Genomic DNA, 72,089 nt, shown 5'->3' on the forward strand with positions numbered 1-72,089 from the left:
ACTGATGGCCAATGACCAGGCAGGAGGTAGGTGGGACAAGGAGAGAGGAGAGTTCTGGGAAGCGGAAGGCTGGGGGAGAGACACTGCAGCCACCGCCAGGAGAAACAGCATGTGAAGACGCCGGGAAGCCACCAGCCACGTGGCAAGGTATAGATTTATAGAAATGGGTTAATTTAAGATAAAAGAACAGTTAGCGAGAAGCCTGCCACGGCCATACAGTTTATAAGTGATATAAGCGTCTGAGTGATTATTTTATAAGTGGATTGTGGGGCTGCGGGGCTTGGGGAACCTGGAGAGAAGCCCTCCAGCTACAAATGGCGCCCAACGGCTCGAGTTTCCACCTTAAACCTGAGAATATTTAATAACCAATTCTGAACAGAGCCAAAACCAGGTTCCTGCTTCTTGTCTCATATGAGCAGCTAGACGCCGCAAAACGCAGGTTTGAACACTGGCGGGTTCCTGGCGGGTGCGTTTGACCGGCAGTATGGCGGAAATGAGGCATCTGCCAGCGGCAAATTAAGCTGTGTGGTAGATTTAGTCTTTACTACTATTTAAAAAAAAAAAAAAAAAAAAAAAAAAAAAAAAGAGGTTTCTGGGCTACATGCTGCTTTGATAAAAGCTTAGACCCACTATTTCTGAGACTTGATGACTCCCAGAGCTGGCGGAAAACGTACCACTGCCATGTTGGAAGCTGAAGTGGGCGGAGCCAGCAGCCACAGCGCCGTTTCAGGCTTACAATGGTACAGTTTAAAGCAATAGGCTCAAGGCTCAAAGTAATATAAAACATAAGCCACGTAACGATGGCTACCACACAGATAATCTGGATTATGTTGTCTTTGATATTCGTAACTGAAGAAAAACATTTGATTACAAAAGCTGTTGAGTTATGCCAAAATGTATATTTTAAAAGTACCTTGACTTCAAAATTTGGATATAAGGATATGTTACTTTGGAAAAGAAGTTCTGCTTTTGTCTCCACAGAAAGCCAGAGGCTGTGGACTTGTTCCAGATTAAGATACATCAGGTTTCACCAGCCAAGACCCCCTGAAAGGTCTCCGATGACACCATGGCCCAGATGATCCAACATCCAGACCAGTTTCAAGGCAACTGGTTCACACAATACAGCCTCACGGACTACCCCATAGGTCTAAAATTTTCTTTGTATCCCCATAAGATACAGCGCCCCCCTCCAGCAGGAAGTAGTAAGAGATGCTACGCCCAAATTCCCAAATATACCAAGCTGGCTTTAGAGGTGGAATTGGCTCACTCCCCCTCTAAACCCAGACATATTGCTTTAAAAAAAAAAATGGTTAAAAGATTCTTGTGTCCCAAATCAGAAGAGCCCTCTGGTGTGGGACAGAGAAAAACCAATATTTTTATTTAAAACAGGTTGATTATAAATGTGATCTCTTTCTAAAAAAGAAAAGGGATATAATATAGATATATAGGAGGATATGGAGATGATAAGATAAAAGGGTAGATTAATGAACCTACTTTTAAAGAACAACTTGTTTAAAATGTTTTACATTGGTATAGATTTTAGTTTATGTTTAAAATGTTTTACATTGGTAAAAATTTTAGTTTATTAATACAAACTTAAAGTTAATTTTGTTATACTGTATATATATATTTCTATTCTTGTTTGAGGTATTATGTTTAACTCATTTAAAATTGTAATGGATGATTAAAAATAGATTAATAATCAGTCATCTATGATAATCATATTTGTAGCCATGTTAGTTAAGTCTTCTAGATATACATAGATATATTTCAGATAGATAGGTAATCTTCAAACACTTCATAGACCTAGAGAATATGGCATTTAAATAACTTAGAATTCTGTTGACGTGAGACACAATTGCTCCTGGCTGCACCAATTGATCCCGAGAGAATGTTGGGCTTCTAGACATTTCCATTTGGAAGTTTGTCTTTTTGGCACAAAATGGCCTACTGGGCAAAGAACTGCCCTTGCCTTGACGGCTGACAGTACAAATGCAATGCTGTCCTTTCTGGACAAGCGGGACACAAGGAAAGCGACCAATGTACTCTGCCAAGACAGGGTAAGATGGTCTCTCAAAATTTCTGCTTCTGAAAATGGTCTGTCAGATACTCTAGGCCTGTAGCCAATTTGAATGCACCAACAAAGCTGAGAAACATCAGGTGACTGTCCAGGCTGCCAGCTGTCTTGGTCTACTCTTGCAAGATTCCCGAAGTTGCTTGCATCCGTCTACCATTTCTCAGGTACCATTATGTTCCTTCTCAGGTCTTTGATGTGGTTGAAGGCTAGATAGTCATATTTTCCTCAGTTATGATAAAAGATAAGTTAGCTATAAAACCTTAAACTCACAAATATAAGATAGATAGGACATCTTCTTTAATATTGTAACTATAATTCTTGCTCGGTAATTGTTTTGTTATATGTAATTTTACCATGTTAAAGTTAAAACCTTCCTTTTTAAAAAAAGAAGAAAGGGGAAGTGCTGTGGATATCACTCTATGTAAATAAAACACTGATGGCCAATGACCAGGCAGGAGGTAGGTGGGACAAGGAGAGAGGAGAGTTCTGGGAAGCGGAAGGCTGGGGGAGAGACACTGCAGCCACCGCCAGGAGAAACAGCATGTGAAGACGCCGGGAAGCCACCAGCCACGTGGCAAGGTATAGATTTATAGAAATGGGTTAATTTAAGATAAAAGAACAGTTAGCGAGAAGCCTGCCACGGCCATACAGTTTATAAGTGATATAAGCGTCTGAGTGATTATTTTATAAGTGGATTGTGGGGCTGCGGGGCTTGGGGAACCTGGAGAGAAGCCCTCCAGCTACAGGGGGGTGCTGTCGATCTTTGAAAAACAAGAGACTGGCTGGCAGAAGCTTATACTCACTTCTCATTGAGGCAGGCTGCTGCCTCCTGTTCTGTACAAGCAGCTCTAGATGCTGAGCCTAGCCCACCATGACGGGCTAGAGCCTCTCCAAACATGACAAAATAAACCTGTCCACTCTGGCTTCTGTCTGGTATTTTGTGATAGTAATACGGGTCCCCTTCTCTCACATTTTTCCTGGGCTTCTCTTGATAACCTTCCAAATGTAGTAAGGCTTGTCTGCACTCACAAATGAAATTTCAGTGGCTTTTCCTTCTTTGGACCCCCACCCTACTCCTGCCCTACTGCCAACATGAGCACTGCCTGCCTCACTGCTGTACTTTTCCTGAGATCTGATAGGAAACCAAGAAATCCAAAAACAATTCCACCTGGGTCTAGCTTGGTGCATCAGGTTAATTAGGATTGCTTGCAGGAGCACAGGCCACTTGCAGAAAGCCATAATACTGAGTTTCTGTCCCCAGCAAGTATTAACTGCTCATGTATCTCCAGGGAGAAGAGGGACCTTGCAGGCTGCCTCATGCACCCCTGGCTTTCACAAGGGGATGTCACCAAGTCTGACTTTGAGAGGGTTCATGCAGACTTCAAGGTAATGGCTATTGTGTGCTCAAGGACAAGTTCTACAATAACATCCACATTCTATGTACTTAGAACAACAGGAAAGGACAGTGGAAAACACAAAAGGGAGGAACAGATGCTGCCAGGCAATGTGTTCTTGAAAATAATGTTTCAATTCACAATAGCAAAAATTAGGAATCAACCTAACTGTCCACCAATGGAGGAAGGGACACTGTCGTAACAAGAGATGAAATGCTACCATCTGACAGTACCAACGCACCTGGAAGGGACTAAGTACAATAGAGCAGGTCTAAATCAATGGAAGGATTTCTTTGGAAATCAAGTGGATCTCACAGAAGTTACCAGGGAGTGGGGTGGGGGCGAGTTACAGAGATTCACCGATGCCACTAGATTGGATGAAGTTTTGGTGTTCTACTACACAGATGGATGTCTAACCATGCTTGAAAATGGCTAGATTTTAAACGGTCTCCCGACAGAAAAGCAGTAAATATGGTGACTATACCAGAATTCTTGATTTTATTACAAAATCCATTCATGTGTAGAAACAGCATCCTCTACCCCATAGCCACCATAGTGTTGTTTTAAACACTCCCAGGCTTCCCCCCCACACCTGTTTAAAGTACCTATTCTATCGAGGACTATAGGGGTCCAACCCCTCGATAGTCCCCTCCCAGGGTCCGGGAAGAATCTACAACCAGCTGATAATTAATCTTTGATGAGATGAAATGAATCTATGTACACAAAACTCCTTAGTCCATATACTTTATTATTCTGTGACAGTTATAAGCTTATATTCTGCTCTCATAATTAGGTCATCTTTAGCCTGATTTCTCTCTACACTTGTTCTGCGATCCCCTCTAGGTTCTATCTTAATTCCTTCATCTAGTTCTGCCCCTTCTAGGTTCTCATCCATCTTGTTCTTTCCTATATCATCTCCTCTCCCGTCTCCTTCTCTCTCATCTGGCTCTTCCTCATCTTCCATCTCGTTCCTCTAGTATTCTGCTGTAGCCCTTCAATCTACTTCTTCCCCATCTCAGTTTGTTCCTCTTACCCATCTAGTTCTTCCATTCTCTTCTCTCTTCTCTGTCTTTTCGTGCCCTGAGAGTTCTGGTATATATACACTTACAAGCAGTATTCCCTTAGCAGTACAAAACCAGGCTTCCAGGGTCAAATGGAGGAGTGATAAGAATCACATAGGGAGGCAATAACCGTTAATTACCATTTGCAACCCCAGAGGGAAGTGACCAATGGGGAAATGGATTAACTAAAGGCTAAATTCAGGTAATATCTAAGAAGAGGGCTCTTATGTGCTCAACTATAATCTTAGAAACTGTTAAGAATCTATAAGTTGCTAGGTCAATGGGAGAAAATAAAACTGTCTTTTTTCCTGTGGCTCCTATCTGTCCAAGCTGTCTGCCGTTTTTCTGCACGTTGGGGGAAAGTGTGCTCAGTCTCTAGGCAACCTGTGTACAGCTAGATGCCTCTGGTGATAGTTAAAGGGAGATCTGAAACTGGAGGTAAGGTTTGGGAAAGGAGGAAGTTAAGCTTAATTAGCACATCCACCAGGCCTTCTCAAACAGGTAGCCTGGATGCTTAAGTCTGATCTTAGAGAGTACAGAGGTATCTCTGATAAGGTACTTTCCTCCATCCGGCAATGGACCTGGCCGGATGCTACCAATAATGATAATTACAGGGAGGCTTGAACTGGGAGTTCTGGCTGAGCATAGCTGTTAGCACAGAAGGTTATCTAAATATTCCTGGAAGTGGTTAGGTAAGTAGTTAGAGGTCTATAAAGTTAATAAGGCTGTAAGAAAGGAGGGGTCTGAGCTAAATTGTGTAAAGCTATTACTTAATGTCTACCTGACTTGGGCGGTGTCCCCTTGTGGAATTTACCTTAAGTCAGGAGACTCGCCTGTGGGTTGTTATCACTGTTAATCCTCGGAAATTGGGTGACCACCTGGGTGATGTCTCCTTTAGTCCTTGGAAGTGGCTAGGGGAGATATCTGATTCCAGAGAAACCCTTTCCTGAGGCTGTTCTCCAAATACCTGGAATGTGTATGTCTAGAGAGTGATCAGTCCACATTGTTAGCCCTTCTTAGGGAAAAGTCAATTGGGAAAACTATGAAGGCACACATGATTTTCATAACAGAATACAGCTGATATATAACAAGCCAAGTAACACCAAAAACTCCTTGGAATTTGGCTTCCTCTGGAGGAATTCCCTGATTCCTCCAGGTAGTGACTTTGCCATAACCAGCTGAGTTCTTATGATATTCCTGCGGCCCGCAGCACTATTCTGTCTTGCTGGTTGGTTGACTATACAGAAGGTGGCTTGTGAAGAGCTAGTCTAGTGTGGCTGTCCCTAGTGAAGCCCTGGGGGCCATCATGTCCAGGGACTGCTTCATAAACGTCAGGAACATGGATTCCAGTTTTTAGAGGAGACCAAGTTTAATAAATTATTCATATAGGACTTTAACAACATTTACTTTTGACATTGTAAGTTGAATGAACAAGAAAAGGAGTAGCGGAATGTAGCTAGTACTTCCCAATGCTTTGTAGGTAGTTATGTCTATTGGCATCCACAAATCCCATAGAGCATGTCTTGCTATAGAAATTTATTGATGAAGAAAAAGGTTTGGAGAGATGATGTTCACCCAGGGCCTGATCAGTGACAGAGCCAGGCTTTAAATCCAGGCCAAGTCTGACATTTCTATCAAGAGCTTTCATATGTTATCCTCAAAAACAAAACAAACTAGTTTCAAGAGACATTTTTTGGAGAAGCCATCACCACCTGGCCCCTTAATGTATTTCTACACAGTGTGAATGGTCAACCTGTCTTTGGGCCAGGACTCTATCCCAGCCAACTAAAGGACCAACCCTGAGAATTCTGAGAGCTTGGGACAGTTCACATATATTTAGCATTACAGTCAAACTGGTGGGAAGATTTCAAAAAGATCTTAAAGCTAACTGCTTCAAGTACTGCCAATTATTTATGTCACTTGTTTTCCGGGGGCTTAAAGAGCATTCAACCAGGAAGCCTGACCTAGTGCGGCACAGGGTGTGGATCAGCACAATCTCCCCTGAGGAATTTACCCTCTGCTGAAATCTGAAAGGTAAGCAGCATTTACTGCTCACATAAGCAGTTCACACTGCAGACAGGGAGGACAATATGCTCAAAGGAGGGATTCCCAGTAGTAACTTGAGTCTTCCCAGTCTCCTTAACCATTACCAGCATCCTGAAGACAGCCTATTTCAAAACATGAGTTCCTTGTTTTAAACATTTTCACATAAGCTATCATTTATTCAATACCTAGTTTAAGAGACTTCACTAGTCTTTATTTCAAGACTTCAAGCCTGAATTTTGTAATTGAGAAAACCAAGAACACAGTAATGCCAAAAGGCACACACAGTAAAGTTTCAAATCCTGGTCCACTTTAACTGCAAGTATCAAGTTTCTCGTTGCCACATTCTCAAATTCAGGCTATGGTGGCATGATGCCAGGGATTACTCTCAATTATTACACTGTAAAAACATCTTTCAGAAGCATCAATATTACTCCCAAGATTGTGCAGCAGACCCACAAGCTTTATAGCTTCTTCTATTTATTCAGTTATCATTGGATAGGAAATGAAAGGCCAGAGGAACACTTTGCAGGGCGCAGGCCCACCTAGCCAGTCTGTTTTCAGGTTCACTGGGTGTGACCAAAGTGGACAGCAAGGTAAAGTGTAACCACAGACAATCTGAACTTCCCAGCTTCTGCTCCACCTTCACAGTTCCAGCTCCATTGGTCTCTTTCTCTACACTTGGACACTCACCGTCTCCAAGAGGCTTATTCGGCCCTCCCTGCTCCAACACTGCAGCCCACCCTACTATTGTGGACCTGTGACTTAAGCGTACCATTACTTGCCTCCCGTCAGGATGTAAACTCTAGGAAGGCAGAGTAATTTGTTGTGTGTGTGGACTCCAAACACCTTGTCTAGGTTTAGAATGACCTTAAGACAGCGCAGCCTTTCAACACAAGTTGTCAGATAATGGTCACTATTATTCATGTGGCTACTGAACTTAAAAAAAAAACTCACCTAATTAGCACAGATTATTCTAGGTAAGGCAAATTAAATATTTGGCCGTGTTAACTTTTTCAGTCAACATTTCTCCACCAACTGAATATACTCCAAAATGTACAGCTTGAAACACAATTTTTATTAGAAAAGTTATACATAACATAGCATCAACTATTTTCAAGAACAATATTAAACCCAATAAGCGACAAAAACCAGACTAATAAAATGTGTAACAAGAAACTAATGACCTTTCTATAATCAAGCATTCGATTATCTACAATGTCTTTTTACAAAGGGGATATCCATGGTTTACAGGCACGTCGTATTGAAAATAAAACTGCAAGAGCAATTTTATACAATTACTCAAGAAACTGAATCATTAAAATAGTAATTACCAGTTCACAAATTTAAAATATTTCACATAATTTTAAATTACTGGGTATACACGGAAGTCGTAGTTTTAAAATTGATTTCCCCCCCATAAAAGTGCCAACACTTAAGCTAGAACTTTCAACATAATTTGCCCTACAAAGTGAAGACATATTTTGATTTTCATATAGTCACATAATTTCTGGTGCTATCTGGATCTGTTAATAATAAAGCCTTTATCTGGATGTTCTTCTCCATTTAAATTATAGGAAACTGATACAGGATTACAGTTGCAAAGCTATTAAAATAAGTTTCAAATACAGGAGTGTGCAGCATTGGAAAGAGATCAGTACTAACATTATAATAAATATCAGAGAAGCCATTAGTTTTTACAGCACTGTTTGCTTAGAGCAAAGTCAATCTGGTGTAGTTTCTCAAGAGTCTGCCCTTCAGCAGGCAGGGGGAGTTTCTCTTTTCATGATCTCATTACTCAAGCAAACATACTCAAGCATCTTTGAGAAAGTGATCAGCAGCTCTGGAGTCACGCCACTGTAGAAGTCTCTCATCTCATCCTTCTGAGCTGCACTAATGTCAGAGTTCCTAAGACTCACACGGAATGATTTCAGAACAGTCCAAGAGGATCAGTCACAACACAATTCACAAATTCTTGCTCATTATGGAATTACTTTAAAACATGATCAAGAAGACAACTGCGATGCTTCATGTGCTATCCCTAGGTACAGTTAACCAGACTGCTGGTGTCACTGATGGGAAGACATTTTCTCTTCCTGTCAAGGGACTCAAACCATAGCTCTTAAAGTGTCAGGCATTTTCCTAGGCAGGTTTTCCTTCCAACACAGTAATGGAAACCTAACATAAAAATGGGGACTTTTGACTGTTACTCCATATTATTACATGCACCAATATTGCACACATCTGTTCTTTGAACTGTTACGAATCTTCTGGGTTCTTGGGGTAATGTTTTCTCCAGGAATACAAACCCAACCCAAATAAGCAGTTTCCCTTAAAAGATGGTGGACAAATTACAAACACTGGGGGGAAAAATGAAGAAAGAAAAGGCAAAGATTTTGTACAAACAGAAATCTAAAAACTTTCTTAAAGGGTTTTGGTGCCCTACACACGGGGGCAATTTGTATGTACTAGTGAGTAAACACTAGCTCTAAGCTTCTAGCTCCTCAGATAATATGGAACCTTGGTCCAGGGGTTGCAATGATGTCACTGTATGGCTCTTCTTGTGTGAGCTCGATGGCTTGCTGCTTTTTAAGAACCAAAAAGCTGTAGAACTTCGCTGCAGCCTGCTTTCTGTTTGTGTTTCGACACAGCTCAAGCAAACTGATAGACTCAGCCCCAGTTTTAGCAAGAGCTCGCTGAAATAAAACAAAGCAAAACAGATGAATTCAAGGAACTCACACAATAAAGGAGCAATTGGATGATACAATTTTTGTTTTAGTAAAAGTAAACTACATTTGGTTGGGGCTGGAACTGGACATTCATACTGAGTTACATACGAGTGATTCTCATGTTATTCAATAAGGTAAAGGGCCATAACATATTACAACATATCTAAAGGCAAAAAAAAAAAAAAATTAAGTTCAAGAAGTAAGCAAAGTTGCTTCAATATAGATGTGAGACAGCAAAAATAAGCACTTAGTGAATTTACAGCGAAAACAGAAAATCAAATCAGTCCCACTTCAACCCCCCAAACTCTAAGTCCCCATTCCTTCAAATCCACTGTAGGGAACCTTCAAAGACTTGCTAGGAATTTCATTTTGCTCAAGCCTCATCTGTGTCTGGCCTGCTAACTGACACTCTATGACTTAGCACACTAACGTGCTCAATGGAAATAAGAAAACACAAATGCACACAGGAGTTCTCTCCATCACCGCATCACAGATCTGCTTTTCAGGATAACTCTGGCTAAGTACCCTAGATGCTTCCTAGGTTTACTCCCGGCTCTACAATTCATGCCTGAACACAGTGCACCCCCCAACGACACTTGCAAAGGTGTGCCTCCTCGAGGCTCCAGCTAGTAGGGCTGCTGCCTGGGAGAGGACTCCCTGACGACTGTGCCGGCATACCTGAAGGCCATGAAGCATCTGCTGAGTCCTTTTGTTCCATCTCCTTTCTTCTTGATCCTGGTCACCCCCTGACGCATCTTCATCCTGAATAAATGAACACCACAAGTTGAAAAAACGGCTCTGCTCAAATGAGAGCAGCATTTCTCTGTACCTGGAAAGCTTTTGGTTAACATTGTCCAACTCATCTACAGAAAACTGTAATCCTGCTGCTTCAAAATCATTTGCCATCTACTACGAACTTCGAAATTTATCTTCCTGATCACAAAGACAAGTACTTGCAAGCAAACATTTGAATATAATGTCTCTGTATTGGTCTACATGGATGTGGTCTACCTAGTACAGGCCATGGTTAAGAACCTTGTGCCAGGACTCAAACCACATTAAGTACAATGTTTCTTTCAATTACACATAGCTCAGGCAAATGAAGTATGTCTGGCTATTTGATTTCTGGGCCACAGGTGGAAGGTTAGACCAGAGGCTGGCTTTAATAGTAGTAAGTAAGAATTGAATATTGACCATAAGATAATGAAAAGCAACCAGAAGCAATTCAGAAGTCTAACAACAATCTGCAAGGGCAGTCCCATCTTTCCTCTTGAGGGGAACGTGGGAATTACAACACAGCATAAAATGTGATGTACTCAGTGATTCACGGCCCTAAGAATTTAGTTCAATTTTGATTCTATCAGTTTTCATCACTCTGATGCCCAACATTAATTAGCTTGGCTTAAACTGGGAATGGAATTTTCTCATTGTAGATCTTTGGTTTTCTTACCTCCTCCTCTTCTTCCTCTTCCTTTTCTTTCTCTTTCTCCTTCTCTTTCTCTGGCAGAAGCTCTAACTCTGGTATCAGCTGACAGATATTTGGAGGCTCTTCTGGAGGAAGTTCTACTGGTGGTATTTCCATCTGCTCTACCCGCTGAGGCTTAAATGATAAAAGGCGGTGATTCAAGATCTAGGTTTTAATGGTAGTCTTTAAAATGCAGGATCAGGTCAACTACTTTACAGTAACTTACTATCCATCCTGTGCTTTCAGAAAGAGCTCTGGACTCAGCAGCAGGTAACATGGAAAAGGGCACCTGTGCTATTTCATTTTGAGGTTAATATAAATATCTGAGAACATTAAAAAAAGTCTTTAAGAAACTATCAGGACAGAAGTCACTGATCTGTGACCTGTTCAAGCTTCTGTGCTCAAGGAGAAAAGGGCTGTTACTGACAAGTCCTTTCCACCACAGGGCACAGAGAAAGTTCTCGAGGCTAGCAACAAGCTGTGCTGTCTGTCAGCAGTTTATGATGAGGGCTGGACCAGGGCAATGTTACTAAAGGCCTGCTTTCCTGATTTGTCCCACAGACTCCAAACGGGGAAGTACTGAATGAAGCAGCCACTTAGCCACTGTTTTTCACTGAAGAATATACCAATTATTTTAAAACTTGCCCAGTATTGGAGAGATGTAGAATTTTCAAATAAACCAGTACAGGTTTAGACCCCACTGACCTCACACTGACTAAGGTTATTTTGAACCATTCTGAAGCAAGACTATTCACAAAGAATCAAGACATCTCTGCTAAGTTCATTAACATCCTTTCCCCCATACGATAAAAATATTGTGCTCCTAAATTCCATTGCTAGTCTTCTGGATCCATTCCTTGCCATTCTTTGCCTAAACCAAGACACTCCTAAATCAAAGACTCCTAAAAATGCCACTTGGAACTAACTGCATGATCATCCCCCAATGTTTCCTTTACTTACAGGTATCACAGGCTCTGGGTCAATCTGTTCAGCTTTTCGCTTAACTCCCTGAGTGGGCGGTGGGGGCATGGCAGATTCATCTAGGTTTGTTCTGCTGGTCTCCATCACTGACTCCTGGAGGCGGCTTGGCTCCTCCAAAATGGGCTCATCTGCAATTATCACAAGAAAAGAATTTGGCTTTCAACAGCATTCAAACAATGTGCTTGGCCGGGCGGTGGTGGCGCACGCCTTTAATCCCAGCACTCGGGAGGCAGAGCCAGGCGAATCTCTGTGAGTTCAAGGCCAGCCTGGGCTACCAAGTGAGATCCAGGAAAAGTGCAAAGCTACACAGAGAAACCCTGTCTCAAAAAACCAAAAACAAACAAACAAAAAAAAAAACAATGTGCTTTTAAAATCCAGTGAGCACTGCACCAGGATTACTCAGTCTGTAACAATGCAAGTCTAACAGCTGGGGAGAAGTCTTAAATGTGGTTCACTTCCCAGTCCTCTGCAGACAACCCCTTTAATTATCAAAGCCCTACAGCTTCCCGAAGCCGAGTTTCTGGAAGGTGAGGAGATACATGCATCTCCATGACCCCAAACAAGCAAACCCCTTCATGCTACACCATGGCTGCTTTGACAGCACAGAGGTGAACTTGACGGCATTTCACGCTTCATCTGGGAAGCCTCTCAGCAGAACTGACCGATGACATCACGCTGCTGCTGCTGCTGCTGTTGCTGCTGCTGCTGCTGTTGCTGCTGTTCCTCTCTAGGAACCTCTGGATTCTCAAACTCCTTGAGGAACTCATCCAAATTATCTGCTTCTCCTCCTTTCCTCCTTTTCCTAAGGTCTTCTGGTACAAGTGGTGTAAGACAGCGTGTGAAGAGCTATCAAAAATAAGCAACATTATCAACTATAAAATCACACTAATTAAAGACTAACTTTTGTATTTTCTATTTTCATTAAGGAATGTTTTAACAGTTTATAACCAGTAATCAATATATGCACATTTTAGTATTTTTACTTACCATTCTCACACTTCATTCCATCTTAAAATTATTTGAAATATAAGTGTTAAAATTATAATTGCAGTCATTTCAGAAAGTTGAAAATAACTGTGTTTATTATTAAGCTTAAAGGTTTTAAATTTACCTTCAGTTATTTTCATTGATAAATTGAATACTCTGTCACAAAACTGCAGTTTTATATTGTGCTTGTCTTCACATAGCTTAACTACTATGGGAAATTTTACAAATTACCACACAATATAGTCTTACTTATTAACAAGCACGTAAAATATGGAACTATTTCATGAAGAGCACCTCACAGTTTAAACAGCAATGTAATAAGCGTATTACACAAAGTTTTTCCTCCAAATTTTAAATTCTTGCCTAGAAATAACAAATCGATTGAATCAAAGACTAATTTTTTTTGAGATTTTTGGTAGCCTACATTCATTATAAGAAAATGGGTTTACTATGGTATTTTAACACATGTACATAATCTAGTCCTTCTATTCCAAGTGTCTTTGAAAGTGAGCCAAGCAGAGTGAGTTTAATCAGGGATGCACATGTGAGCATGGGTGTGGAGCTAGTTACACAAACATGGGTGAATTACTAGTGGCTGTGCGCTGAAGAAATACCTCCTTCCAGAGAGTAAACGTTTTTACAGGCTGCCTTCCTGACAACTGTGTAATAAAGAGCAGCCAGCCCATCATACCCTCGCTGCTTTAGAGTACTGCAGAGAAAAATCAACTGTTTCTCTACATTTCAGCTTTCAAGAGTCAGAGCCTAGCAACACCATTTCAAGCCAACAGACACCACAAAAACTTATTCTGCAGTAGTATGGGTTAATGAACTAAAAACTTCTAATTAGTATGTGTTTGGGTATTTTTTTTTGGGGGGGGCATAGTTTCCACAAAACTAAAGCATGCCGATCTGAAACACAGTGTATACTAAGCACAACTTAGCACAGGGAGCTGAGGAGAATGCATTGTTATTAACAATGGCATTCTGCACCTGGAAGAACCCTTCCCAGAAACACTCGGGCAGGGCCGAACTCAGCACACTGTGATGTAAGGGAAGAAAGAGAAGTATCTGGTCAGAAGGTAAAGTACAGGTTTAGAAGTCAACTGTACACAAGAGAAGCCGCCTCGCCAGAGGCACTACCTTCAGTAGTCTGTTATTCCACAAAGGCTGGGCCGGCAAGGAGAAAAGCTTTTCCACTCCCCCGGTCTCTTTCCACATCATCAGCTTCTTGGTGGGCGGGGCCAGGTCCAATGTTGTCACAATATCCGAATAATCACTAAGTTGGGCTCTAATTGTCTTACTATCCAATTCTTTGACACTGTCAACAATCAGTTTCCTCTTCCTCTTGGCTTTTGTTTCTTTGACTAGAACAAAAGAATGTAAAGTCATTTTCCTGAGAGGCCAGCCTGCCCCATTCTCCCCCTCATCCTGCCTGGTCATTATCTTCTGCCTTTCTAGACACAGATCCTAGGAGCATGTCCTCATGAAGACAGTATGTCTTAACTGATATATCTAAGATTATCTAAAATAATCTAAGAGTCAAAACCTTGAAGCCCATATAACTTTACTCTGAACAGCCCACATACCACACCTGTCCAACGTGAACCGAAGTCCTAAGTTCTAACATTCTTTTCTTTTGAAATCATGCTTATTTTTTAAACAGTCTTTGCTTTCTGAGAATATAATTATACTATTTCCCTCTCCACCCTCCCCATGTGTCCCCCCCTTTCTTTTAAATTCATGACCCCTTTTTAATTGTTACTGAACATACGTGTGCATGTACACACAAATATAGCCTGCTCAGTCCAGATAATGCTACTTGTATGTACGCATGTTTTCAGGGCTGACCATTTGGTATATATATACTGGGCAACTTCTGACATTCTTTTCTTTTTTTTGTTTTGGAGACCAGGTCTCACTATATAGCCTTGACTGGCAGGGAAGCGATATATAGACCAGTCTAGTCTCAAATTCATAGAGATCCACCTACCTGCTTTTGCCTCCCTGGTGCTGGGATTAAAGACATATGTCAGCATGCCTAGTCCTTTTTTTCCCCCTCCAGACTGGGTTTCTGTGCACCCTGGCTGTCCTGGAATCACTCTCTATAGACCAGGCTGGCCTTGAACTCAAGAGATTCGCCTGCCTCTGTCTCCCAAGCGCTAAGATTAAAGGCGTGCGCCACCATCACCCGCTGCTAGGGCTAACATTTTTAAATGTGACTATGAGAAGAAACCTAACTTCAGATTGCTTAATTTTTATTTTGTTTGAAACAGGCCAACTACTTATAACAGCTGTAAAATGTTCAGTGTCTACAGAGTAGTCAGAGGTGCCAAGAAATGGTTTAGTACCTTTTTGGGCTATATTTATTTGGCTTTTATTGTATAAGTTATGATTCAAAAACTGCAGCAATATAGAGCTGACCGACAAAGGGGAAGAAGCCCAAGGCCAGCCAGAGGGCCTGGAAACACCATCATGAGCCCCCTCACCTATTGGTGTCTAGTCCACACCACTTTGGAAAGAAGGCAGTGTATTACCTGCCTCTTCACAGAAACTTCTGGAATGAAATTCGATCTCAGTCACACTTTATTGCCCGTGTTTTATAACAAAGCACTCAAGTTTAGAAAAACATAAAAAGATGCTATATTGTGGGCCTTTCTCCACACCTGTCCTCCACCTAGAGTTGCCTCTATTCCCCCAAAGTGAAATATCATCCTCAATTACTAGATTATTCTCCACAGAAAACCCAGTCATCACATTCTTACTAGAAACACACTTTTTAATAACGGTATTTGGTCTTTTCTTGGTGTGTGTTTGTGTGCAGGAACACAAGACACGTGCAGGTCAGAGGACAATTTGGGGGTGCCGGTTCTCTATTGACCATGTAGGTCACGGGGATTCAATGAACTCAGGTCCTCAGGCCTGGTGGCAAGCCTCTTTACCCAACTGAGCCATCTCAGTGACCCAAAATTACTGATGTTAGTTAGTGTGTGAGAACCCCCAAGGACTAAAATACACAGTAACAAAAAAACCTGTTCTGTAATCTCACACCTTGCAGCTGACCGTACAGGCCTTCCACAAGACATCAAATATACTGGACAGAGTGAAGACTGAGACAGACCAACGTGCAAGATGCAGCAGAGGAAGACAGCACCTAGGACCTTCCGTTCTACACACTGGAATCTCAAGGATTCACTCACCAGTTATATCAATGGGCTCCAATGCAAAAGCCTCTTCCTCATTTGGGACAAGTGTTGTCTGGTCAGTCATAGTTGGCATCGGTTCAACAGGATCCACTGAATCAGGGCTATCAGGCCCGCCCACTGTAAAAGCAACATGGTCATGAAAGCCTTAGGTTTAACATGCACACCCTACAAACGGAAAAGGGAATCCTGTTTAGGAAGTGTAACAAAACCCCATGGGTTTTAAGAAAACCACGTGAATATTTTCCAGGCAGCCCTTGCAGAGCTCAACTCCATGTACAAAGAGGGGACTAGACAGTTACCAACATTGAAAACACAAGAACTAGCCACCAATCCTAACCAAGCCAGTCAAGGGCATTCACAATTCATTAAGAGGAAGACGTGTGCTAGCATCTGCTTTGTGACGTGTCTTTTGTTGCTTCGCCACCACCCCAAGAATCCTGAAACATAAAATGCTCACTGGACACGTTGTCATCTTCATCCATATCATCGTGTGCAGGCTGCTCTGGCAACATGACCCCTGCCTCAGACAAGGCAGGGGGATCGTCAAAGATGCCACCATCATTATTACTTATAAGTTTGTCATCTGAAATAGAATAGAAGAAAAATAGAAAACCGTTAAAATCTGAGAAAGAAATGCTGAAACCACAATAACTAATCCAGGGAAAAAACTACTAGGCTTAAGGGGATTAAATTTAAACTGTATTCAATTCGTATCTGTTTCTCTCAAGATAGTTTATTAAGGCACAAAACACTTAGCATTTGAAAAAATTTCTGTCCACCTTTTTTTTTTTTTTTTTGAGTAGTTTTGGTGCCTACCCTGGATCTTGTTGCTCTGTAGACCAGGCTGGCCTCGAACTCAGAGAGATCTGCCTGGCTCTGCCTCTTGAGTGCTGGGATTAAAGGTGTGTGTGCCACCACCACCCGGCCTGTCCACCACCTTTATTTCTAGTTCATATATCCACAAACTATCTACTTATAAGATATCAAACAACACTTATAAGATATCAAACAATAGCTTGATCAACCAGTGAACTACAGAACTCTGGGGACAAAAACATATATAACAAAGCTAAATATTTTCTGGCTAGTTTTCTAGAAAGCTTTATGAGACAACTGATCCCAGTTCACCCATTTGTCTCTAGATAGCTGCTTAGGACTCAGAGTTGGTGATTATTCTGAAACAGAACCAAAGAAAGAAATCGCAACCCACCTAATATACCACCATCATTTCCTTCTCCAAAATTATCATCTTTGTACTGGTCTTCATATTCTAAATGGTTGATTTTCTCGTTGAGATTGCTGGTGCTCTGCTCGGGCTCCAAGAGGAGGTTAGAAGCACTGGTGCTGACCAGCATGTCGTCATCCTCAAAAGCACTGCCTTCTCTCATTATTTCACGGTCATCCATCCCAAAGTCACCTACACACACCAAATACGCCATTAGTTGAGAAAATCAGAAATGCTGCTGTTAAAAAGCTGATGGTTTATTACAGTTGTGGTGTTACATTGCTTACTGAAGTCTTAGTGGTAAATATTAAAATATCTGGTTTAAACGCTGTACCCCTGGGGAATGTCTATAAAATTCAGACTTGCATCTAAATTTAGGTTATCGGGACTTGTAGAAGGTAAACTGAACATGCACAATTAACACCGACTTCACCTTTGATGTGAAGTGCTGCCATCCAGCAAAGGACGTGACTTCCTGCCAATCTGACCACCTAAGCCTTTGAGTAATGTGCACAGTAATGCATTAACTGTTCCAAAGTGAGCATCACTATAGCGCTTAGACGTTCCACACTTGGAGTACAGGCTCTCTCACTGCATGGGGAGCAAGAGCAGCCAACCCCCAACTCTGCTACATCGATGGACATGGTGCCTCACACGCAGTAGAAAGGCAAGTTGTTGATGGACACGAGTTAGAGACATTAAGTTTTCTGTCCACAGGGAAATAAGTTTAAGCCCACTATCCTTCGTAACTCCTGGCAATGTAACAATATAATTAAAATCGAACTAACGATTAGCAATAGCCTTTACCGAAATCATTTTCCTGTAGGATACTAATGTTGCCAACTTCTTCTCTCATGGTTATCTCTTCCACTCTGCTCTGGTTCAGGCTGAACTGCTGGGCGACATCGATGTCACTTTAAAAAAAGTTCAAATACACATTATCAAGTTTCACAAAGTATCCCAATTTTTTCTATATACCCTATCAACTCTGAGAAGTCTAATGCTTTAGTCAACAAATCTCAATATAATCCAAATATGATTTGAACGTTAATTTGTATTTAAAAATTTAGTCATTAATGATAGGTTAGCAAAATATATTAAAATCACTACCTAAGGCAATGAGGTATTTATTGTAGAGCAAAAACTTAAAAATGATGAATTACGTTAAGTATCAGTGCTGAACCTTAGGGGAACTGTATGAACTCTAAACTCCCTTGTGTTTCTGAAATGTGTTTATCTACTAACAAATAACCACCTCTTGTATAATTTAAAAGTACATGTTAATCATTGATGAGAACATTACGGCAAATTTAGAAAACAAATGATGAATAAATGACAAAGAAAAAAAAATAGATACGAAGCTGGAACCCTAAAGGACCGATGTTTATTAGACATATCTACCAAATGCAGTCTGCAGACTTCATGTAGCCTCAAACCAAAAAGAAAAACATCTACATCTAAAACCTAGAGGGAAGGTGCTGAGACAACGGGGACTTTTCAGTGCTGACTGGATAGATTAAGAATCACGAGTATTTCTTGTACTGGGCATGGTGACACGCGCCTTTAATCCCAGCACTCACGACTGGGAGGCAGAGGCAGGTGGATCTCTGTAAGTTTGAGGCCAACCTGGACTACAGAGCAAGTTCCAGGTAAGGTGCAAACCTACACAGAGAAACCCTGTCTCAAAAAACCAAACCAAACCAAAAACACATAAGCTTTGCCTAAGTCCACCAGGATTCTCAAATTGTAGCTATGTTAGATGTTGATATACACACAATTTTCCCAGAGAACTTTTCCTAAATTGCACATCTTATAATTAAGAACAATACACTCTTAAGTAAGTATATTTGCTTTAAGTGGCTCCTAACTCAGTATTAAACACTAAAGCATCAAATACAACTGGAAGTCAGCAATTCACTAACATTTTAAAAGGTGAGGAATTAGGAAGAGGAGGGGACTTAGGAGGAGACACAGAGAGACATACTCTAAGTCTGGCAGTGGCTGATCAAAATCATGAAATTCTTCAGGTAGAGTAATGGCATTGTAAGCTGCTTCCCGATTTTCCTCAGGTAGATCGACAACACCTGGAAAAGAGATCAAGCTTGAAGGCCTTGCTGAACACAGATTACATGTGGGTCAGAGGGAACAGGACAGTAAGTTCCTGAGGTTATAGTCAAGAAAGCTGGTAGACATGCAAAGTCACGCTTGCTTTTCTGCTGTCTCATTACCACGAGCCACACCACTTGTCCTACAGAAATAGTCCAGGCACTGACACTAAGTTAAGGGCATGTCAACAAACACTGTTAGTTTTCTACTTTTACCATGAAACTTATGAGTGGCAATATGAATGGTTGCAAAGGAGTGTAATAAATATACGTTATCTTAATGTAATCATGTTTTCCTTGTGTGCAGTGTGGAAGCCAGAGGTCTGGGTTAGGGGACTTCTTTCTTGAGGCAGGGTCTCTCATTTATCTTGAAGTTCAGCCTAATGCTGGACCAGATGTAAAGAAGTTCCAGGAATCCCGTTCTTCCCCAAAACTGGAATTTCAGATGCCACTCAACCCTGTGTTTTGTCTTCTTATAACGTGGGTTCTGAACCCATGCCCTTCATGTTTAAAGGGCAAGAAAACTAAGAACTAAGTCATCTCCCTAGCTCAGTAGTTGGTATTTTAGGAAAAATAACACACAATTTTAGCCATGCTCAAAATTTTCCATGATAAAAATATTTAAAAATAAAATGACAAGCTGGGTGGTGGTAGTGTACACCTTTAATCCCATCATTTGGAAGGGAGAGAGAGGCAGGTGGATCTCTGTGAGTTCTAGGCCAGCCATGGGCTACACAGAGAAACCCTGTCTCGAAAAACCAAAAATAAAGTGACAATATCGAGGGAAAAAAAATGACACTATTTAGTATGCTATCTATAATAAGCACACTTTATTAGACAAAAAAAAAAACCTATGTAGTCTACTGTCATGTGTTAAAATAGATGTGTTAGTTGGCTCAGTCTGGGAGGAAGGGACTGGACCTGCCTCGACTGAGTCTACCAGGTTGATCGCAGTCCTCGGGGGAGGATTTGCCCTGGAGGAGGTGGGAATGGGGGGTGGACTGGGGTAAGGGGAGAGGGTGGGAGGGGGAGAACAGGGGAACCCGTGGCTGATATGTAGAACTGAATGATATTGTAAAATAAAATAAAATTAAAAAAAAAATAGATGCGTTAGAATACAGCCTTAATACAAACTGTTATATATAGAGCACCACCCATACATTCAAATTCTTCTTACTTATTACTATTGAGACAGGATCTCTCCCTCCACACACAGCTCACAGGTTTCTGCAAGGCTAGCTGGTCAGAGTCCCAGGGATGACACTCCCCAGTATAGGATTAGAGGCGGGTGCCGCCATCCTCAGCTTTCCCACGGGCACTGGGGAGTGATCTCAGGCCCTCCATGTCTGCTTGCAGGCAAGCTCAGCTATCTCCAGCCCATACTCACTCAGATCATTTTTTAAAGAGTAACATCTCATCAGTCAAAATTATAGACTGTGAATTCAGAAGAATACTCTTCACAGGTACTATTTACTTTGGTTGGTAGAATCCAATTCTAGAACCAAATCTTACCCCAAACAAAACAACAGCAACACCACCACAACAAAGAACATTAAATAAAATGTCTCAGGATTAAAAGTGCATTTGATTTTAATTAAAAGTACATCAAAACTGTTCAGGAAAAAAAACAAACCAAAGCCCACAGTTGCACTTTCTCAGTCATCTTTTAAAATTCATCACTTATCTCCTAGTTTTCAACATCTCAGCTCTGATGACTCTGCTGGTGTATTCCAGTCGCTTTTGCTTCCCTTTGAAGGGTTCCTTATGTCGCTATGAACACAAAAGACCCCTATCTAGAACACGTGTTTAGCAGTTTCCATTCAAGGTCTGGGAAACCCCACCGGTTCAAGAAAGAAAGGCACCCTACCTGGCCGGAAAGCCATCTTTATCTTAATAAATGCTTCGTTACAGTCTGCGAGGAGGTACTTGGCTTTCCTGTGATAGATTCGGACAACTCCCAGGAGGAGGTGTCCTGATGTCCGGAGTGCCATCTTCACCTGAGTGAGATATGAAATTCAACGTTCCTTAAACATTAGAGGTAAGTGTACTTTATTTACAGAGACTTTTCGGTTTTCTTTATACCCTGTATGATTTAAAGTTGGCTAATAAACAGTTGCACCTTACCATTTACTGCCCTAACCTATCAATTCTTTGAGTAGCTCCCTTAACATAGACTAAACAGTAGTAATTCGTGAATTCACTTAGACATAATGGTAGCCATGAAGCAGGAAGCAAATCTTCCCATGGACTTCACCCAGGAGAGTGTGAACTGTGATTTTGTTACAGAAGCAAACGTTCCCAGCTATACAGTGATTATTTCATCGCTGTCTGCTCTGACTTGTTATTGGCCAGGCATGCTTATACACTCCAGTCAACTGAGAAATGAGGGTGAAGTCTGCCAGGGAATTTCTGAGAAAGACTGAGAATAACAGCCTGTCTTTGTCCTTCTCCCTTTCCTGCTGTGAAGAGAGAGGCACGGACAGGAGTCGATGAGCAGGACACTGAGGCTCTGGGATGTCTCTGAGCTCCTGAGCCAATCAGATCTGCCTAGAACCTCCCTTTAATATATTTCCTTTGTTAAGCCACAGTTCATTACTTTCTATTACTAGATTAGAAGACACAATAATGACCCAAATAGACATACTATTAATGACCTAAACACAAGTATTCAAAATTCTCCTGGCTATAAGAAAAAATAATTTAGAGAATATAAATATAAACTCAGAGTTTCCCAGATGGTTTTTCCAAATCATACCATAAACTTAAGCTTCCCAAGTTCTATGGTAAAAATATGTTGTTATCCCATAATTCATGACATCAAAACATTGGCTTTTCCCTTGAGATTCAGGAGGGCCAAAGCAACAGCCTTTGGCTTCTCTTTTTTCCCTCTCCCTCCCAAGGGTTGAAGGAAGGGATCCATCCTCACTGTTCAGAGGCATCCACTCCCTCCCCAAGTCAGGCTGAGAAGGAACCAGCCTGCTCTTCACCCCCTCCTGATTTGTTCCCCCCGCCCATTTATTTTTTGTTTCCCTTCTACCTCCTCCCAATACCTCTGAAGCCATTTTATGAACTGTCATGTGCCACCTGAGCCTCCAATAAAAGCAAAAGCAGGCTTAAAAAAATATGTTGTTAAAACATATGCCTAAAATTGAATTATATGCATTGTGACTTAAAGTATGTAAGTTAGATGTGCACACTGCATTTTTCTAGGACTCTATTTGCAATCTAGTCTCTGTATTTATGGTTATCTTATGTGTTTTAAAACAAAAACAACAAATTTGCCAGTGTAAATTTTTAGACATGTCAAATTGTAACAAATCTTATCAAATTTAGGACACAAAAAGTAATTTCCAATTACTATCCCACCCCTAACTAATGGAAAAACAATCTACGTGTATGTGGTCTAAGAGATTTTCAATTACAGATGGTACCGCTACCTAAGAAAGACGTCACATGATCTCTTCCTTGTCCAGAATGAGCAACTTCCAAAGTGTGTAACTTCCTTGGACAAAGGGCTTTCTTTTTGAACTAGTTTGGTTAGAGTGGGTAAAACGAAGCAAGACATGCTTTCAAGCAACAGGATATAAAAATGATTAAGTATGAAGAGCAGAGACTGTATGTTCACGCAAAGATACCTGGTCTGGCTCTCTTAAAGGAGATTAAGGAATTCATGGAAGCCTGCAGTTCTGGACAGAGCCACAAGTCTGACACAACCTCAGGAAGTAAACCATTTCCTCATACGAAATGCTCAATAAGGCAAACCATGTTCCAGGTCAGCTGACCATGTCAAAATAGCTCCACACCGTACTCTAATATATAGGCAAATAAAAAGCCTACCTAGAATGACTTAACTATCTGAGTGAGTAATCTGTGCTGTCCCACAGTAATCTTTTACTTTACTACCAAACTACCTCCATGTTTGGTAACACACTCACTCACCTATCAGTCTCAGCCTTTCCATGTGTACAAAGCACTCTATCTATATGTACTATAAAAAGCATCCTTGGGCTCGGTGGTGGTGGTGCACGCCTGTAATCCCAGCACTCGGGAGGTAGAGGCAGGTGGATCTCTGTGAGTTCGAGGCCAGCCTAGTCTACAGAGCTAGTCTAGGACAGGCTCCAAAGCTACAGAGAAACCCCGTCTCGAAAAACCGAAAAACCAAAAACCAAAACAAAACAAAACCATCCTTTAAGATGAAGTACTCTCAATTTTATGGATGCTAAAGAAAAGCACACATTCCAGTTTCTACTTATCACAATGAGTACATTAAAAAAAAAAAAAAGAAAGAAAACCAACCACATTCCCATATAACTGGACCAGCTGTGTAAACTAGTACAACTGGAAGCCTACTGCATAATATTGAGAGTTTATTAATTACTCCATCAACTATCTTCCTTAAAGAAAGCTATTGGGGCCCAGCCCCTCAATAGCCTTCACCCAGAGTTCCAGAAGAGTCACTACCGGCAGCAGATTAAGGACAATTTTAGGATATGATCAGGGATTTAACAAGAAATGAACCTGCAGGCTTCCCTGGCTTCGAATATACAGTCGCAGTTGTTCCACAAGCTCCATTTCACACACGAATCAACAAAGTGGATGAAGTCACTAGCATCACACCTACCTTTGGCGAGATGATGCTTTCCACACTGCTCTCTAAGTTGCACTCAAACACATGGGCTTTGGTTAGCTTCTTGTCCCAATGGGCCGCCAGCCATATTTTGGCCAGAGGCCCTCTTTTACTGAGGACAAAGTGTGCGTAGAACATGTTTCTTGTTTGCTATGAAACAGCAAGAAACCTGAGGAGAGAAAAAAGTTATAAAGTTTCATGTGAGGATGAAATATTTATTAAGACGTAAGAAATGAAAACTCTAGTTTCCTACACTGGATGGAGTATGGGCACACAAATCCGGAAAGTACAGTAAACGTTTTATAAAAGAATCCTATATTTTAATTTGAGGGCAAGACGCATCTCCAAGTATGAAGATGTTCAGGGAAAAGGGTCAAATCGCTTTTATGACTTGCTATTGTAAAGACGGTCATCAAAAATCTTATTCTAAATCCAACCGAGTATTAATCCTACTTCTAACCTAATCGCTGATAATAGACACAGTTCTGCTTATTGGCTAGTATCTAGACGTAAAGAAAGAAAAATGTCTAAGCCCAGCATATATGAGGCCTTGGGCTCAATCCCCAGTATCACAAAGGAAAACAACCAACCAACCAAACACAAACGACCAAGTCTAAGCAAGCCGCCTGCACAGGCAGCCACAAGTACCCACTGAGCAGAGCCCTTCAGTCCTTCTAAGCAAAACCGAGGAAGTGGAAGCCATCATATCTAATTTTTACATTTTTTGTTTGACTATCTAAACTTTTGCTTTTATGTTATTTAACTTCCCCCTTCACAGAAGATGCTAAACTCCCTCCTTGGTCAAATGAATTTCTGCAATGCCAGAGGCTTTTTTTTTTGGTGGGGAGTGGTGTGTGTGTGTGTGTGTGTGTGTGTGTGTGTGTGTGTGTGTGTGTGACCACTGTCTGACCAGAGGCCTACTTTTAAGAAATAAAAGTGTATCTTTAATAAAATATGACTAGTTTTGGCTTAAAAAACAAAAGCCCTTCTGGGGGCTGGAGAGATGGCTCAGAGGTTAAGAGCACTGGCTGTTCTTCCAAAGGTCCTGAGTTCAATTCCCAGCAACCACATGACGGCTCACAACCATCTGTAATGAGATCTGGTGCCCTCTTCTGGCCTGCAGACATACATCAGACAGAACACTGTATATATAAAAATACATCTTAAAAAAAAACAAACAAAAACCCTTCTGTTAAAGGTCAACTCTTTTTAAATTTATTTTGTTGTATGTGGGTGTTTTGCCTGAATGAATCCACAACATTCGTATGTCTGGTGCCTGTGGAAGTCAGAAGTGGAAGATGGTATCAGATTCCCTGGAACTGGGGTTAGGGATGTGAGCTACCATGTGGGTGCTGGGAATTGAACTTGGGTCCTCTCCAAGAGAAACGAGCACCCTTAGCTACTAAGCCATATATTCCCAGTCCCTAGTTTTGACCTTTTTTTTTTTTTTTTTTTTTTTTTTCCTCGAGACAGGGTTTCTCTGTGTAGCTTTGCGCCTTTTCCTGCAACTCACTCGGTAGCCCAGGCTGGCCTGGAACTCACAAAGATCCGCCTGCCTCTGCCTCCCAAGTGCTGGGATTAAAGGTGTGCGTCACCACCGCCCGGCTTAGTTTTGACTTCTTAATTTCGAAATGATTACAGATTCACAAATAGCTGTTAATAGTGGTGTCTTCCGAACCCAAGCAGTGACACTGGCCTAAGGGATATCTCTGTGCCACGGTGCTGCAACCATAGCTGTGTACCCCTCACTACAAACACGACACACAACTATTCCGCCTACCCTGCCTCCTAAAAGCCCTGTCAAACACTCTACATATCTCATTGCGATTATTTTTATACAAACAACACAATTACTTAATTCACACAGAACGGGCTTTCTCTCAGATTTAGCACAATGTCGCTGAGATCCATTCACCTTACCATTTGTCAATAGTGTATTTTCCTTTATTGTTGAGGAGCATTCTGTGAGAGGAAATAAACTACAATCTACTTAGCCACTCACCCAGAAGAACATTGGGCTATTTATTATGTTGGAGCTACTGCTGATAAAGCTGATGCACATATTGTATGCACACTTACTGTCAACCAAACTTTTCTCTACAACCAATGTTCTCAAGTGTAGTTGCTAGGCAGTACAGTAAGAGTACATATAGTTTCATGCAACGATCGATCATAACAGTGCATGTTTTAAAACCATAGACAAGATTATTCTAAAATTAATATAGAGTGACAAAGCAGCTAGAAACACTAACACAACTTCCAAACTGGACAGGAAAACAGGAAGAGTAAGTCCACAGCTGTAAGTCAACATCATGGTACTGGCAGAAAGACACCAAACAGAGAACCCAGAAACAGACATGTATGGGCCTCCAACTGATTTTTCACAAAGACGCCGAAGCAAGTCAATGAGGGAATGATAAATCCTGCAACAAGCAGGGCTGGAGTGACTGAGTCTACAGACCTAAACAGAACAGAAACAAACTGCAAAAGCAGCACAGCTGAATGTGACCCTCACCAGCCACACACTCACTGTTCAGGACATTAGGTTCTATCCACCTCAACACTGGGATGAGCCACTGTGCACTCACCAAGCTGCCTGCTCTAGAGTCAAAGAACACTAAGGAGCACGTTCAGCAAAACCTACCGACAGCAGAAGTCTGGGAGTTTAGTTTGAAATCACTCCATCTGGTCATCTTAACCCCAAATTACTAAGAAACAAATTTAACCTGAATGAAAATCTCTTAAAAAATTAGATCACAGCCTTAAATGTATACTAGAGCACTTTTCGAAAAAGGTACCAATGAATGGTACGGGACAAGTACTTTTAGACACAACACTACACTATCAATAATGTACACTGTAAACTGGCCTTCATTAAATTAAAATCTTAATTTAAGACTGCTGGGAACTCAAACAGAGAAAAGTAATAAACCCCATTATCTGGCTAGAACTTGAATCTAGAACATGTAAGGAACCATCATGACTAAAAGTAAGAAAAGAAAATACAATTAGAAAGTGAACAAAAAAGAAATTTCATAGCAAAGGACATCCCAATTAGAAACAGGAACAGAAGATATTTAGTAATTCTAAGCCACTAGGAAAATACAAATTAAAGCCTCATGAGCTAACCAATGTACCCTCCTTACCACAAGGGTTTAAGTAAAAACAAGGGCAACATCAAAAGCTGGAGAATATGTAAACATTTTATAGTAGCTTAAAAAAAAAAACAAGAAAAGAGTAATTATAATTTCATATTTCCACATAAAAGGGAATGGTAAATTTTAAAATGAAAATTTGCTTACATCTTAACTGACAACATGCCTATTCTTTCTATTGATGAAAAGAAACTGTTTTAAAGGTATCATAGCTAGATTTCCATGTATGCCAAAAATATTTGTGGTAAAGAAAAATGAAATTTTCAGGTAAATGGGTAGAACTAGCAAAGATCATATTGAGTGAGGTAACCCAGACCAGAAAGACAACTGTTCTCTCTCATGAGGCTCCTAGCTCCAAATCTTCAGATATTAACCTGGAGTAACTGCAGAAACCAGGAAAGTTAAGTGGAGGGCGTGACAGAGGAGAATAGCGGAGTGTAAGTGATCTGAAGGGGGAAATGGAAAAAATGGGGGGGGGTTTTAACTCGGGAGGAGGGAGATAACTACAGGAGGGTAAAATAACAGTAAGGATGTCTGAAAGTCATAAGGAATCATAGTATTATCTACCTAAAATTACATACATACGTAAGTTGTCATAAAAATATACATGTATAATTTAAATGAAAATTTCACTTCTGGGTTGACAATGCTTTCTCCAAGAGCAGAAGACCACCTAACCAAAACTCCACCACAGGCAGGAGAAGCCCCCCCCCCTGTTTTGAACTGTTGGTCAGGGCTGTCCAAGGGACTCCCCTCAAACATTACAGATTATGGCTACTGCCCTTGGTTGCCCCAGGTGATTCCTCATTGCTAAGGACACCACAAACTCCGAAGGCTGGCCCAAAGCCTCCAAGCTAGACCTCACCTGAAAGCCTCCAAAGAAGAGCAACTAACAGTCCTCCCTAGCCATGATACCCATGAACCACAATGACGACCAGCATGGCACAGTGACTCCAAGGGTGCAGGAGTGGCACACACATCTCGGCAATAACCAACAGCTCTCTGCTTGGACTTAAGAGGGAATCATACCTGGTCCTGGAAACCTAGTCAGTCCCAGAGGCTGGTGAAGTCATGAATCTTGGAGGAGAATCTGCAACCATCATTTTACTAAGCCAGCACAATTCCACTACTGTCTGAATAACTGCCCTCGGACCCACAGAGAAACGCAGTTCTCACCCCTTGTCAAGGAAACTCTCTTTGCAACAAAAACCATGAACAGAAAGCCACAACCCATCAAAATACCAAATAGTGGAGTCCAGTCGCAAGTGATACATCTACAACACAACTCTTGCACCTAAGGCTCAGAGATCATTGAGGAAAGGAGAGATTTTAAAAGCCAGAGGAATCCAAGTTTGCTGTGAGACTGTGTTTACTAGAAAATGTCAGAGGCCACACCCATGAAGACTCACCAAGATGGCTGCCAAAACATGACCTGAATAAGACCACCACCAACAGACAAGCTAATATGGAAAGAGGAAAGCTTATGAATCCTACACAAAAAGAACTAGAGGCAGCTAAGGAATGCTGAGATCAGGAGAAAAGTCTTCTCCAAGGAAGAGTAGAGCAAATGGCCAGTCCTGAACGCACACATACAAGTAACATTATACAGATTGGGCAGGTTTTATTTTTATATTTAGGAACACACACATACGCATGCACGCACGCACCTCCACAAACAGAGTGTCTGTGAATTTAAAAGAGAACAAGGTGGGGCACATGAGAGGCTTTGGAGGGACGAAAGAGAAAAGGGAAAATTATGTATTACTTGTGGGATGGCAGTGTGGTAGCCAGGTTTGCCTCAGCTCCCCTTTTCAACACTTAATACTGTAACCTTTCTACCAAACACCAGGATGAGAAATACAGAATACTATAACAGAAAATATTCACATCAAATGCTATGCGCTGTATTAAATAATACTTCAAGAGTTACGTTTGCCACTTAGTATTTTATGTAAACAGTATGCTTACCATAATTAAAGGGAGCCTTTCATTTGCAAATCTGAGTTTTCAATCATTAGAAAGTTTGTTACAGCAAAACCTTAACTATCCCTAGGTGGCACATGCCTTTGATCCCAGCACCTGGGAGGTAGAGAGGCAGGAGGATCTCTGTGAGTTTGAGACCAGCCTGGTCTACAGAGTCAGTTTCAAAACAGCCAAGGCTGATACACAGAGAAACCTTGCCAAGAAAAACCAACCAACCAACCCTAGAGAATTTATAGAAACTCAATATAGCCATGTTTTCTTAGAAATGCAGTCACTGTTCTACATGAAAACTCCAAAACATTGTGTTCCAAATAAGAGAAAAACTTGCTACAACAATGTAGGCCACATGAGTTACTAAATAAATACTTAATAAGAAAATAGGCTATACCAACTGATCTCTTAATTAAGAAATCTAAAAAACTCTTGAGAGTCTAGGAAGTAAAACTACCAGCAAGTTTCAGCAGGTGTCAGGAGTTTAGGGCAGCACTTCAGCTGCTGTCAGGGCTGTGCCTAAAGCATTCCAGCTATGCGATGGCAGATTCCTAAATAGATTCTGGCATGGGTGGGAGATGGTAAGTAAAGCAGAGGACACTAAAATTAATCTGGGAAACAATTAGTAACAGGAGAGCATTCAACCAAGGGAAGCCAGAATGACAGTGATCACTCCATGATGGCCACTATCTGAATAAAGAAAAATCCAAAGGATTATTACTCTTTACCCTTAGTAATACAAACCTTTTAACTTTAAAAAATGGTTGTTTACCCTGTAGAGATTTGAGATTCTAAGTTGTGTTGATCCTTTATAAAAGGCCTCTTACATTGAAGCCAGAGCAGAGCCTGTCAAAGCAATGACTTGAATCAACTTTTTCTAAAGCAGCAACTTATGACACTTATTTAGAACATACTTGCTAATGCAAAAATAAAGCAGTTCTATTTATCCCAAAGAAGAAAAGTCAAATTGAAGCTCACATTTCTGCTACATGTCCATCATCAACAGTATTTCACTCACCTATTAGGAAAGTGATGAATAAACTAATACAAACTCTTTGAAGAGCAATTTGGGAAGGTCTTACGAAGCACCAAATGTTTTGACAAATTTCCTAATGATTGTAAACACCAGCCCATCTTACAGAGGAATAGAGTACACAGGGTTAAGTATATCTTCTAAGTGCTTGATGGAAGTGTAATTTTTGTTGTCGTCAGCATAACTTACTCATTATTATCTAATTTATCAAAACACCAGAAAGAATCAACCTGACCATTAATAAGTGACTTGAAAACAAACACATCTATACAACAGAATGCAAAGCAGCCTTACGCAATGTCAGCTTGGTACTAATTGGAAGAGGTCCTGGCCAAACTCAGAATACTGGTGGAGGGGGTCTCTACGACTTAATGGATGTGGTCTATGTACATAGAGTTGCCTCAGTTGCCCCTTCTCATCTAAAAGTTCCATATTCTTAGATTCAGCCAACTGCAATGGGAAATATTTTTTAAAAATTTGCCTGTACTGAACATGTACACCTTTTATCCTTTTCATTATTCCCTAAACATTATGGTGTATCAGAGAACTTAAGCATCCCCAGAATTTCTCCCCCTTGGTACGGGAGAAAGCTGTCTCTGAGGCACAGTGTGTCCTGGAGCCAACTTCCTACAGATACTAAGGGCCCTCTCAAATTTACATGAACACCTGCATAACTCAGAGCTCTTGCAGGCTTGGTTCCAGACCATTTCCACCGAGTCAAAGGAGGCTTTGGTTTGTTGATACGTGCAAAGTTAACTGTTTTAGGATGTTAACTGGACAACAGCTTTTTGTCTAGGAAAACAAGGTGTTTAGCTTAAGTAAGCAATATTTTACTAATCAAAAATGATCTAATCATGATCCGAATGTTTGAAAAAAAACCTATTGTGTGGGTCGACTCGATAAAGGGTTCTCACAGACCTTCCACTGGTTTAACAAACAAACAAAATCACCACAGTAAATAGGAAAGGCAACAAAAGATGTACAGCACTTTTAATCCATGGTTGGTTAAATCCACCTATAGGGAGCCGATGAACACGTAGGGTCAAGTGTATATACTTAGGAGCGAGCATTTGCACAAGCACAACGTATCTGTGGAGTACCTATGAAACTGGTGACAAGTTACCTCTGGAGAGTGGGCTGCACTTTTGTACTATTTTGCGTGTATTCATGATTTTTTTTTTTTGTTTTTTTCCGAGACAGGGTTTCTCTGTGTAGCTTTGCGCCTTTCCTGGAACTCGCTTTGTAGACCAGGCTGGCCTCAAACTCAGAGATCCGCCTGCCTCTGCCTCCCCAGTGTGGGATTAAAGGCGTGCACCACCACCGCCCGGATATGAATGTGATTTTTTAAAAAACTTGGGCATACCTACATTACCTTTCCAGAATAGAAACTACCACACTAGGAGTCAGACATAATCCTGATTTGCATTAGTTAGCAAGTTATACTTTCTAACCGTTATGTAGTTCACTTTTCCTATTATAAAAACACTTACAGACGATAGTTGGGTATTTTGCTAACTCTGGAAGACATCAATACATAACTCGAAAGGGAATACCTAACTAAAAAACGGGGCCATCAGCTAGTGGCATGGAAGGCTTTTGTTTTTTTTTTTTTGTTTGTTTGTTTTTTGTTTTTAAAGGAAAAAAGGATGTGTCTAATCTGCACATTACCATTCAATTCTCCTTTGGTTAGTCAGTTCTAGCTTGAAATTTAACTCCTTCCTTCCTTAGTTATTTGTAATGGATAAGAAATCATTTCATGTCTAATGTTTAGCCTTGGCTTGGTGTCAGTAATCCCAGGACTGCTGAGTCTGAGGCAGGAGGATCTTCAAGGCTAGCTACATAATCAGATTCCCCCAGCTCTCTCAACAACTGACAAAATGTAACAACAACAGCAGCAACAACAAAACGCCCGACTTTTAGCTTTTTCAACTTCACAGTGGATATAATATTCATCAGGTACAATGAAAATTAAATGGAAGAGCACATGTAGTGCCAAGCGGACGCAAACAGTGGTCTCAAAAAACAACTTGACCCGTTAGCACCTATAAGACAAAACGAAAAACACAATGTATTTCTCAAGAATTAAAAGTTTCTCCAAGTATTCGAGTGTAAAATATTTCTCAGACCCTGCACGATTTGCTAAGTCAGAAAAGAAATTCCCAACTTACTTGTGTCTGATACAGAAAGCACTGAGTCCACTTCTTCAACACCCCTGTAACTTCGCAAGTACAAACCCCAAAGTAATTCAAACACTGGACAGGGCGCGCGCCCTCTCCAATGCCTTCTCAGAAAAAGGTGGCTTCCAACATCAAAGGTATTTACAATTTAAAAAAGCGGCTTTGGTCTGTTTACAAAACTCTGTCACCTCTCAGTCCGCTGGCATTTGATTTTTAATAGGATTTTGCACCCCTGGGTGGTGGGGGTGGGGGAACAACGCTTATCCCATACAGCTTAACGGGAGTAAATATTAACTTTCTCATCTAAAGAGAAGCCGATATGCAGAAGCCACTTCCATAAACCCTTCGAAGGCTGAACACAGCCTAACAAATCAGAGAGCCTGAAGAAATCTTCTACAGCGTTTCCCTCTTAAATTTGAAGGCAGCTTGGTCTAGCTGATCACCTCGATAGTGTCACCTTACACTATCCCTGGCAGAGCATTCTCAAAAGCCTTCCTCTGCCACGAAAAAGGCACCCAGCATCAGAGCGTCTCCACAATACTCGATTCTTAATTAAAAAAAAAAAAAAAAAAAGTTTAGCAAAGTTAAGGGGAAAACCAGTTACACTCATGTCCCAGAAAGCAATGTTACTCTGTCGTGTTTTAAAACAGCCTGTCCAACTTTTGGGATTTGCGAACATTAAAAAAAAAAAAAAAGGCAAATATTCAAAGAAATAGCGTCGGGGAGACAGCACAGTGGCTGGCGAGCCCCGCTGGGCCCTGCGGCCACCAAATGCCTGGCGCGACCCGGACCTCGGACCCCACACCCCGTGCACCGCTACCGCCCAGGATCCTCCCTGGCGGGCTCCCCGCCCTGACCGAGTCCCGCGTCTTTGCGGACAGCCATTTTCCCCCGAGGGGGCGGCCGGATCCCGAGAGCGGGCTCGTTCAAACCTCCCTCCTCTCCCCGCAGCAGCCCCGGGGTTTCTGCGGTCGGACCCCTTGCACAGCCGAGGGGACTTTGGGGGGCCGCGGAAGGGAGCGGAACCATTCGTAACTCGGCAGGCGGGGGAGCACGGCCCGGGCAGCGAGGACCCCAGGCGAGGGCGGGCCCCGGGGGGGGGGGAGACCCGGCGCGCGCGGGGTGGCTGGGTGCTGCACCGGGGCTGGCAGCACGCGGAGGGAGCGCGGTGCCGATCGCCTCCCGCCGCCACTCCGGGCCGCGGGACCCGCGCCCGGACGACAGCAGCCGCAGCCGCCGCAGCAGCACGGCGGGGAAGAGCAGGGGGGAGGGAGCCGGAGCCCAAGGAGGGGGTCGGCCCGGCCGCTTACCTGTATCTCCGCGGGGAAGCTGGGAGGGGTGGGTGGCCCGGGGAGGGGGAAAAGGGTCGGGGGAGGGGGCGGGGAAAGGGGGAGCCCTTGTGCGGTGTAGCCTCGGAGCCGCTCCCGCCACCGCCACGGCCGCCGCCTCCTTTCCGATTCACTCAAACAAACAAGATGGCTGCCGTTACGGCGCGGCTCTTCCGGCCGCCCAAATCCTTGGTTCAAATCGGCAGGATGTTTACGGTCAAAAGCGGCCTCCTGCGCCTGCGCGGCCCGCCGGAGCCGCAGAAGGGGCGGCGCAGGCGCGCTGGCCGCTTCCTCGTCTTCGGACCACCCGCCCTCCGGCCGTGGAGCAGGCGCAGAGGTGCCCAGCCGGGGCTCTGCTCCGCGGCGGAGCCCACGCGTCGCGCATGCGCAGCATTTGGGCCGCGCTGTAAATATTTGGGTTTAGCTTTTAACCCTGGGCTTGAGTTGAAGCGTATCGTCGCTGTTGGTCGGTTTTTCTGTGGGCCCGGCAAAATGGTTGTTTTAGTGACTTTGTAGGGACGAAAGAAGGAAACCAAAATCTTCAGCTAGTTGCCGGGAAAGTAAGGACTACTTGGTTCAGCCAGCCTGTTTATAGGCAGTCCTAGGTTTGCAACAAAACGTGCCAGCAAGGCTCTGGGAGAGTTTTTTTGAGAGTAGACGACTTTTACACGCAGTTCTCAACCTAACCCTGGTTTCCTATTCATGGATTCTCATATATGTTCTTGGATGTTCCCTATAACTACATTCGATTCTTTTGAACAGATGCTCTGGCTCAATACACTCAATCATTTCTTGGTACTCAAATGCCAATTAAATTTTTTACTGCCTGAGTTAGCTGCTGATAGTATCACTTCTATTTGGAAACACCCGATGAAGGCGCATCTGTCAACTTTAGGGAATTTGTTTAACAAACCATTGGCAGGACAGATTTCACTTTTCATTTGAAAATAATCCATTTTTCATTTCTGACTACTCAGTAATGACTGGTGTGATTTGATATAATAACTATCAGAGAAACTGGATGCTGCAACTGCCTTTTTTTGTTGTTGGTTTTTGTTTTGTTTATTTTTTGTTTTGTTTTTTGAGACAGGGTTTCTCTGTGTAGCTTTGTTTCTTTTCTGGATCTCGCTCTGTAGACCAGGCTGGCCTCGAACTCACAAAGATCCTCCTGCCTTTGCCTCCTGAGTGCTGGGATTAAAGGCGTGCGCCACCACCGACCGGCTGCAACTGTCTTATGCCTTTTTAGAAAGCATTGTGTTTCACAATGACACACAACGTATTTGTGAGAGGAAAAACGTTAAGAGGATGATAAAACACAATAGATTTTAGTCTAGAGTTGCACACAATTTTGCAGAGTTGTTCCTCTGAATTGATCCACTTTTCAAACAGAACTTTGTGTCAAAGTAAGTAAGCCGCCTAGATTAAAAAGATATAGCAAACGGAGACTTTCAGGAATATCACAATGCTTATTATGTTTCAGCAGAACTTTAAATGTTTTAGATTAAATGAAAAAAAAAATGAAGTATATAAAGTATTTGTTGACTGAAGAAAACATCATAAAGTGAAATGCCTCTAAAGATTTTGGGCTAAGCAGAAGATTGACTCAAAGTGACGGAAACAATACTATTAATGTAATGTCTATCGGGATTTGATTTTTAAAAAAAGATAGTTTAAGGATAAAATTTGTAGTAAAAGATCATAATCAAATATAGACATTATAGAGAAACAAAGGAATTAAGGACAAAATTTAGTATTTGAAATACGAACTCAATACAACATATGGATTAAATGAGTGATGATAACTGCCCCCCCCCCCCCCCCGTGCATGTGTATGTGCAGGGGTGTGTATGTTACATTGTTAAGTTTAATTCATAATTACACTCACCTTAAGGGAAAGGAAGGATTTGAGTCAACACTTAGAAACAGACTTCACACACCATGTCAAGGCTGGGTGTAGAATCTGCCTAGGTGAATAGGTATGTCACCAAAGCAAAATCATCAGGGCTCAGGAGTGGGCCTTGGAAAGATGGAGAGGATGTTGGTGAGATTAGGAAGAATGAAAGAGGAGCCCAGGAAAGCTCAGAGACAAAATCTGGATTAGAGCCTATGTAGATCATGAAGACATTTGTCTGAAAATTTTATCATACTTACATTTTGGTACCAATAACATTACAGCTATTTACCTAGGAATATTTGGCAGTGACTGTTTTGATAAATTTAATAAAATAAGATGGGCAGTATTTTTCCTGGCATGTAGTTGTTTTGGTATGTTATGCAATGTTCCTTTCATCTTGCAAAATGATTTAGGAAAATTATTGACAAACAGGGAAATAGAGCTGAGGTAGAGCTCTTACAACAATGTAACTATCAAAGTCCTGACAATGCTAAAAAATTGCAAATTAAAAACATGTATTAAGTCATTACCAGTTGAGAAAATGATATCGAGAATATATTACTTTCATTGCAAAAGAAATCAAGGTGTGTGTTGAGAGGGGCATAATGAAAGACAGAAGCTGCTAGTTTTTGATAAAGGAGAAAAATGGAGTGATAAGACAAACTCCTAAAGACACTTCTTAGTATGCACAGGAGCCACACACAGTAACTGGTTCTTGTTCCTTGATGGGACAAAACATTAATTTCTGCAACTTCCATGTTAATTGGAAATCATTGCAAATAACATAAACTTGGGTTGGAGAGATGGCTCAGAGGTTAAGAGGTTCTGAGTTCAATTCCCAGAAACCACATGGTGACTCACACCATCTATAATGAAATCTGATGTCCTCTTATGGTGTGTAGACATACATGCAGACAGAACACTATATACATAAAAAATAAATAAAGTAAAAAAAAACAAAAATGTATAAACAATTAGTATTGGCATAAAGATTTTCCCTGTGTTGCAACACTGAACTTGTTGCCTGAAGAAAGTGTCTGTTTATTATTGTCGGGCTCTGGTATACTCATGCAGGGTGCCCGACAGTCACAGTTTCTAATTTTAATTGGTTTACTACTTGTCTTGAAATGTTATTTCAACTTGGAGAGTTTGGGTAGGCCTAAGAATATATATATACTTTATAAACAGTTCCCAGGCAATTCCAAGTCTTCTGCTATATAGATCCCATTTTTGAAGGCATGGTTTGCAGTCATGTAGACCTGAGATTTCATTACTATCTTCCACTTGGTAGTTGCTGGTTTTCAAGTTGTTCAACCTCTATAGGGCTAAGTTTTAACATCTATAAAATTAGGCGAATTTTATTCACCCAGTTGGTGCTGTGGTACTTATTAGATGTGATAATGTATATGAAACATTTAGCAGAGCATTTGGCACATTGAGTTCGATAAGTTACAAATATGAGTATTATTGTGATTGCTCATACTAGATTTGGGTATGTGGTAGTTTGAATATAATTGTCCCCCATAATACCATAAGCTCATAGGGAGTGGCAGTATTAGGCTTTGTTGAAGAAGTGCAGTCTTGTTGGAGGAGGTCCTTGACATGGCTGTGTTCATGTCAACAATACACATTGACTTAGGACTTCACTTGCTTCCTATACTCATACAGTATGTACTTCTCATCTGGAATTAATTAAACTCGCTTATGTTAAGATGTTAGTTCAACCAATGATAGAATTTTAAGTAGTGGAATAAAAACATTCACTACAAATCATTTGGAACCATTCAATTCCATGAGATGCTCACCTCTGATGTTCACCAACAATGTAGGAACTGAAAATAGGATTTATCACTTATACATACATCCTTTTGTTAGCATATATTAATATAGGATGAGCCCTTTATATTTTCTCAATATCAGAAGACCATCTGTGGTAGAATCTAATGGATGTTTGAAGAAATCTATCAGTTAAGACATGTTCTCGTGTGTTTTGCAACTTCTGAATGCCATTGTTCATTCATTGATTAGCAAGTGAGTGTTAGTGGATAATGTGGGTCAGATTGTCAGCAGTTAGGGAGCTGAGAAATTCAATGGAAGTCTTCATTTGTTCATCTTGAAGTGAACTTGAACACTTTTTATGCCTTTGGTAACCATGCATTTATTCATGAAGCGTCTTTTAATAATTACCATAAAATGACACTATCTTCCGTGCTTTTCTTCTCTGTGTAGCTTTGGAGCCTGTCCTGGAACTCACTCTGTAGCCCAGGCTGGCCTTGAACTCACAGAGATCCTCCTGCCTCTGCCTCCTGAGTGCTGGGATTAAAGGCGTGAGCCACCACTGCTGGGCTATCTTCAGTGTTTTAAACAATCTTTTTATTGTGATACATTACATGTAATAATTAATCACACTGGTTACATAAAATTATATAATTGAATGCCATTTACTACACTTACAAAGTTTTGCAACAGTCACTATTGTCTAGTTTCAGGTTAATTTTATTATCTCCCAAGGGACCCTCTGCCCCTTAGCAAATCCCTCCTTATTCCCCCTTTCTGTAACTTCTAGAAATTAATTAGCCATGGACTTGCCTTGTCTGTGTACTTCAGATGGTATTGTTTGGATTAAATTTTTTTTATTAATGACCTTTGCACTGTGGTGTCAAAAACACATGACAGAAAGAGAGGAAGACTTAAGAGAAAAAGACTTGTTTTCCCGCTCATATTTTCAGAGATTTCAGCCCATAGCTGCTTGGCCTCAGGCTCTTGGGTCAGACAGCTGCCTGGCCCCAGACTCTTGGGCCAGACGTCATGGTGGAGGAGGGGGTGGAGGAAGGGGTGGAAGAGGGGTGGAGGAGGGGGTGGAGGAGGGGGTGGAGGAGGGAGTGTCTGACCTGGGGCAGCTGTTTACTTCACGAGATAAAGAAGCCAAGAATGCTGAAATAGCCAAAGGCCAGGGATTGTTTTCAAAGCCCCTCCTCAATGACTGGCTTCTACTAGCTAGACTCTGCCATCCCAAGGTTTCAGGGGTTCTCAGCATGGCACCACCAGCTTGAGAGCAACTGTCTAAAACTGGAGTTTGTGGGATCATTCCAGATGCTGACGTCAACAGCGGCTCAGAAGCTTATGTGTTAAAGGTTGGTCCCCAGAGCTGTGCTAGTCACTAAGGCTTTGGGAAGATGATTGGGTCATGAGCGCTGACCTTGTTAATGAATAATACATTAATGTATTCATAGCTTAAAAGACCAGGGAAGAGGGCCATTGTTACAAGTCTATCTCTCTCTCTCTCTGTCTCTCTCCATCCATGTCCTTTTCCCTCTTCCTTTCTCTCTTTCCTTCCTAGCCTCTGTGAGGCAGATTTCCCCTTCTGCATACTCCTATGGTGCTACAGGCCTACAACCAGTCAGCATAGGTGAGCATGGACTAAGCTCTCTGAAAGAATGAGCCCCTCTCCTGCCCAAGACCCCCAACTTTCCTTCTTTAAGTTGGTTTCTCACGCATTTTGTCATAGAAGCTAACAGGTCGTATAAAAATAACCACACAGCATGTTGGGTTTTGCACCTGGCTCTTCCAATTAGCACTGTGTTTTCCAGTTTCATCCCCATTAAAGCATGCATCTGCATTTAATTTCTTTTCATGGCAGAACAGTACTTCACTGTATAGGTCTACTACATTTTGTTTATGTTATGCTGGCCATTCAGGTGTTTTCACTTTCTGGTGTTTATGTGGTGAACACTTGCACAAGTCCCGCCCCCCCCATAATTTTTTATTGATCCTTTGTGAATGTCACATCATGCACCCCAATCCCATTCATTTCCTACCCCTTCCATGTTTGCCCTCCACCCTTGTCACCTCTCCCCAAAAGAAAACAGAACAAATAAAATGAAATTCTTGCCATGGAAGCTTCAATGTGTCATGGTGTGTCACACACAGCCTTTTGTCCAACTGACTTTACTTGTAAATGTTCATTGAGATGAGTCATGGGCCTGCTTCGAGGCCTCTGGCTTCTGCTACACCATCTATACTAGACCCTCCCCAGGACTCTCAGACAGCCTGCTGTTGCCCTGAGTCATGGAGATCCTGCTGCAGCTTTGATTCTACAGGACCATCCCCTTGGTGGGCTCCAGCAGCTCATAAATGGGTTAGGTGTTGGGGTGGGCCAGCACAAAGCCCTAGATCTGGGCCTGGGTGGTAGCTGAGTTGGTCAATCCTCCAGCCCTCCTGCACCCACACCACCAGGCCAGCTCTCCCACCCTGTCCAGATGCACAAGTTTTTGTTGGAGTACTTGTTTTCAGTTTTGAGGGGATGTCCGCCTAGGAGTACAACTGTTGAGTCACGATAATTCTATGCCTAATTTACTGTGAAACAGCCAAACTCTCTTCCACAGCAGCTGAACGTTTGACATCCACCAGCAGTGTAGCAGCAGTCTAGTTTTTTTTTTTTTTTTGTTGTTGTTGTTTTACATCTCCACCAACATTTGTTACTTTTCCACTTTTTAGTATATTCATGTAAGTAGATAGGAAATTATCTCATTGTGATTTTAATATTTATTTCTGTAGTTACTAAATGACTTTGGTCTTTTTCTGAGTATGTTGTTCATTGTGTATCTTTTAAGAAAGTGCTGCCTCTTCAAGGCCTTTGTCCATTTTAAAGATACTGTTTATTTACTTTTTATTTTATGTGGATGTGTCTCTGTATGTGGGTGCCTGAAGAGACTGGAAGAGGGCATTGGATTCTCTGGAGTTCTGGCAATGGAACTCGAATTCCCTGGGAGAGCAGCCTCCTAACATTATTCTAGCCTGCTGTGCCCATTTTAAATTGGGATTTTTAGAACTATTGAGTTGCATTAGTTTTTAATATATTCTGGAACCTAACTTCTTATCAGATATATTTTTGATATCCTTGAGAAACAATAACACAAAGCTTAACAATCCAAAATATTCCAGCGCTCAGTTGTGTAAGTCAAAAGCATGTTAAAATGTAGTTTGACTACATTTGGGTTTGCTGCTCATAGAACTAAGAGAAAAATAATTCAAACGTTTAAGTTGTAGGAAATCATTTAGTTTATTACTCAAGCATTTTCTAAGTATTAAACATTGAAGTTTTAGCGTTTTTGTTTGTTGTTGGTTTGTTGACAAGTTTTACTAGGTAGCCAGACTGGCCTTGATCTCACTGTGTAGATTGACTTTGACCTTGAATTTACAACTATCCTCTTACCCCAGACTCTTGAATGTAGATCACAGACATGTGCCACCATTCCTGAGTGAACTATTGTTTCACTTATATTTTACTTTGGTTTGTTTTTGTAGTACTGGGAACTGAACTCGGGCAAGCACTCTGACACTGAGGGATAGCCTTAGGAAACCTTACAAACAATCAGAGTTTTAAATGTGTAATTTATTCCCTGGGATAATGTTCAAAATTTTACCATAGAATCATGGTTACAAAATGTTAATTGACTTAAAGAAGGTTAGTACAATGGAAATTCAATGTTACCAAGTCCCATGATTCTTGGACCCTTTCAAAATAATACATTTTGGTTAAATTAAACACACGAGTTACCAGGCTTAGCAGTTTGACCTTTTAATGTCTGACATTATAACTAATAGGCTAACTCATTTCAGAACTTAATCAGCTCCTGGCATGCATGCAACATATAGACGCCATATGCAATATTCCTACGAACTACCTAAAGATGATGGACAACTCTGGGTGTAGTTAGGAGGCAATCAGAATGGAATATCATTTCAGGCAGGGTCTTGCTGTGTAGCCAGGATTACAGGCACACTACCACACTGTCTTAAATGAAAGCTTGTATGAATTCAGGGAGACTGAAGCAGTAAGAACAGGGCCTGAGTGGGTCTGCACAAGGTCCTCGGTATTTATATTATGGCTTCCCGTTTAGTGTTTTTATGGGATTCCTAGGTGTATGAACAAGAGGGCCTTGATTCTCGTACCTTCTTTAGGCTCTTTTCCTTCTGTTGGTTTGCTTTGTTCGACTTCAGTGGGATGGGTTTTCTTTTTATCTTATCTTATTTGTTTGGTTGTTATCTCTTAGAAGCCTGCTCTTTTCTAATGAGAGACAAGAGAGGGAGTGGATCAGGATGGGAGGGGAGACAGGGAGGAACTGGGAGGAGGAGAGGGAGGAGAAACTGTAATCAGGATGTATTGCATGAGAAAAGAACCTATTTTCAATACAGAAATTACAAGGAACAAATAATTAACTGAACAAAGATAACTCTTGTCTTAGGAGGAGGCTGACCTTCAGATTCAAAGCCTAGCAGCAGTGTAGTTAGGGTTTCTATTCCTACAACCAAACACCATGACCTTAAAAAGCAAGTTGGGGAGGGAAAGGTTTATTTGACTTACACTTCCACACTGCTGTTCATCACTGAAGGACTTCAGAACAGGGAACTCAAACAGGGAAGGAACTGGAGACAGGAGCTGATGCAGAGACCATGGAGGGGTGCTGCTTACTGGCTTGCTCCCTATGGCTTGCTCAGCCTGCTTTCTTATAAAACCCAGGACCAGTCGCCCAGGGATGGCACTGCTTACAATGGGCTGGGTCCTCCCACATCAATCACTAACTTAGAAAATGTTCTACAGGCTGGCTCACAACCCTGCCTTCTGAAGGCATGTTCTCAATTGAAGTTCCCTCCTCTCAGATGACTGTAGTTTGTGACAAGCTGACATAAATCTAGCCAGCACACTACTGAATAGTAAGTAATGATTTGATAATAAGAAGGGATTAATTATTAAGTAAAGACAATACTGCAGAGTACAAGAATAGTAGATGTGGTGAATGCCTGTTTACAACAGCTGAGCCTACTTAGTCATGGGGGAAGGAAAATCGAGAAGGAGGCCAACCTTGAGATTTGCAGCCCAGCAACAGCATAGAGCATGGTTTACATACTGACAGCAGGTGCTGCAGATAAAAGAAAGTGGAGACTGGTGTAAGATGCCGGGGTACTAGTGCACTAGCTGGGAATCCCTGTGAGAGGTGGGTAGAACTCAAAGTTCCCTTCTGTGGTGTCCAGGAGACTGTGGTGAGGCTAGCAAAACTCCCAAGAGCATGAATACCCCTGGACGTTCTGCTGGCTGCTTGTCAAGAGTTGCCTCAGCAAAACCATACAGAGAACTTGGTCTCTTCCTCTTTGGCACATCCATCTCTCTTCCATCCCACCCACTGCTGAGAAAAAAAAAAAATAACATTGTTATTTCAGACTCTTCTGTCCTCGAGCAAGATCAAGGTGGACTGGCAGCTCAAGGGTAATAAACAGGTACCTGGCACAGATGGTCACAATACTTGAAGGAAGAATCAAGAAACAAGATGGCTCATTAGGGGAAAATTTGGAATTGGTTATTTGTTTTTTTGGGTTTTTCTTTTTTTTTTTTTTCAGAGCTGAGGACCGAACCCAGGGCTTTGCGCTTGCTAGGCAAGCGCTCTACCACTGAGCTAAATCCCCAACCCCAGGATTGGTTATTTGTGTAACCCAGGATAGCAGTGTTATTTTTTTTTTTTTGCAGGGGTGGGGTGGGGGGTGGGATGGGGTTGGGGGGGTGGGTGGGGAGGGTGGGTTGGGTACATGAGTTTAACAATGTCTGACCCAGGTAATTAGTAATCATTAAATAAAAGGTATGGTGAGTTTATCGGAAGGGGCACACCAAAATATTCCCCCAGGTAGGAAGCTGTCTCCCGGAGAACGTCTACAAACAATAAACAAAGCAGGTGTTATACAGGCAAGTATGAGCTGACGCTACCTGTGCAAGACGAATGTTCTGTGAAGTCAAGGATTGCAGCTGTCAGCAAGCCAGGATGTTTTCCCTGCGGGTAATGTAGTGAAGGATCTTTCATACCACGCTTGGCTCTTTGGGAGGACCTTGAAAAATATAAACTCTTCCATTTAGGTATATACGAGTTAGTGGTTTTTTTTTTTTTTGGTTTTAAAGAATAAATGGCACAAATACACAAATAGTTTCAGAAATAAGGATCAAGGTATTTAATAATCTCATGCAACAAGCTATCTGGAGGAGGCTCATTAATAATTTGAAAGTCTCGTATGCCCTCACATCTTTCAGATCTATCATCCTTAGAGTATTGGCTTTTTGCTTCATGGCTGGCAGAAAGGACTCCTAATTTGAGACAGCATTTTACCATTTAGACAAGAAAAAGAAAAAAATAACTGCACTCTATATCTGCGTTCAGTAGATATCAGGTGCCAAGCTATTTGACAAGTAGTTTTTGAACCATCAAACGTACAGAAATGTGTCAGGTTATGGAATTCAATGATTAGTCTAAAAATATATAATCTGAACTCTTCTGTGAGCGCTCTTGAGACTCCATTTCTCCCTCATGCATGCCTGACTTTGTACATACAGAGAAGGGCTGGTTTCCAACCTTCACACACTTACCAAAATTCTTTTTCCCCAACCTGCCTGGTACTTTCTGGGAATGATGCTGTTTATTTATACTTACTATCTAATGTATTTGTGGGTAACATTTTATGTAACAGTGTTTTGTGCTGTAAAAATACCTTTAAAACATAACCCCTATTACTATTAGTGAAGATTTTATTCTTTCTTTTTCAGCTTGTCCCCTTAGTCCAAAAGAACCTCAAGTGATATGAAGCTGCCTTTTAAAAGGAGACATTCTCTGTGTTGTTAGTCTGCTTTCCATTTGATCGGAGAGCAGTTTAATGCTGATTGAGGGCAAAGGAAGAAACTCTTAGTAATGTTTAGACAATTTCTCATTATCCAATTTATAACTTTACTGGGGCTGGTCATGCCTTCTGTGTTGTTTTGGATCAATATTTGAGAATGGAAAAATTCCTTAGGCAGAAAACTTTGGTGTGATGAAAGTGAAATTGAACGAACCTAGCATTATTTGATAATTTTGTATTGCTAACTTTAGAACATTACTAGCCAGTATAATTGTTCCATTCATCTTCTGACTCCTCTGATATTTCTAGGTTTATAAAGTAGAATTTTCTTTACTTTCTTCAGAGAAGGAAATTGCCTGCCAATTGTATATATATAAAGTTTTTTAAATAATGGAGAATTCTTTTTTTTTTTTGCCTATGATGTTTTTTTCTGAGATGGCATTTTCTCAAAAAAAATTTAAATTTAAAAAGCTGAAAACAAATCCACAAAACCCCACTAAACACAGAAGGAGTTGAGCTGCTTTAACAGATTGTGCAAAAGGTGGGAAGCCAACAGACTGATTCACAGCCTCTGATTGTCCCAAGTCACACAGGTTATCAGCTGAGTACTCTGAAAAGGAGAACAAGCTCAGCTAAAAGATGAGCACAACCGACAGTAGGTATTTTAGAACGAAGCATCCTAGTTTTTGTGACTTAATTTGAATTTCTCAATGCGACATTTCTCAAAAATTCCCTAAACATTATATATGATCTAGTATGTAGAACACTCGACTGTTGAGAAACACCATTTTCCTTCATTGTGGGAGGCACCTTTGCAGTCAGAAGTTTTCCTGTGTCCTGCCCTGCCTGCGGTTGGGACAAATCTCTCTTACTTGCATCCTGAAGCTGCTTAGTCCCAAGTAAACACACAGAGGTTTATATTATTTACAAACTGGATGGCCTATGGCTCAAGCTTCTTGCTAGCTAGCTCTTATAACTTAACCCATTTCTATTTATCTATAGGTTGCCATGTGGCTTTGTGGCTTCATGTCTTACTTTCATGTCTTGCTTTTCCTGGCAGCAACTTGCAGCGTCTCTTCTGCCTCCCCTTTCCTCCTCCTCTCTCTCCAGTTGGAATGTACTGCCTAACCTTATTCTGTTTCACCATTGGCCAAACAGCTTTATTTGTCAACCAATCAGAGCAACACATATTCACAGCATACAGAAATACCCTACAGCACACTTTAGCAGCCATATCACTTCCTGTCTCAACCTTCCTAGTGCTGGGATTAAACATGTGTGATCCCATGTGCTGGAATTAAAGGAGCCACCACTGCCTGGCTCTGTTTCTCTTTTAAACTAGATTAATCTCATATAGCCCAGGGTGGGCTTGAACTCACAGAAATCTAGACGGATCTCTGTCTCTGCCTCCCAAGTGCTAGTATTAAAGGTGTGTGCCACCACTGCCTGACCTCTATGGCTAGCTCTGTCCTCTGGTCTTCAGGCAAACTTTATTTCCTAGATTACAAACAACATATAACCACATCAGCCACAGGTGCAAAGTATTCCAGAAAGAAGGCTGCCTGTAACACACATCAGTTCCCAAACTCCATGCTTCTGAGGGCTTAAAAAGAGAGATTTCTTGGGTTGAGGAAATTAAAAACAAACAATGATAGTAAGGTGGCAGAGAAGGATTTCAGAAATGTTCTGTGAGACTGTAAAATCCAGACTTGAATTTTGTTCTCCTTTTCTGACACACGGCTCCTAACATCCTTGCCATCTTCAGAGTAAGGAGCATTTGGATGCATGCTAATGAAGTGACTTGAAGCTAGAAGCCACTAGGTAGCCTTAAGGTGAGGACAGGTTTCAAAAGATTAAAGAATGATCAGAGCTTTCAGTTCTGTCTCTTAACCCATAGAAAGAAAAGAGAGACTTCAGGTTATATTGAACATGAGGACGGATAATACAGTCAACCTGCTTTTGTAATGAAACCTCCATAAAAACTCAAAATGCACAGGAATCAAAAGGATGGCTGAACATGTGAAGGATGTTGACCCAGAAACCCTGAGATGCTACCCACTCACCTTGCTTCTGTGCATCTTTTTCATGTGGTTATTCCCCCACCTCTTCTGTAATATGTTAGAATTTTGCTTTTGGGATCATAGAAAGTTGAGTTTGATATGCCATTGTCATTGAACATTACTGATGCCCAATTTTCTTGTAAGGTGAGTATACAGTGCTGTCTTTGTCAAGGCTCAGTTGTAGAGATGATCAGAAGCATTTGGATGCCCTAAGAAGACGGTTGTTGTTCATGAGAAGAAATGGAACAGGTAGGTTGTGTCTCCTGGGTAAAGTCTTAGTATAGCAACTAAGAACCTATCCACCAAAGAAAGGGTGAGGCTCCCTCTGCAGCCTTTGGAAAGCTGAAGTCAGGAAGGTACTGTTTCATATTCTTGGTTCCAGCCTCACACTGCAGTAGCTATGCACTGGAGTGAGAAGCTGTCACCATGATGCAGTAAAATAAATGTCATCCACTCCAGTGAAACAAATGTCACCAGCACTCCCACTTTTAATTTGTCAGTTAATGCAGTACATGTCTCCTGAATACTTACTGGAACAAATAATGAAACAGTACACTTGAAGGGGTTAAGAGCAATGGAGAAAAACTGTCTAAGTCACGGGAGTAGAGATGTAGAGTGTAGAAGGTCAGTCAAGATGACCTTCGTGAGACAGTGATGTCTATGTGAAGACTTGTAAAAGGTAAGAGGGTGAGCTGGTGGGTACTGAGACAAGCAGCACCCTGCAGCAAGAACACAACACGCAGTAACTCTGAGACAGAAGTCCCATGGAGTGACCAAATAGTGGTACCTGAACGGCTGGCACAGATGAGCTCTCTGCTAGAGGTTCACACTCATTTAAAAGAGGCAACTTCCTAAGTGATCTCTTGCTTGGCTTGCCGTACAAATGCATTTTGTATTACTATAGTCAAAAGGTTTTTTTGTTTTGTTTTGTTTTGTTTTGGAGCTGAGGATCGAACATAGGGCCTTGTGCTTGCTAGGCAAGCGCTCTACCACTGAGCGAAATCCCCAACCCTGTCAAAAGTTTTGTAGCATTCAAACTAGTATAATGCCTCTTGAAAGGCAAAGACAAATCCCCTAATACTATCATATTCAGAGCTACTATACTGTAAAATAATATTCTTGCTTCTAACAATGCTACTCTCTGGGTTAGTGTTTTTTCTTTTAAAAAAAGATAATCATAAAGATTAAAAATGCATATTCTGATTTTTGAAGAGAGTGTCAACATAATCCGCTTTTTGTTTGTTTGTTTTGGTGTTTTGAGACAGGGTTTCTCTGTGTAGTGATGGCTGTCCTGGAACTCATTCTGTAGACAAGGCTGGCCTGAACTCCTGCCTGCCTTCTAAATGCTGGGATTAAAGGTGTGAACCACCACTGCCTGGGCTACTTGTTTTTTTTGTTTTTTTTTTTTCCATCACAGGCAATTTATTTTGTTCTATTCATTCACAGTTAATACAGAAAATACTTGGAAACATTTCCATATAATGTTTGACGCAGAAATCATCAAATAGAAGTATACAATGTTGACAGGAGACAGTACATTTATAATTTATAACCCCAAATGTATTTATATATTAGAAATGGAAAGATCTACAAATGAAATTATGAAGGTTCACCAAAGTCATTTAATCTGTCAGTTTCTGATTCATTTTTATGTCTTAATAATATTCTATTGTATGAATAAGCCACATTTTATTTCTCTCCAGTATTTGATAGCTATTTGAGTTGTTTTAACTTTTTTACTATTAGCAACACACTGCTGTAAACCTTCATGTACATGTTTCATAGGTGCACATTTTCAGTAGTTTGAGGATATATTCCTAAGGGTAGAATTGTTGAGTAACAGAGTAACAATGTTTTGCATTTTGACCAACCATCAAACTGTTTTGCCAAAGTGGCACACCATTTTAGAATCTCACCAAATCCTTGTTTTTAAGGCTCTGATTTTTGTACAAAAGCATTCAATCATTCTGTCAGACCAAACCAGGAAAAGTAAGCTATAGTTCAGAGCTGTTCTATTCCATTTACTATGCAAAGCCATTCTTGGTGTTTGCAACTCTCAGCCCTTTTGAGTATTCTTGCAGTGTTCACTTTTTCCTCCACCACTTTTTTTTCTTCTTTTTTTCTGGTTTATTTCTATCTATTACAAATGTATAAAAAAATCCTCCATCAACGCTGCTGATAGCAGCAGAACCTTGAGAAATATACCTTTGGTTTGCCTCAGAAAAGGAACACATATTGCACTGTAAAGTTTATAATATTGGCGCAAAACATTGTGATAATGTTACAATACCAGTTTTAAGAGTTCAGTGACTAATGGGGAGCCGATGGGATACATGCAGAACTGTGAAAGCGATCTCACTTAGCCAGCTGTACGTGTAGACTGTAAATCTACAGTCAGATCATTTCTGAACTAAGACTATCATCTCAGTTTATCTGTTGAAGTCAACCAGGAAACCCTAGAATATACCTTGATTTTTGCAAAAAACAAAATAGGGGGAGGGGTTTCTTCAGCATTTCAGTCTACGAGTAACAGTATCCTAACAGGCAAAGTGTTCTCTCACTGTCAACATAAAATGAACTGCTGCTGGAGGTCAACTTGGGCTTTAATTTGCATTAGCACTTATATGCATAGTAGTCCAAGTTGTTGACCTCATTACTTTAAAAAGTAACTCTAAAAAAGTAAAATGGCCCTTCTTGGAAGACTAAAGAAAGACATCCAGCCACAGTTGTAAAAAGTCTCATCAAAACAATATACCCTTTTATAAATTACACCTCAATTAAAAAAAAAAGTAGCCCCAAATAAGAAGCAGCTCGGAAAAAGAAAATATAACTTAAGATATTTGAAAAAAACAAGGTGAATACAGGTTCAAAAATAATTAAGATACATTTTCCTAAGGCTACCTAGAATTAGGCTTTAAAGAATTCTACCATTTCAAGTTTACCACTAGTTACTAGATACCTATTTACAAACAAGATGTTCACTTTTTTTGTTCCTTTATCAAGAGAAAAATCTACCTTCCGACTACGAGGGTGGTGATGGGGAGGGACTAGAAAACAAGATTCAAACAATCCCATGCAAATATCACATTTTTCAAATGGAAGAACTTCAAACTGCACTAGAAGTTCCAATCACTAAGACACTTTCCATTGAAATGATTTAAGTACAACTACATGGCACCAAGGTTTAGGCCTAATATAGGCCTGACAACCAAGTCCTTGTTTTCTGGAAGAAAGGCCTCAAAAGTCCTACTCAATTCCACATAACAATACTTCAAAGATCAATTAGGTTTTCATTTCCTTAATATTTTTGTTTTTGACTTCTAATCTTAAAGACTAGATTAAAACTTAGCTCATTTCCCAGAAGGCATTGCTTCCCTTTGCTCTATGAAAGAGTCCACCAAGACCTCTTCCTCAAATCCATCTAGCCCCCAGCCTCTAGCCTGTGCTTGTGATGCATCTTTCTCAACATCCTGAAAAGGTAATGTAGGTAAAATATGCTCATAAACATTAAAACTAGTTGTTAGAAAGACGTAACTAGCTTTATAATTTAAGTTTTAAAACATAAATACTTGCAGCTTGATCTGCACTGACAATGATTGTCGGAGCCTAGAATTCAACATTTATAAATTCTCATTCACACACACAAAACACACTATTATCACACAACTTGTGTCTTGAGAGAATCTTCTGCTTTTTAAATCTTTGGCCTCCCAGTCAATCCCAAGTTCAACCAACTTTAACTAAAACTTCACTCAGAATTTCACCAAGCTTTTCACCCATACATTAATGCTTGTCGTATCTTTCATCAACTGTTAAAATCTGAAGCCTGCTCAGAGATTGCCAGGTAAAAGAAAATAAATGAAATACACAGAGGTTATTTCAAAACAGAACATGACCATCATCAAAAAAAAAAAAAAAAAAAAAAAAATGTCACGATTCCCAATTGGGATCATCCTTTGTTTACTACTAGTAAGAAAAATCCCATGTTGGACTATTTCACACTCCAGCATTGGCCAAAGGACACGAGAGCTGGGTCTGGAGCATGCAGTTTCTCACACAGGTGTCTCCAGAGGAACACCAGGGACAAAGTCATGTGAGGCCTCTCCCATACAGAGGCTGTCTCACAGGGGCAGCGAGGACACCCACTAGTTTGTGGAGATCCCTGAGAAAGTATGATTCTTAAAATCTGGACTGTACATAATTCACATCAGCCCTGGTCAGGTACTCTCTGGAAGAAAGATGCAGCTGTTTGCCAGAACTCAGCACTCCACTCTAGACCAGCCATGTGGCCATGATGGTTTTCTCACAAGTGATATTCTCTAGTTTAAAGGATAATTATGTTGGGCTACAGATTTGCTATTTCCAAGGATGACTTGGAGTTCATCACTCATCACTTGATTTGAGTAACCATCCCAACATCAACCATCTATTGAAAAAAGAAACTCTTCAAAGAATGACTTCTCACTCTGTAAGAAATAAACTAGAAACAGCAAAGTAAAAAAACTCTAATGGCTGATACTGAGATTAAATTGTGTTCAATATGGGATCCAGTGGCTTACTGCAAAAACCAGACCCGGAGAGCTGTAGAATTACACATATGCTCACCATCAAAATAACTTACATGAAACTGCTTCTGGCATAGATCAAGAGGTTAAGATTAAAAAAATAAAAACAATGGATTGAACCTGCATGTTCCATTGCTCATAAACTTGCACACACTATTGTTCTGCAAAAAAGACAACTGCAGCAAAGAAAAATGGCCCTTTTGCAAACAAGCCTAAAAGTAACCCCCAAAAAGAAAAAAATTAACATGCATATATGTATAAAGTGTTACTATTAAACACAATGCTATCTCCAGGGGGGGAATTAACTGCATAGATTAAAAAAGAAAAACAAAAAAACCATGTGCAACATCTTAAGCCAGTAAAGCACCAAAATAAAAAAAAATTTAAAAACCCACCAAAAATCACTTTTCATAATGATTAACATAGAAGCACAAAATATCGACCATAAGTCAGGAAGCAATTACCTGGACAGATACAATGTCCACTGTTGAAAGAATTTTTCTTCAATTTAAATGTCTTTTCTCATTTCTAAAGAAACCTTAAAGTGCTAACTTTACTTATATAAAGCAGGCAAATTCTTCAAGTAATTTGCTACGCCAATTTTTATCAGCCTAAACAAGGAACTAAAAATAGACTATTTTTGGATTTGCTTTCCATCTTTTTTTTTTTTTTCTTTTTTGTCACTGGTTCCTCGTTCACAGGCTCATCTGATGGATGGGCTTCAGCATCCACCTTTCTTTTGTTCTTCTTGGCTTTACTGACTTTTTCTTTATTATTTCCTGTATGTACATCTATGTGTTTCATCTCTGCTGCCTTAGTCTCTGTCACGGATTTCCGAGTTCTGGTAGTTACCTGGACCACTGAGGCATTGCCACAAGACTTCTTCTCTTTTGAAACATCCGTTTTCTCTAGATATTAGGATAGCTACACCAGCTTGTTTCTTAGGTCCATTTGCTTGGAAAGCCTTTTCCCAGCCCTTTACTCGGAGGTAGTGTCTGTCTTTGAAGTTAAGGTGTGTTTCTTGTATGCAGCAGATGGATGGGTTCTGTTTTCTTATCCATTCTGTTACCCTATGTCTTTTTATAGGTGAGTTGAGACTATTGATATTGATGGATATTAATGACCAGTGATTGTTAATTCCTGTTATTTTTTGTGGTTGTGTTGTGTTGTCCTTCTGTGGTATATGTTGGTGTGGGATTATCTATTGCTTGATTTTTTATGGATATGTTTAGCTTCTTTGGGTTGAATTTTCCCTTCTAGTGCTTTCTGTAGGGCTGGGTTTGTGGACAGGTATTGATTAAATCTGGTTTTATCCTGGAATATTTTGTTTACTCCGCCTATGGTGATTGAGAGTTTTGCTGGGTATAATAGTCTGGGTTGGCATCCGTGGTCTCTTAGTGTCTGCATGAGATTTGTCCATGATCTTCTAGCTTTCATAGTCTCTATTGAGTAGTCTGGTGTTATTCTGATGGGTTTGCCTTTATATGTTACTTGGTCTTTTTCCTTTGCGGCTCTTAATATTTTTTCTTTGTTCTCTGTGTTTAGTGTTTTGATTGTTATGTGGCGAGGGGACTTTTTTTTTGGATCCAGCCTATTCGGTGTTCTGTAAGCTTCTTGTATCTTCATAGGTATTTCTTTCTTTAGGTTAGGAAAGTTTTCTTCTATGATTTTGTTGAATATATTTTCTGTGCCTTTGAGTTGGTATTCTTCTCCTTCTTCTATCCCTATTATTCTTAGGTTTGGTCTTTTCATGGTGTCCCAAATTTCCTGGACATTTTGTGTTACGACTTTTTTTTCTTTAGTGTTTTCTTTGACTGACGAATCTATTTTATCTATTGTGTCTTCAGTGTCAGAGATTCTCTGTATCATCTCTTGCAATCGGTTGGTTATGCTTGTTTCTGTAGTTCCTGTTCGTTTAGTCAGGATTTCTATTTCCAGCATTCCCTCAGCATGTGTTTTCTTTATTGTCTCAAATTCATTTTTCAGATCTTGGAATGTTTCTTTCATCTGTTTAATTGCTTTTTCTTGGCTTGATTTGATTTCTTCCCATTTTTTGTTCGTTTTTTCTTCCATTTCTTTAAGGGAGTTTTTTATTTCCTCTTTAATGGAGTTTTTCATTTCCTCTTTAAGGGAAGTTTTTATTTCCTCTTTAAGAGAGTTTTTCCTTTCCTCTTTAAGGAAAGTTTTTATTTCCTCTTTAAGGTAGTTTTTCATTTCTTCTTTAAGGAAAGTTTTTATTTCCTCTTTGAGGGAATGTTTTATTTCTTCTTTAAGGGCCTCTATCATCTTCTTAAAGTCATTTTTAGGGTTGATTTCTTCTGTTTCTTCTGTCATGGTATGTTTAGGTCTTGCAGGTGTAGAATCACTAGGTTCTGATGTTGCCATATAGGTCTTTATGTTGTTGCCTGTATTTTTGCACTGGCGTCTACTCATCTTTTCCTCTGTGCGGTGCAGGTGGTGTCTATGTCTGAGAGTGCCTCTCTTGTTCTAATTTTTAGTCTTGGTTTAGTAGGGGTTCTTGGTTAAATTGGTGCTATTGGGCTGTTTCTTCAGGGACAGCTGATTTCAGTTGGTGAATTATATACTTATGATTCTGGTGATCTGGCTTAGTGGCTGGGTAGCGCCTTCTTCTGTGTTCCCAGGTCACGTTTTGTTCATTTGTCAACTCCTCAGCTGATCTTGTTTCTTCAGACTTCAAACTGTAGGCATCTGAATCCTCTCCCAGATGGGTTTCAGCTGAGCAGGGTAGTCTCACCAACACCTCCAAGTTGTTGGGTTTCATAGGATCAGCAGTTGGGCTCTGGGTTGTCCCCAGACGGAGTGCCCAGACTTGCCCTGGTTCCGACCCACAGAGATAGCCTCTTCCCCAGGTGTTTGGGCTAGGGGCATCCCCGTTCCAAGCTGCGTCCGCCCGTCTCTGTCCCCGGGCCTGTCCACCAGGCCCACCTGCGTCAGCTTGTCTCCACCGCCGGGCCTGTATGTCCCTGTCAGCTGCCGCTGGGTCTGTCTACCTCTGCAGGCCGCCACCGGGCCTGTATGTCTCCGCCGGCTGCCACTGGGCCTGTATGTCCCTGTCGGCCACTGCTACTGGTCCTGTCCACCTCCTCTGGTCGCCGCTGTGGACTCACCCCTGTCCGCCTGTCTCCGCCACGTGGCCAGTCTACTTCTGTGGGCTGCCGCTGGGCCTGAATGTCACTGTTGGCGGCCGCCACCCTCGGGCCGTCCACCTCCGTCTGCTTATCTCTACCGCTGGGCCTGTCCACCTCTGTGGGCCGCTGCTGGGCCTGAATGTCTCTGCCGGCTGCCGCCGGGCCTGAATGTCCCTGTCGGCCGCCGCGCCGGGCCAATCTACCTCCGTAGGCCGCTGCCACAGGCCTGCCTGCGTCTGCTTGTCTCCGCCATCTTCGCTACTTGTTCTTTTTAAAGCAATATTTTTATTAATTTTTTGAGAATTCCATATAACATACGTTGAATATATTTGCTCCCAATTCCTTCCATTACCACCCCCTCCACTCCACCTTCTCATCACATTTCTTCCCCCATCTCCTGTATGTACATTTGGCATTCCATCACCCAAACTTGGAATCTACTGCCGTTCTTTTAGACAGAATATCATCACTTTTTTTTTTTTTTTCCAAGACAGGGTTTCTCTATGTAGCTTTGCACCTTTCCTGGAACTCGCTTTGGAGAACAGGCTGGCCTCGAACTCACAAAGATCTGCCTGCCTCTGCCTCCAGAGTGCTGGGATTAAAGGCGTGTGCCACCAGTGCCCGGCAATATCATCACTTTTATGCAAAGAGATGCAGACTATCTATGTAGTAAGACCCTATGAAGTGGCGTGAGTGAAGAGCTCCAGCAGCTGTGGGTGTGGCCAAGAGTCAGGATTATTGCGGAACAACCCCTCATTCATGTTCAGCTACTTGTGAAACTTCAGAGGTCCCAGGTTTTGTGGAATAGGTAGAAGCCTTTCTTCTGACTAAATTTCTCATACAAAGAAGTAACATTCATTTTTTGTCAATGCATATAACAATGTCTCCACAATAGAAATTGGACCCATTTACATTGCAGAAATTATGAAAATTTTAAACATTATTTTTGTAGCTAGAGTTTTCCTGTCTTGCCCACAGTCAGGACAAATCTTTGTCACCCGCCAGTCCCACAACTGCTCAGACCCAACCAAGTAAACACAGAGACTTATATTGCATACAAACTGTATGGCCGTGGCAGGCTTCTTGCTAACTGTTCTTTTATCTTAAATTAACCCATTTTTATAAATCTATACCTTGCCATGTGGCTGGTGGCTTACCGGCGTCTTTACATGCTGCTTGTCCTGGTGGTGATTGCAGTGTCTCTCTGCCTCCGCCTTCTGCTTCCCAGAATTCTCCTCTCTCCTTGTCCCACCTACTTCCTGCCTGGCCACTGGCCAATCAGTGTTTTATTTATTGACCAATCAGGGCAATTTGACATACAGACCATCCCACAGCAATTTTTCATTTTGACAACAGTAACAATGATGAGCATAATAATGACAATGAGACCAGTGAACATATTAAGACTCTAGGAGATACACTTTTTTATGTTTAACTCTCATATGTTAATACAGATAAGTCTGTACATTTTCAAATGATTGTTGAACTCATCCAACCAAAATTCATTTTCTTCCCTACTTTTTCTAGTACTAACATGCTTGAAGGTCTTGTATAGAAGGTCAAGAACAATGGATTTTGTTGTTGTTGTTGTTGTTTTGAGACAGGGTTTCTCTGTGAAGCTTTAGAGCCTGTCCTGGAACTTGCTCTGTAGACCAGGCTGGCCTCATACTCACAGAGATCCACCTGCTTCTGCCCAAGTACTGGGACTAAAGGTGCGTGCCACCACTGCCAGGTTAAATAATGGACTTCTATGATAAATTCAGTAAGAAGCCTCTGAAGCAGATCAGGCCAGCTGCCAATGTGGTCAGATTTGAGATGTGATCATTTGGGCTTCTGGAGAGAAATGTCTTTGTAGGGGGCTCTCAGCAATGGTCCTCACACTAAATGGAGAGGAAGCGGAGACACAATCAAGCAAAAGGGTTGACTGACTCAACACAGGCGGGTGAGTACCGCTGCTGGGGATGTCACTCTGTATGCTGTGAATGTGTTGCTCTGATGGATTGATAAATAAAAATGCTGATTGGCCAGTAGCCAGGCAGGAAGTATAGTATAGGCGGGACAAGCAGAAAGATGCAATCAAGGAAAAAGGTTGACTGACTCAACACAGGTGGGTGAGTATCACAGTGCTTTTACTTAGCACAGTTTGGCAGATGAGATTTTTTTTTTTCTCAAATTTTTAACCCAGATAGTTCCAGAAAAGCATCATGGGCTGTTCCATATGATGGGGATAACCCAGTTCATTATGTAAAATTCTATTTCCCTTACTATCATTCTAAGAGATGAGTTTAGTTACAATTTTATTTGGACAAAGGAAAGAGAGGACACTTGATGTTTTCAAATTTATCCAACAGCAGGCCCTTACTAGTTGTAGAAAATGGAGGGAGACAGGAAGCTTGTTTCTAGACTCTTGCCTTGTGGGATGCTTTGGTGACAGATGTAATTCTAATGCCACAGGGAAGTAAGGTGAGACTGTCTCCACTCCTGGATGAAATCAGGAAGCTGGAGGGGGAAGCTGGTTGAGGCTTCTGGGTTTTTTGGAGGGTACTGTGACCATGAAGTTGGCTTGAGGTAGTTGGAGGATCTGTTCCTCATATCATCATATTGATCTCACATGCTGTACAATAAAAGGCCAGGCTCCATCACCTCCAGGAGATACTTCCACACTACAACCTCCCTAGACAGTGAAACTGTGGTAATCTCTCTTGTCTGGCTCACAGACATGCAGATGAATTTGTATTCGATCTTGAATTTTTCTAACTTGATATTACTGCTCATCACGTTTACATAGTGATTCCAGAGTGCCAGACACTTACCTAAGCATTCTCTTTATGCCAATTCATTTACTCATTAAGAAAACTATATGAGTTAATTTCCTGGATTCAACTATTTAAATGCAGGCACTGATCATATATCTTGATGGAAATACGGGGAGTTACTGCTGGTATCCTCTACATCCAATTTAGAAATCAAAGGTTCCTCATGATGTCTCAGGAAGCAAACTTCTTGGTCTTTGTGAACCAAGGTGTCAGAATAATAAACCCAGACAAGGAAAGTGACATCCCAGAAGCTTTGTAAGTTATCCAAGATCATCATCAGGGAAACCCTGAAGGGCTGAGAATGTGGCCTAGAATGTGAGAATGTGAAAGTACTCGGATTTAAACACCAGCGCATACACACATCACACACTTGAGACACTAGTTTTTCATTAGTGAACTAGTGTTGGTAATTGTTGCCAATAGCAATTTGGAGAATCACGTTTATATTTGAATATTTGCTTTGTTAGGCAGTAAGTGAAAGTAAACATGAACTTTGTTTCTAGAAACAAGTAAAAGAAAATATTGCATATGATATATATTATAATACAGCATATTGTTCATTCTGAAGTGGACGTGATTTTATCTCAGTTCATAGAGGGGAAAAACTGAAAACTGGGAAGACTTAGGTGTAATGTGTTAGTAACTGGCAGACTCACGTTTAGACTTTGAGGTCTGACACCGTGACTTAACTGTCAGCAAATTCCTACCCAGGCATTGGAGATTTAGTTTAACTAGTGGTCTTTGCTGCATTCTACATGGCTTTCTAATTCTAGTCAATTTTCTTGGCAACAGACACCTGTCTGCTTTAAGCACAGATCAGCAGTTCTCAACCTGTGGGTCACAACCCCTTTGGAGGTTTAACAGGGATCACATATCACATATCCCACATATCAGACATTTACATTACAATTCATAAGAGTCACAACATTACAGTTAGGAAGTAACAACAGAAATAATTCTGTGGTTGGGGGTCACCACCACTTGAGGAACCGTATTAAAGGACCGACCGCAGGAGTAGAAAGGTTGAGCACCACTGCCATAGATGGATTCAAAAGAAAATATCTCTTCTCAGTTGTGCAATCCCAGCCCTTTTAGAGCGATTTTATAACTCACTCAAGACTGCAATTATTACTCCGATGACTTGCTCAAAGTATAGGCTATTGAGAAGAAGTAGTTTGCTTCCTGACATACAGTGCAGCGTGAGGAACCCTTGGTTCTTAATGTGGAGGTGAAGGATGTCAGCAATAACTCCCCATGTTTCCATGGAGATAGATTATTAGTGTCTGCATTCGTGTAGTGGAATCCATTATGTTGTAGGAAATTTTCCCCATCCCAGAAGTAAAAGTTTCCAAGTGGGAAACCAAATTGACTTTCATGTAATTTTCTCAGTTCATTTGTGGCAAGGAAACTTGTACTATGTGAAGTTTTCTGAGTGTAGCTCAGAGGCAAATGAATCCTTCACTTTGAATAGCATGAAACATCCTGGAATTTGCTCTTATCTATTAACAGTTCACAAAACTACATTTTGTAAAGTATTCCTAAATTCAGGGTTAAATGATGGTTCTCTTCTCCAACAGAGAAAACTCTTTGCTGCTGGTCTGAATTTGGTTTTGATGAAGATTGCAGCTTGCTCATTGATTTAATTAGGTGATACTCATGCTGTTTTACTTTAAGTTGTCTTTATAGAATTCAGTAAATGCATTTTAACAGGGAGATGATTCAAACAAGAATGACAGATGGGCTCCCATCACTGACAGTTGGTCCAGTTATTAACCTGGCAGGCTGGCAGACCCTCTCTCCTTTTCAAGAGCACCTATCAGGTGGCAGAATCCAGACAACGTGCCATAGATCCATTTCCCTTGTGGAAACAACTTTACCTTCAGGACAAATGGTAAACATGATATTCTCTATTAAGAACTTTCTATAAGAAGCATATTGTTAACATTTTCTGTGGGGAATTTACTCACTGAACGCTTGCAAACTCAAACATGTATCCACAACACACAGAGCTGGTCTCATTTATTTTAAATGGGGGAGATAATTTCTAGATTGTGGTCTAACCTGTCCAGAAGGAAATTCATCCACCCCTTTCCCATCTTAAACCTTTAATAGTGTCATTGGAGGAACCAACATAGCAAAATATAAGCGTTTACTAAATACAAACTATATTTAAAGACAGTGCTGAATTCATATTTTTCTGTAATATCTTACTTTTGATTTATTCTAAACTTACTATTAAAACCCCTCTAACTAAAAGAAAATACTCTGTGCTGGTAAATCACATCTTCCTGTATTTGTTTAACTGTTTCTCCCAATTGTCTTTAGTTCATATATTATTTGTAGATATTTGGTCTGTCTTGGATCATGTCTTCTTAGTTTTGATTTTGTAAATCATGGCATCTGAAGTTTTTGGCTATATCCAAACCATTAGCAATAAGTAAGGAAGCAAATGAATAATAACGAGTATCAAGGACAGATACAAACGGTCATTAAATTGATTCTGCCTATCCTGTGTGTGCATACCCCTGCCCCCACGCTCAACTTCAGCATAGCATGGCTTTCTAAGTTAAAGAGGTTAGAGCAATGTCAGTGGATTGATTTGTAACTGAAGATCTGACTTCTGTGACTAATGCTAGCATTATGTTTCTGCTTCCAAAATACCTGTTTGGAACTCCAATTTAGCAACCAGAAACGGGCTTACTGAGAACTATACTGTAGAACAAGGCCAAGATGAATATACCTAAAAAACATTTTAATTCTTTTATATTATCCTATACAGATTCCCAGGAAATCTCAATTTATTGATGGGATGTGATGCAAATAGAGTCCAGAAACATTTCGTTTATAATTTGTAATATTTTCCTTAAGAATGATGCTTAATGGTGATTAAATTCCCAGTCAATTGCCACAAAAACTTGTGGGAGCTGCAATTTGGATAAAACAAACTACTTTTAAGAAGACAAGGTAGAAAATGGTGGCTGTATCAAAACTAATAATTGAACTAAACGAGGCCATTGAATGAAAAGTAGTCTATAAAGTAGTTATAAAACTCCCATGAGCTTCAGTTTCTCTTGCGATAAGCTGGCCCTTGCCTGCTTCCACCCTCACGGGATACTGGCATCGTTCTAACATTGTTCTAATGGTAATCGCCACACAGCCCTGTCACCATTGACTTACTTCTGTTATCTCCCCTAGAAGATTCCTTATGAGATACGGCGTACTAAACCTGATGGAGGTTTTGAGATAGTGAAAAAGAAAAATATTCAGAGTACAGAATCATGAACAGGATGCTGGAGAAAGACTTCTAGAATACCAATTCAAATATTCATTGCCCCTGAGGGTACTTCATTGAAAAAAAAAAAGACAACAGCTCATTTTTGTCAACATATAGAAAGCAATGTTTCCCAATTGAAAACTTTATTGCTTTTATTTACATGTGTGTGCATGCACTATGCATGCTATGTGTGTGGTGATCAGAGGCCATCTTGCCGGAATTAGCTCTTCCTTCTACCATGTAGGTCCCAGAGCCCAGCTCAGGTCAACAGGATTGATGGCAAATAGCTTTATCTATGGAGCTATCTCACTGATCTGAATATAATGTTTCTTAACATTATATACGCATACTATCTCTTAAGAGATAGTAAGAGTCCATTGGTATTATGGACCCCTAGAACAAGTCCTGAACTCATTAAGCCTCATCAGAAAGTGCTTATGCATTTTATCAAGAAGTGTAAATTCTAACCAGAGAGAGATCTTGAGTCACATTAGCGTCAGTTCCCAATGAGCTTTTGGAAACCTTTTCTTGCACAGGTAATGAAGTCTTAGAGCTATAAATAATCCAGATTTTAAAAATGTATTCTAGTTCAGTCTTGTTAAAGAATCTAAACATAGCTCCTGCTTTTGGTCATTTTGTGTGTGTGTGTGTGTGTGTGTGTGTGTGTGTGTGTGTGTACATATACTCTACTCTTAATTTGTGGATACAGGATGTGAATAACCATACCCTCAAGCGATGTGATCATTCATGATAAGGCAGTGTTGCAAAAGCATGTTGAAACAAAACAAGACACATGCAAGTGGTTCTGTTTCAGGCCAGTAAGAGCAAGTCCAAAACCCTGGTGATGTAACAGACGTGGTGAAATCAGTATTGCCTTAAACCAAATGACGCTGCAGAAAGGTAGGTACCCTGAACAAAAGAGATCAGTGAAGGGAGTTACATAATGACCAGGTTTGGATTATATGAATTCTGGTTTGCTTTGAAAACAGATCTCCCCTTTTTTTATTTCTTGGAATATTTATTGTGTAGAAATACACTAATTTAATTGAAATAATTTTAATGCCCTATTTTATGGGAGACCATGATCTGTGCCAAGACTTTTTAGGAATGCAGATTGTAGATGTTGGCAGGAGGTTATAAACTAAATCAAGAAGAACTTGTTGACAGTATTTTTTATTAGTATGACACACAAGAGGAGAAGAGGTGAGTGCTCCCGACAGGCTTCTGGAAGTCCTCCCACAGTAGGAAGTCGCTACTGTGTGGATCAGGTGCTGATAGAGTGGTTTCGTTTCCTATCTGGATTATTTTCTTCTTAGATGACATGTTAGCTGATATGAACATTCTGATTGGCTTGATAGTTATGTTTTTTTTCTATTGCAATTTAATATATGGCCTTTTTAGTTAAACAAAACAAGAAACAAAAGCTATGGCTCATTCCATTACAGCATTAGAGAGTGGCTCAGGGCAACTTCCTCTACTCTAGCATCTCTCTGTGCATTTGATACAAAGCTAATTAATGAACTATGGTCTTTCTTCAAATCCCAGTATCATGGATAGGCTTTATTTCAGAGTTTTAAAGTTGTCACCCAGATTTGGAACATTTCTACTAGAACAGAAAAGCTATTAGCCAAGGATATTTTCACAAATTATTTTAGTTATCAAGTACCTCTTAAGAGATATTTATGATTCTTGAAATATAAAATGAAGCTTTGTCTTTGTAACAATGCTTAAAATTTTAAATCCAGGAGCAATAATTTTTTTTAATTAAGAGACATTGTAGTGACAAGCTTATTAGTAACAAGGATCAGATAGTATTATTAAGGACCAAGTTAATATATAAAATAATGCTATCCATGATTAAAATTTATCTTGATTCACTTCCTAAAAATTACTCTTGGTATATTTCATTTCTCTGCTAGTTTTATTATAATATTCTATGAATATCATTTAGCTAGGTAGGCTGTTTCATTAATTAAGAATAAATTCTACTAACTCAGGGCAGGAAATAATAAAAGCTACGTGTAAATTTTAACATACCTGAGAATAAATGGTAAAAATTAATCTAAAAAGATGCCAATCATAAAATTAAATTACTCAGGCTAGAGGAAAATGTGAACATCAAATTAAGAACTCCATTCTAAGTCTGAGACAAGGTGGATGAGCAGAGTTGCGTTTCATATGAAGAGAGATTTGAGGTCAAAACCATAACTAAAGTTTATGGGAAGCCAACATATCTTCATTTAGATTCGTCGTAGCTCAGAGCTGCAGCTAACCTGTCTGTATTTTATGATGAATACTCTCCTGAATGATAATAAGAGGTCTGGAGAACCACTATGAAGAAATGGGACGCATCTTATATGTATGAGCGAAAAAAGACAACTTAGGTGGACAAGGCGGTCACAAGTTGCTTTGACACCGTTACAGTGGCTTATTAATAAAGGCCTGCTGATGACATACGAGGTCATAAGAGAGGAGTGCACACTACAGGAGAGCCGTGATGAAGAGGCAAATCGCCGTAGCAGGGATTTTGAGGGAAAAGATTCCGGCTAGACGCCAAAGAAATAATGTAGAAGTAAGTAAAGGGTTAATTAGGGCTTTGCAGCTGGGTTCCTAGCTCAAGACCCAACTTCAGCCTTTGCCAGTTGCTTAACCATTGTAAAATTCATTTCTCCCTCGCACTGAAATGAACATGGTAGCTCTTCTTAGAGTGCTGAAGGCAAATGGCACGGAATGCATTTGGAGAACTTAGCTTAAGATTTGGCATAGAACAGAAGTTCAGAACATGATAGCGATCTTGTTGAAGAGTGGCTTGAGAAGTGTGGGTGTGGGTGCACTCTTGAATCAAGGTGCTTTGGATCATGGTGGCGCCTCTGGGATCCAGAAGGGGGACTTGGGTGATTTGGGGGAGGATGATAAAAATAGCTGTTATAGCAATCTGGTGCCAGAAATGGTAAAAATAAGTCTTTTAAGGTTACCTGCCCTGCTAGCCTGGGGAGAAATGCAAAGCATTGGGTTTCTGTGGACAGCAGGGGGCTCCCAGGCACTGGAAAGCAGCAAGCAAGGGTCTATTATTTTCTCTCTTGTGCCCTGTTAGACTGCTACTACTTGTGATAGTGTGCTAGCCTTCACATGGTGCCATGGTTAAAAAGAAGTTGTGTATTTCTATAATTTTAATTGTGTTATTTTTACCATTAGATATGAAGTCCATTGCACATTATAGAGTGTATCATAGTACTTACTGTCCATCTATCCATTCCAGAGTATGTACAGAGTACAGAAGCATTCCAGAAGTATATACAGAAGCATATACAGAGTGCTGGATTAGCCCCCATCGAAGAGGGAAGACACTTGCGTCAGAACCTCGGAGATGAAAGGGAATAGACGAAAATAAAAAGGGAGGATGTGCTGGAGTTGTGGATGTAAAGGAAGGGGCATGTAATAGAGGATGCTCTACCCTGTCTGAGGACTCCCAGTACTTATCAGAAGAGGACAAGGCATGGAGGACATTCAACTTATAGGGTCACCATGAACTGTAAGTGGAGAAGCAAAATGTCCAAGAAATGCTCCAGGTGAGGCTGATGCCATTTGTAGAAAAGTTAACAATGGAGAAAAAGAGGAACTCATGGAGGGCGAGTGTCTTGCACAGACTCAAAGTCCAAGAGAGGAAAGAAGTCTAGTTTCTCCTACTCCTTGCTGCTCGCCTCTCTACAGGGCCACAGGAGTCACAGGTCACTAAGCTATGTATCACTCAGTTGATACGTAAGGTGTTTCTACCAGTCTATTTTAAAGTTACTAATTATTACCCAGTCAAAGAACCCCTTCTCAGAAATCACATTTTGCTCCCCTGATTCCAGTTTACTGTTGTCTGGTTGTTTTTGTACTTTTAAAGTAGAATTATTTGGAAGCAGATGTCTTTGTTATCTGACCTGCAAGAAGAATGCACACCGAGATCTCATTTTTATCAGATCTGTTCACATCTGCTACTTCCTTGGCCTAAGGAATGTGACCAGACTTGTAGCCAAAGAAAGTTAATCATCAGCCATGAAGCCAGGTCCCCGTAACAACTTTAGAGCAGTGGTTCTCAGCCTTCCTAATGCTGCATTTCTTTAACACAGTTCCCCATGCTGTGCTGACCCCCAACCACACAATTACTTCATAACTGTAATTTTGCTACTGTTATGAATCGTAATGTAAATATCTGTTTTCTGACTGTCTTACGTGAGCCCCGTGAAAAGATCGTTTGGCCCTCAATGGGGTCATAAGCCACATGTTGAGAATTATTTGCTTCGGAGTAATCATTAGATTCATTAGATTGATTGAAAATTGCCTTGTTAATGACATGGTTTCATACACAGATGCTAATTTCTGGGATTAGTATCTTTTAGGACTGAGAAATCCATTTGTTCTTCAATGAATATGGGTTTTAAAAGATGGGAGAAAATGAAGATGAGTGGGGGAAAAATCACCTGAATGCAAAAACAAAAACAAAAAGAACGGCAGTAACAAAACCCAAGTTTCAGTCAGCAGGAAGCCGTGCACTTGATAGTCCAGAATAGTTCTTCAATGAACGAGTATTGCTCTGTCCCTAACTTCCGGGTATGTGTAAAACTCCATGAATCGCAGTGTGTGATGTTAGATGTCAAGCTATTTCTGTATTATATAGAAACCTAGCATTTTCTGAAACCCAAAGTCAAAGTGCAGCTTGTTTCTTTTAAACCCCAAGTTCTTTTTTAAATACCCCACTCCTTTTCTGTGTTAAATGTATTGCCATTGCTTCTGTTTTCCTACTGGCTGTCAGAGGTTGTCTGGACTCCTCAGTTATTATTCTGTATAGGACAATCTCACACAAAGCAACGCTGGTAGCTGGCTATGGTGGCACACGCCTGTTATCCCAGGGGAGGGAGGATGAATTCAAGGGCTGGGCTACACGGAGAGATCTGTCTCCACAGCACCGCGCAACAAAATGAGTGATATTGATAACTGAGACATACGACGAGTAATACCATTCTTCTACGGATTCTAATGCCTTTGTGGGTTTTTGTTTTTTTTTGTTTTGTTTTTCCGAGACAGGGTTTCTCTGTGTAGCTTTGCACTGTTCCTGGAACTCACTTGGTAGTCCAGACTGGCCTCAAACTCACAGAGATCCGCCTGGCTCTGCCTCCCGAGTGCTGGGATTAAAGGCGTGCGCCTTTTTCTGATAAAGGTGATGCGGGTCAGGTAGGAATGGTGTCCCGATGGAAGAAACAACTCTTCAAATCCTTCCCAACAGAGACCAGGAGATGGCTCAGTGCCTACGTGCACTCAAGTATGAAGGCCTAAGTTCAAATCGCCAGCACCCACATAAAAATTTGAGTCAATGGTGTCTGAAACGCCAGTGCCATGGGAGAGGGAGACAGGAGGATTGCTGGGGCTTGCTCTGGCCCACACGCCGGATCCAGAGTTCCAGGTCCAGTGAGAGACCCTGTCTCAAGAGAGTAAGGTAGAGAGTGATAGAGCACCGTACATGACATTGTCCTTGGGCCTCATGTGCTTGCACATATGTGTGCATACACCATACATACACATACTCAGCCGTACCCCACAAGTAAAAAAATAAAGAAAACAAATCTTCCCAAACAAGCAAAGTCTATGTGTTTCTAATAAACCTCCCGCCCGCCCCCGAGCTGAGGACCTAACCCAGGGCCTGCTTGCTAGGCAAGTGCTCTACCACTGAACTAAATCCCCAAACCCAGAATTTTTTATTATCAGAAACTTAATGTTGCTGGGTGGTGGTGGCACGCCTTTAATCCCAGTACTCAGGAGGCAGAGCCAGGCCGATCTCTGTGAGTTCGAGGCCAGCCTGGTCTATGGAGTGAGATCCAGGACAGGCACCAAAACTACACATAGAAACCCTGTCTTGAAAAGAAAAGAAAATAAACTTAATGTTTATTTTTAAAAAAAAATCTAATGTTTATTTTATTAAGAAGAAATGACAGATTTTCAGTTTATAGTCTTATATTCAGATATGTATAACTTGAATTCACTTCTCCACCATGATAGGTTCCATAATGAATATAATAAGGTGTGCTTTTGTTTCTATTCAGAAATTTAGGAGGACCTCAGCTCCTGGCTTTGTCCAACCCCTCATGAGGTAACCGGTTAGGAGTGTGCTGAAAACATTCCTGCATGGGCTTAGAGAGTATTATTGGAATTTCTTTTCAAAATCAACTCATAGAAACATGGTAGTGTCTGTGTTTTGTTCAAACAACAGAACCACTCTAATTTTGCCATTAATACAACCAAAGGCTCAAACAACCTCTCATATTTACCAAGAATCACAAGGGATACCTTGAGGTATATTTTCTACCAAGCTCATAGCATTTTGAGTGAGCTGATGGAAAGCAGCTGTACAGCGTACTCCATGTTTCTGAATCATACCTATTTAACAGATGTAAATTTGGGATCTGGTCAATAAGCAAGAAAAAAATGCAGATGAATGAGTGGAACAAACATTTGTATTTTATGTTTGTGTATAATATTTAACTAAGCTACAAAAGAAAATCAAGAGAAAGTTGAAAGAAAATAACCTGAACTTGTAGATTGTTTTAACTGGGGATACTGATGTGGTTAGAGCCTTGCACACTATTCTTGGTGAATTGTCTTGTGTGCCACTGAAGTAAGACACTGTCCAGAGAAGTCCAAAGTAGTTTAAATTTTGGGGTCCTTGGGCTCAAATACAGTACCCTGTTTGTTTATGGAAGATAGGAATTTTACCCTAGAGCTATATAACACTAGCCCCTACTTTTATTTTTTTTAATTAAAAAGTTAAATTACATTGTATTTGTTTGTGTGTTTGTATGTGGTATGTGGGCATGTGCATGGCACAGCACATATGTAAAGGCCAGAAGACAACTTTGAGTGGTCAGTGTTCCCCTTCCACCACATGGGTCCTGGAGATGCAACTAGAGTTGGGAGGTTTGGCAGCGATCTTCCATAACCAGTGAGTCATCTTGAGGATCCTGTTTTCCTTATTTCAGTAACACAAGGAACACAGTACACATTCAGTGTTACACATGGATATGATGAAGAGGTTTACAGCTTACAGAGAAAAGACTCCTGCCCGCTGGTGCAGTAATGGCCTGACAGCTATGGTTGTAACCAACCACTTTCTTAGTGGATTTTAGCGCTACTCCACAGGAGGGAGTTCATGTCTGACCCCGTAAAGCTGGTCAAAAGCTCATGACTTGGGGGATCATAGGCACTAGGGGGTGGAGTGCCTACTCTCACTGTTCTGCTAAGTGGTCATTTTTGTCAGACTGCTTTTCTAAATAGTTTTACCCATGTATTGGTGCTGCTCCCCACCTTGGTTAGAGAAGCTTCTTTTTGCAATGCGTATTAGTTTAGAGCTCCGTAACTTACATTCTGAGAAGAAGTGTGAGTGCTTACAGATGGGAAATCTGTATCAGTCTTCTCCCATCTAAGCCTCAGGGAACAAGGGGCAGAAGGAATACAAGAACTGAGGATGGGGAGCAGAGTTATGAGATGCTGTCTTCTGAATAGGACGTGCTGATGTGCACGTCATCAACTCACGGCAGCTGTGGCTGTCCGCATAAGACCTGCACAAGATCAAAGGCAGCCAACACTCCAGCACCGATGTTGGAAGCGCTCCGGAGGCCCCACTCCTACCAGAAGAGTGATTGGTCACTGATGACTCTCCATTGTTCTAGGAATAAATTAGATACTACTATCAGGCACTAAAGAAAAAGTCTGGCTAAGCTATTAGAAATTTTATTTTTCTCATATGTTAAGAATTGAGCAGTTCTAGGGAGATATAACAATTCATTTGATTCTTTTCACAGATAGACTGATTTCAGTGTTCTTTTTATTTTATTTTACAATATAATTTAATTCTACATATCAGCCACGGATTCCCTTGTTCTCTCCCCTCCAGAACACCCCCCCTCCCCTGCCTTCCCCCAGCCCACCCCCATTCCCTTCTCCTTCAGGGCAAAGACACCGCCCCCACCCCCAGGATTGAGATCAACCTGGTAGACTCAGTCCAGGCAGGTCTAGTCTCCTCCTCCCAGGCTGAGCCAAGCGTCCCTGCATAAGCCCCAGATTTCAAACAGCCAACTCATGCAATGAGCACAGGACCTGGTTTCACTGCCTAGATGCCTCCCAAACAGATCAAGCCAATCAACTGTCTCACCTATTCAGAGAGCCTGATCCAGTTGGGGGCCCCTCAGCCATTGGTTCATAGTTCATGTGTTTCCATTCGTTTGGCTATTTGTCCCTGTGCTTTATCCAACCTTGGTTTCAACAATTCTCGCTCATATAAACTCTCCTCTTTCTTGCCAGTTTCAGTGTTCTGATGCTGAGTGTGGCACCTATCCTCAGGATGACATCATGGTTCCAAAGTGACTGTTGGGGAGCCAGTAATTAATCTTCATTCCAATGCAGGAAGAAGTGGACAACATGGAATAAGAGTCATTGGTCAGTGAAGTCTGCCCCTTTAAAAAAAGACCTTTTAAACATTACAATTTTTACATGACAAAATTTCTATACTTACACTGTGGGGACCCACAGAGAATCCGTAATGTGACCTTATTCCATCTTGACTCAAGGTCAGAGAGTCTGAGCTTGTTTTGCCCTGCAAGGCTGCATAATAGGATGTTTTGGCAAAAGGCGTGGTTACCAGATATACTTCAAGGCCTAGTTACAGGATGCTTTGCTGTAAGGCATGGCTATGAGATGTTTTGAGAACTAAGGAAGTGTTTACACTTGTCTGCACTTTGTACCTTGAACCATGACGTCCTTGAGAGGGGGAGGTCTTTTGCCTCTCCCCTTGCTGGTGTATAAAATGCCCATTAGGAATAAACTCAGAGTGACTGTGGTATTGACTTAGAGCCCTCTCAAACCTATTCTGTGGTTCTGTCTTTTTCTTTCATGTCTAAATCTCTACTTTTCATATCTATTATTTCTCAATCAACACTTCCCTATCAAGTACTGTCTGAAAGTCTGGATTTGGCATTATACCTAATTAGTTGTATATTAATACATAGATATCCCTGTCTGTGAGTAATTAAGGGGAATGTATTATCTTCACAAATCATGTGAACACCACTCATAATAAGATTTATCAGTGGGAGATGAGCAATCTCTACCAAATTTATGGGCATACATTGTAATTGTTTATAATTTCTCTCTAACAAATAGTGTCGTAAGAATATACACAATCGGGCTAGAGAGATGGCTCAGCAGTTAAGAGTATTGGCTGCTCTTCCAGAGGTCCTGAGTTCAATTCCCAGCAACCACGTAGTGGCTCACAACCATCCTTATGAGATATGGTGCCCTCTTCTGAACATTGTATACATAATAAATAAATAAATCCTTAAAAAAAAAAGAATATACACAATCATTTTTTACTTCATTTTTCCTGCAATCTCTGTTGTTTTTTTTAAACTTTTGTTGATTTTATTTTCCTTCTACTGTGTTGTATCCTTTTATGACAACTTCATCATTTCTTTCTGCTCTTGGCTCAAAGGAGCCGAGATAATAAACACATTCCTCTTTTCGTTGTACCTCACTCCTTTGAGCTTGGTGGCAAAAACATGATAGCAGATTATAACACTGAATTTTTTTTTAAATGATACTTGAAGCTTTTATTTTTATCTTATTTTTTTTTAAAAAGATTTATTTATTATGTATACAGTGTTCTGCCTACATGTATGCCTGCAGGCCAGAATAGGGCACCATATCTCATTATAGATGGCTGTGAGCCACCATGTGGTTGCTGGGAATTGAACTCAGGACCTTCGGAAGAGCAGCCAGTGCTCTTAACTGCTGAGCCATCTCTCCAGCCCTAGCACTGAATTTTATACATAAAAGAAAGATGAACCGAGGCTGATCCCACCGGATTATTGCATTTGGAGGCCAGATTAATCTGGTAATGTAAACAGGGATGGTGTATAACTCCTGACTCAATGACTTTGAGAAGTTGCATAATCTCTCTGTGTCTCAGCTGTCTCTTAGAAAAATGTTAATTTTGCTCTTTGCCTTACAGGACTGGTGTGTGAATTTAGAGGAAAACACTTGGGACAAAAGTTGGTGTGTAGTAAATACAGAATACATGTTGACAGTTGTTAGCTATCATGTCAGTGAAATTGAATTAAAGTGGGTTCCTGTGGAATGAGAATGGGAGTATGAAGAGAGAGGGAAGGTTCCGGTTAGAGTCGAGCCAAGATCAACTTATTTGAGAGATTAGAAGTGTCCAATGAATAATGAGTTTAAGGATTATTTTTTTTTTTTTTTTTTTTTTTTGGTTTTTCGAGACAGGGTTTCTCTGTGTAGCTTTGCGCCTTTCCTGGAGCTCACTTGGTAGCCCAGGCTGGCCTCGAACTCACAGAGATCCGCCTGCCTCTGCCTCCCGAGTGCTGGGATTAAAGGCGTGCGCCACCACGCCCGGCGAGTTTAAGGATTATTGAGCAAGAGTAGAGGATAGCTAGGATTAAGAGTACATGCTTATGAGAAATATGGACCAGGGTAGTGCCAAGATAGCTTAGCCTTAGGGCTGAAGACAAAGGGTGTGTTAGCTTTTCATCACTGGGACCAACATATCTGACATAAACAACCTAAGGGAGGAAGAACTAATTCATCTCAGAAGATTCAGCCCGGAGCCACTTGGCCCAATACACTTGGGCAGAATGCTGTGGTGACAGGATCCCGTGACTGGGAAACTTCCTTATCTCCTGGCGAACAGGGAGAAGAGAGCAAAACAGGAAGGGACTGAGAACAAGATAACCTCAAGGACTCACTTCTAGCGATCTGTTTTCTTCAGTGAGGCCTCACCTCCCCAAATTTCTACAAGCTTCTGAAACAACACCATGTGACACATGAGGCCTTGGGCACATTTTATATTCAAACGATAACAATGAACAAGTAGGCTGATTAAGTAGGTCAGGTGCTGAAAAGAACTAGATGAAAAACATCACAAGGTTATAACAGAGGGAAGAAGAAAGACAGAAGAAGGAGAACACTTTAAAACACACTTTGCACCTTCTTCTGAATTGAAGGATTGAGGTGAATTATGGATAGAAAGATGAGGCTAGAGAGATTTTTTTCATAATTCAGGTCTTCAAATACACCCCCAGGGCAAAGGTAAATTCTCAGATGTATCTCATGTGAGTAGAGTTAAAGCGAAGTAAATGGTAGAGATAAAGATGAGGGGATAGAAGGAACCAAAGATTGCATTCAGTTGAATTAAATAGGAGTTCATGGTCACCTAGTATATGTCAGTGAATGTGTTTGGGGTTGTTATATACAAGGTGATGATATTTCTTAGCTTTAAGCTGCTTGTTGATCAGTGGGCTAGGAGGAAATGGTCATTTAAGGAAATATCATTAAGACAAACAATAGACTGATGGACCAACAGCCTACTGACCCACAGTGATGGTGGAGGACTGGCCAGTAGTGCATGCCAGCCACAAAAGTGGTGGTGCCTCAGAACATCTGCAGATGGGACTGCTAAACTCACTGTTGCTGGGAGTCCTGCTGCGAGTTATCAGTGCAGCCTTTACTCTCTGTAGATTGTGAAAGTTTTGAGTGCAGGAAGTAGGTTCTTATATGTGTGCATTCCATCTGCATTTGTAGCATTTTTTAGGACTGCAAGGAATATTTATTGATGTAGCAGGAAAGAAGAGAGATATTTCCAACACTTAAATATACCACATTAGCCATTTCTTACTGTGTAACACATGATCCCTCAAACTTAGAAGTTGAAACGAATCAACAGTTACTTTCTCAAAATTTCTATATTCAGAAATCTCAGCATGGCCTAGCTGGTCCTACACTTCAAGGTCTCTCCTGAGGATGCAGTCAAGTATTGGGAGTGCTGAAATCACTTTTGTGGGGAGGAGCTGCTCACTTTCCTGGGTGAGCCAGGATTTCATTGCTTATGAGCTGCTAGTCTGGGGGCTTTGGTCCCTGTTTGCCTGCTGCCTAGGATTTCCCTTTGGTCCTTTCTACAAGGCTTTGACTCTCTATGCGACAGCTCATGGCATGGCAACAGGTTTCCTTCCAAACAAATGAACACAGCAAGAGTGACTAAAGTGAAGCTTCTTTTCTCAGCAAT

General features: G+C 41.0%; 1 protein-coding gene across 1 annotated transcript; it reads right to left on the reverse strand.

Moving 5' to 3' along the window:
• Positions 1-7,632: 7,632 nt before the first annotated feature.
• Positions 7,633-33,755, reverse strand: Rad21 (RAD21 cohesin complex component). The gene is made up of 14 exons (XM_028867919.1): positions 33,547-33,755; positions 23,892-24,066; positions 21,138-21,267; positions 19,150-19,249; positions 17,973-18,079; positions 17,151-17,357; positions 16,398-16,523; positions 15,935-16,057; positions 13,878-14,101; positions 12,413-12,596; positions 11,730-11,878; positions 10,755-10,904; positions 9,983-10,066; positions 7,633-9,271 (listed from the first exon to the last, which is right to left on the reverse strand). Exons 2-14 carry the CDS (start codon positions 24,033-24,035, stop codon positions 9,080-9,082), a joined length of 1,920 nt encoding a protein of 639 aa, XP_028723752.1. The 5' UTR covers positions 24,036-24,066; positions 33,547-33,755; the 3' UTR covers positions 7,633-9,079.
• Positions 33,756-72,089: the final 38,334 nt, after the last annotated feature.

This window comes from Peromyscus leucopus, chromosome 20 (assembly GCF_004664715.2).
Source record: "Peromyscus leucopus breed LL Stock chromosome 20, UCI_PerLeu_2.1, whole genome shotgun sequence".
NCBI lineage: Eukaryota > Metazoa > Chordata > Mammalia > Rodentia > Cricetidae > Peromyscus > Peromyscus leucopus.

What these genes read in the sequence shown, in the direction of transcription:
- Rad21 (XM_028867919.1), bottom strand. Translation starts at nt 24,035, where the DNA reads ATGTTCTACGCACACTTTGTCCTCAGTAAAAGAGGGCCTCTGGCCAAA. An exon ending in CCTACAGGAAAATGATTTCG is followed by an intron (nt 17,358 to 17,972) that starts GTAAAGGCTATT and finishes TGGTGTGTGTAG; the next exon opens with GTGACTTTGGGATGGATGAC. An exon ending in AAGAGGAAGAAGAGGAGGAG is followed by an intron (nt 10,067 to 10,754) that starts GTAAGAAAACCA and finishes TCATTTATTCAG; the next exon opens with GATGAAGATGCGTCAGGGGG.